The 72,089-nt window shown below is 42.6% G+C and overlaps 2 long non-coding RNA genes across 2 annotated transcripts; both read right to left on the bottom strand.

The window, feature by feature from the left end:
• Positions 1 to 24,646: 24,646 nt before the first annotated feature.
• On the bottom strand, positions 24,647 to 33,484 carry LOC125451098 (uncharacterized). The gene is made up of 3 exons (XR_007247211.2): positions 32,719 to 33,484; positions 31,529 to 31,829; positions 24,647 to 27,224 (listed from the first exon to the last, which is right to left on the bottom strand). It is a non-coding gene; the product is annotated as an uncharacterized LOC125451098 (long non-coding RNA).
• A 100-nt stretch (positions 33,485 to 33,584) lies between these two features.
• On the bottom strand, positions 33,585 to 51,309 carry LOC132209504 (uncharacterized). The gene is made up of 4 exons (XR_009445631.1): positions 51,192 to 51,309; positions 45,268 to 45,346; positions 40,982 to 41,064; positions 33,585 to 33,837 (listed from the first exon to the last, which is right to left on the bottom strand). It is a non-coding gene; the product is annotated as an uncharacterized LOC132209504 (long non-coding RNA).
• Between the last annotated feature and the right edge of the window lie 20,780 nt (positions 51,310 to 72,089).

Consider the following 72,089-nt stretch of genomic DNA (forward strand, 5'->3'; position numbering starts at 1 on the left):
ACCAGCTGTAGCATCGTTTAATTCACCAGGATCTGATTCTTTAATCTCGGGTATAGGACCTTACTGGTTATGACACTGGATTTGGTGTTGTTATTCATTGATGGGATGAGGGTGTGACTGGTTAGGCCAGCATTTATTGCCCGTCCGTAACTTCCCAAAAGACAGTTAAGAGTCAACCACATTGCTCTAGGTTTGGAGTCACGTGTGGGCCAGACCAGGTAAAGGTGGCAGTTTCATTTCCTGAAGGACATGAGTGAACCAGTTAGGTTTTTCTGAAATTGACAATGGTTTCATGGTCATCATTATATTCTTAATTCCGGATTTATTCTAAATGATCCAGGGGCTGGGGCTAGCAATCTGGTGATTTAAGCTATGTTCTTTGATTGCAATTACAAGATCTGAATTCAGCTTATTAAACAAACTTTGGAAAATGTCAGTCATGCTTTCCATAGAGTAGATAGATTGTTATAAACAAAATCAGAAATTGTTGGAAAAACTCAGCAGGTCCAGCATATCAAGCATAGCACAGTTAGTGTTTCAGATCCAGTGACCCTTCTTGAGACTGTTATAAAATTTCTTCTGGTTTGTAAACATCTTAGAGGGAAGGCAACTTGCTATCTAACTCAGTCTGGTTGATTTTCTGAAAAAGAGTTGAGGTCCGACATGTCAGCTTTCCTACTCCTCTGATGCTGCATGGTCTGCTGTGTTCATCAGGGTCCACACTTTGTTATCTTCATGGTGAATATGTAACATCTCTGGAGCATTGGCTTTTCATGTATGTATCAGATTTGGATAGGGCAAAGGAATTCACAAATGTCACAAATAAGCAGACAGGAAAGTGGAGCTGAAACCACAACCATCTCATGTTGATCTGATTGAATGGTATAGCAGGCTCGAAGAGCCACACAGTCTACTCTGCTGCAAAGTGCTTTGCTCCTAACTGATATTGATATTCAATGAAACTCAACATCAATCAGAAACTGAACAGGTGAAGACTTTGAAATACTCTAGCTGCCACAGCATAAGCTGAGCATTCTGTCATGTGTGATTCACTTCCTGTCTCCATAGTGTCTGTCCATCACCTGCACGGCACCAGTCATGAGGGGGAGGGAATACGTTTCATTCTATCGATGACTGCCTTTTCTATAACAGCTCATCAGCACCCCTATCCCCACTTTATACCAATGATGAATACGGTGAATGTTCAAAGTGGCACCCATTTGGACTATTTAGAAGATGCATTGCAGCAATTAAAGGCTTCTTTGATAAGATGCATTTGAAGCTACAACTTCCACTGCCTTCAAGCTCAAGAATGCCAGCATCTCCTGGCTCCCTTCATGGTATACACCGACTGGCCTGGGAATGATATCACCACCATACTTTCAATGCTGCTATTAAAAATCCTGGAACGCTGATACTAACTTCTTAAGGGATACCAGAAACAGGAAATAAATGCAGAACTTGGCGCAGCACCCACCTTACATGATTGAATAAAGGAATATTTGAAAAAACTATTGGGATTTGATGCCATTCCTGAAATTCTCTGTAATCTGATTTCAGTCCTTGAGGCTGTTCTGGCCTCAGTGGTTAGGTATCCAGTTACTGAACCAGGTGTCATTGGAAAACATCAGCTCCAAAACACTGACTGCCTGAAAGAAGCAGAATATGGGGTTGATCATCAGAGTCCACGTGCACAATTTATCACAGAAAAACCTCCTACAGCATGAATTCATATTAAGCGGGATTTTTCTTCTAAAATGCATTGACTTTGGTCACATTTTCTGCACATTTTCCCCAAAATGTACTGTTCCTGTTCATTGTTTACATTTAGAACACTTGACCACATAGCTTGTTGACAATGAAAGGCAACCAGAATGAGGAAAAGAGATCTAGCAAATGTTCTCCACAAGGGCTGAAGGGTCAACAGTGCTAAGAAATGCAGCATTATTTTCATAATGAACAGGATTTCACAATGGATTCATTTATAAGGGAACTGAAGCCCATTCAGGTATTCTACACAATACATTGGGAACTAACCAAGCAGCACTGAGGACAGACATGGAGCAAGGCACATGTACAAGGAATGGAGGTTTAACTCACCTGTCAGTACATGCCCAAAGACAGCAGTGTGAGCAGGAACATGGTCCTAGAGACAAGAACATGAAAACATACGAAATAGAAATGGGAGGAGAAGAATAAGCTGATATTCATTTAGGAAGATACTATGGAATGCATGGGCTAACCTGGTTAAAGAAGGTGCCAACAACACTTAACCACCCAGGAATGAGGTCAGGAATCAACAGACCTATCATGACAATGTGAGTATTTCCATGAAGGCCATGTCTGAGCATGGTAATTGCTGCAGATGTGAGGGTAAAACAATACTGCAGTGAGCATTTGAGATAACTGTATTTTGTCTCACCATAGCTGGTATCAGCCTGCTATTAAAAAAAAAACTTGCATGTATTCCATCTGAAGAATTGTGACCCTTAATCACATACTGGCAAGATACAGATAAAAACAATTCAGTTTGACTTTTAAATTGAGTGCCTTGAGTTGCACTCGATTAAACCATTTGACCCCAAACAGCACTAGCTGTTCTCACCAAAGAAGCAGCTGGACAAGATTTGTGACAATAAAATGCCCCTTTGTTAAAGGATGGTTGTTACATGTCAAATGGTTTGCCAACCTCCGGCAATCCTGTGTTCAGACTAGTAGAATTCAACACCAGGGGCTTCTGAGACGCTCAGTTTGCAGGGCCAGTAAATAACAACGCACTGCAACAGACAAGAGCATCAGGATCATCTCAGTGTGGATCAGCCATGGGTCAGGGTGGTCTATAGGGCAGATAATTCATGATCTCTGATCCAATGTGGCACCAAGAATCTCACTCCTGATTCAAGTGACAATGGGAAGCATTGTGTGGAATCTTATTGTCATCAACCTATAGACAATGGGGAAGTTGATAGCTGATTGGGAATCTAATTAAGGGACAGAATTTGCTGTGACCCTAACCTAGGTAACAGCATTAACATCCTGCTTTCACCTTTCCCAATCACTCAATGAACATGTCTGGGATACCATAGTGAATTTGTTTGAGATTTCTCAGGAAGCCTAGGCTTTCATGATTGGACATTGTTGACCCCTGGACAACAATGCAACCTGGCAAGACTGAGAAAGTCCTCCTTTCCACAATCCATTTCTCACAATCTCTTTTCTTCTCTTTGCAGAAGAAGTGAACATCAAACTGCATGGAGAGGCTTAGAACCAGAGGCTCATATTTCAATCACAGGCACTTTCACCATGGGCAATATATGTCCAGCTGGTCCAAGGGGAAGGAAGTCTCGTTCCCAGAGGCTGCAGATGTCAGCACCAACCTGCCATGACAGGCTGAGCCTCCTGACATAGTGGGAATTACACATGTCAGGAGAACTGACCCTCTGCATGTAGATTCTGTATTGGGGTCTTGCCTCCTGGTGGGTGGTGGATCTCAGTGTCCATCAGCTCTGCCCTGTGGAGTGCCATGTGGCTGAGGAGAAAGTTGTTGGTGCTGTTGCCTGAATTTGTTCCTGCTGATTCTGGTGGTACTGGTGTTTAGCTGCTCTTGCTGTCCAACAGTGGTTCACAGTGGAACTGCACAAATTGTTCCCTTGCTGTAGTGAAGGCTGACAACAGGGAAGGGAAGATAAGGGTGAGTCAAGAGCAAGACAGGGTACTGACTTCTAGGAAGATGGGAATCTGCTCTTATTAAAGTTGTGTCCTAATTCTTAACTCTGTTTTACAAAATCAACAAGCCTTTAGGAAACCTGTGTATATTGTACTGATTTGTAACCCCCGTTATCCAGCTAAGTATATGCCCCATCTAAAAGCTCTCATATGTTTGTATATCATGATTTCCCTGTCCTTACCTGATGCTGTTTTAGCAAAACATGCTATGATCTCACAAAGATCAATTTGAAATGTTTTGTCACATTTAATTCCAGAACTTTCCTGATGTCTAACGTCAGGTTAACTGGCCTGTCGTTCTCTGCAATTGTTCTCCGTCCTGTCCCAAGCAGTGGCATTACATTTACCAAACCTCAATGTTCTCACAACATCCCAGATTCACAGCATTTTGGTAATTATCACTGAAATAAGTCTTCAGAGTCTGGTATCCCATCACCAATCACCCTTGATTTACAAAGGTATAGCTTTTGTCAATAGCACTGCCTCTCACTGAGTCAAGCATTCAGGGGGGCCAATATTGCCGACATTCATCATTTTCTGTCAGCTAGGTCTCCCTGTTCAGACCAGATTAACAGCCCTAATCAGAGACCTCATATTCTGTGAAGCCTAGCTGGCTTATCATCACAATCATTACAATAACCAACACATCTACTGTTGCAGAGATAATGGGAACTGCAGATGCTGGAGATTCCAAGCTAATAAAATGTGAGGCTGGACGAACACAGCAGGCCAAGCAGCATCTCAGGAGCACAAAAGCTGACGTTTCGGGCCTAGACCCTTCATCAGAGAGGGGGATGGGGGGAGGGAACTGGAATAAATAGGGAGAGAGGGGGAGGCGGACCGAAGATGGAGAGTAAAGAAGATAGGTGGAGAGAGTGTAGGTGGGGAGGTAGGGAGGGGATAGGTCAGTCCGGGGAAGACGGACAGGTCAAGGAGGTGGGATGAGGTTAGTAGGTAGCGGGGGGTGCGGCTTGGGGTGGGAGGAAGGGATGGGTGAGAGGAAGAACCGGTTAGGGAGGCAGAGACAGGTGGGACTGGTTTTGGGATGCAGTGGGTGGGGGGGAAGAGCTGGGCTGGTTTTGTGGTGCAGTGGGGGGAGGGGACGAACTGGGCTGGTTGAGGGATGCAGTAGGGGAAGGGGAGATTTTGAAACTGGTGAAGTGCACATTGATACCATATGGCTGCAGGGTTCCCAGGCGGAATATGAGTTGCTGTTCCTGCAACCTTCGGGTGGCATCATTGTGGCAGTGCAGGAGGCCCATGATGGACATGTCATCAAGAGAATGGGAGGGGGAGTGGAAATGGTTTGCGACTGGGAGGTGCAGTTGTTTTTTGCGAACTGAGCGGAGGTGTTCTGCAAAGCGGTCCCCAAGCCTCCGCTTGGTTTCCCCAATGTAGAGGAAGCCGCACCGGGTACAGTGGATGCAGTATACCACATTGGCAGATGTGCAGGTGAACCTCTGCTTGATGTGGAATGTCATCTTGGGGCCTGGGATGGGGGTGAGGGAGGAGGTGTGGGGACAAGTGTAGCATTTCCTGCGGTTGCAGGGGAAGGTGCCGGGTGTGGTGGGGTTGGAGGGCAGTGTGGAGCGAACAAGGTTGCAATTTGCTTTTGCAAGTCTTGGACTTAAAAGTTCTGTTCCTGCTGTTATGTTAGCTATTAGGCCTTTACATTTTTGCAGTTCATTATCACTGTTAATACTCAAGACCATTGTTTCCTCTCACTACTTCACAATTGCTTAGACTGCTCCATGAATTTTCTTCTGACATGAAGACAATCAAAATATTTGTTCTATTCCTCTTTGTCATTGTCCATGAGAATATCTCCTGTCTCTGTCACCAAGGACAAAGCATTCATTAGCTACTTCCCTTCTTTTTTGACTTAGATTTTATTGCCACATGTACTCAAGTACAAAAGTATAGGAATAGTGTAAAAATTTTCAATGTCATTACACAACACCATCTTAGGTATAAGTACCTAGATACAAAAACTTAAAAACAAGATAGAAAGAAATAAGGAACAAAGTTAAAAGTTAAACCTTACAGTCACTCCTCGCATAGCATTAAAAATAAAGAAATGAAGTTAAAATATTACAGTCTTTCTTTGTATTAAAATGAACAATAAAGGATTAAAGCTAAATGTTCAACCATTGCAGTCTTTCTTAAGTGCTTAGCCATGCTGGGACTGTATTCCCTATAAGGGCTCAATCTCCACCACTTAGGCATGCTGTTCCATAAACTTTACCTCGGTCTCTGGATGAATAGTCCAGTGATAATACCACAGACCTGCAGAGTGGGGAGGTTGATAGACGGTTGTGGCCTTTTGATTCAGGAGTGGATTTTGCAGAGTGTTCTTTAACTCTGCAATGCCATTATAATCCCATTTCCACATTTCCCAGTCACTCAGTTAAGGTGTCTGGGATGGCGAGGTGAATATGTCAAAGATTTCTCAGGAAGCTGAGACTTTCATGACAACTTGCTGCAATCTCTTCTCCATACAATTCTTCTCTCACACCCCAAATTTTGTTTTTTCTCTTTGTAAAAGTGAGCTCAGAACTACAGAGAAAGGCTGAGAACCGGAGGTTGATACTTCAATCACAGGCATCTTGACCACTACTGGCAACGTGAGAAGGCTGACAACAAGAAAGGGCAAATCTGAATGAGTGAAAAACAAGACAAGGGAACTGATTTCCAAGAAGTTGGGAGTCTGCTGTCAGGCAGAGAAAAGTCACTTTCTGTGCAGAAGAATTGCTCAGAGCAACTGCGTCTTCGCTGGACCGAGAGGGAACAGAATGAATATTTTACCTTCAGGGAGCATTGGCGCAGTATCTCTGGGAATGATTGATTAAGGCAAGATTCCAGTTTCAAATATATATTTTAATCCTAAATCTGGATCATAAACCCAACATGTCTTTTGGAAATTTGAGCATATAACATTGACTTCTACTTTCCATTATCCACCCAAAGATTTGCACCTTCAAAAGCTCTCATATTTGTCAATCATGATTTCACTGTCCTAACATACAGTACAGAGTCATGCAGTAGTGAAGCAGACCCTTTGGTGCAACTCGTACAGCTGACCAGACATCCCAATCTGACCTAGACCCATTTGCCAGCATTTGGCCTACATCCCTCTCAACCCTTTCCATTCAAGTACTCGCCTCCACCACTTCTGCGGGCATGAAAATGTTGCCCGTCAGGTGCTTTATAAATCTTTCCCCTTTCGCCTTAAACATATGTTCTCGAGTTTTAGACTCCCCCACACTAGAAAAAAGACCTTGGCTATTCACCCTATCCAGGCCCCTCATGATTTTATAAAACTTTATAATCTTCCCCTCAACCTCCAATGCTCCAGGGAAAAATGTCCCAGCCTATTCAGCTTCTCCTGTTGACTCAAATCCTCTAGTTTCAACAAAATCCTTGCAAATCATTTCTGCACCCTCTCAAGTTTACAAAAATGTTTCCTATGGAAGGGAGACCAGAATTGAATGCAGTATTCTAAAAGTGGCCTTACTGATGTCATTTACAGCCGTATCAAAACGTCCCAACTCCATTACTCAATGTTCTGACCAAGGAAAGCAAGTGTGACAAATGCCTTCTGCACTACTCTATCTAGCTTCGGCTCTACTTTGAAGGAACTATGCAGCTGTACCTCTGGGTCACTTTGTTTGTCAACACTTCCCAGGGCCCTACCATTAACTGTTCAAGTCCTGCCCTGGTTTGCCTTACAAAAGGTAAGGCACATTTATCTAAATTAAACTCCATCTGCCATTCCTCAGCTCATTGGTTCATCTAATCAAGGTTCCACGGTACTCTGAAGTAACCTTCTTCGCTGTCCACTACACCAACTCTTTTGCAAACCTACTAATCGTACCTCCTACATTCACATCCAAATTACTTATATACCGACAAAAAGCAGTGGACCCAGCACTGATCTTTGTAGCACACCGCTGGTCACAGGCCTCCAATCCAAAAAACAACTCTCTACCATTACTTTCTGTTTCCTACCCTCAAGCCAATTTTGTATCCAGTTGGCTAGCTCCCTTGGCATCCCATGTGATATAACCTTGCTACACAGTCTATGTGGAATCTAGTTGAACCACTTGCTGAAATCCATCTAGACAGTGTCTACTGCTCTACCTTCATCAATCTTCTTTGTTAACTCTTCAAAAAACTCAGTCAAGTTATAAAGACATAAACCCATCTTGACTTTCCCTAATCAGTCCTTGCCTTTCCAAATGCACATACATCCTGTCCTTCAGAATTCCCTCCAACAACTTACTGACAACTGACGTAAGGCTCACTGGTTATAGTTCCCTGGCTCGTCCTTACAGCCTTTCTTAAATAATGGCACTACATCAGTAACCTCCATTCCTTTGGCATCTCACCTCCTGCTGTTGATGAATCAAATATCTCAGCAAGTTTATCAGACAAGGATTTATTAAGTTCATTCTTCATTATACTAAATTCCAGAACTTTACTGATGACTAATGTCAAGTTTTTGGCCTGTTGTTCACAGCAATTGATCTCTCTCCTGTCCTGAATATCCAAGTAATATTGGGGTGACATGGTGGCTCAGTGATTAGCACCAAGGCCACACAGCACCAGGGGCTTGGGTTCAATTCCACCCTCAGGTGACTGTCTATATGGAATTTTCACATTCTCCCTGTGACTTCTAGGTATTCTGGTTTCCTCCCACAGTCCAAAGATGTGCAAGTTAGGTGAATTGGCCATGCTAAATTGCCCATAGTGTTCAGGGATGTGCTGACAAGGTGGGTTATTGGGGGATGCATCTGGGCAGGATGCTGTGAGGATCAGTGTGGATTTGTTGGTCCAAAGGGCCTGTTTCCACCTGGTGGGGGGAATCCTATAATCTGATCACATTATTTTCAATCTTACGGAATTTTTATATTTTATATTCCTGACATCTGTACAGTAATAGAACATAGAACATAGAACATAGAACAGTACAGCACAGAACAGGCCCTTCAGCCCACAATGTTGTGCCGACCATTGATCCTCATGTATGCACCCTCAAATTTCTGTGACCATATACATGTCCAGCAGTCTCTTAAATGACCCCAATGACCTTGCTTCCACAACTGCTGCTGGCAACGCATTCCATGCTCTCACAACTCTCTGCGTAAAGAACCTGCCTCTGACATCCCCTCTATACTTTCCACCAACCAGCTTAAAACTATGACCCCTCGTGCTAGCCATTTCTGCCCTGGGAAATAGTCTCTGGCTATCAACTCTATCTATGCCTCTCATTATCTTGTATACCTCAATTAGGTCCCCTCTCCTCCTCGTTTTCTCCAATGAAAAGAGACCGAGTTCAGTCAACCTCTCTTCATAAGATAAGCCCTCCAGTCCAGGCAGCATCCTGGTAAACCTCCTCTGAACCCTCTCCAAAGCATCCACATCTTTTCTATAATAGGGCGACCAGAACTGGACGCAGTATTCCAAGTAATGTGTTCTGACTGGGTTTAGAACCTCCTCCTCTCCACACAATCTAGCTCTCACATTTAATAATTTTGATTTTTTTCTGCTTGAAGAACTGAGGGGAGGACTACAGGGAAAGGTTGCAAACTAGAGGCTGAAATTTCAATCAGGCAATTTAACCACACCGGCAATGTCCTTCTGGTCAATTGGAAAGGAGGTATTGATCCCAGAGATTGAAGATGTCAGCACTGATCTGCCATGAAAGACTAAACCTCCTGACACAGTGGGCATCAGTAATATCGAGACAGCTGACCCTCTGTATGTGGACCCTGTTTTGGGTCTAGCCTCCTGCTAGCTAGGTCTCAGTGTCTGTCAGCTCTGTCTAATGGAGTTCCATGTGGCTGAGGAACAAGCAGATGGTGCTGTGGCTGGATTTGCTCCTCCTGCTGCTGCTGCTGTTTGTCCTTTTGCTGCCTTTGTTCCCCATCAGAAGTTCGCTGTGGAACTACAGGAGCAGGTGAAGGCTGGCAGTGGTGAAGAGTGATTCAGGGCCAGTGAAGAGCAAGACATCAGAAAATTGACTTCCAAGAAATCCAATATGAACAGTCAGGTAGCGTAATGACACATTCTGTGCAAAAGAGACATGAGCAGCAGCCTGTCAGCTGAACAAAGAGAAGGTCAGAAAGAAGAAGATTAGGCATCATTGACACAGTTTGTCCAGGGATGATCTATTCTATTGGAAGGATTAAAGTTTCAAATATATATTTCTTTTACATAGAACATGGAACAGTACAGCACAGGGATATGCACTTCAGCTCAACATTCCTGTACTGACCATGATGCCATTCTAAACTAATTCCATTTGCCTGCTCACAGTCCATATCCCTCTGTTTTCTGCCTGTTCATGTGACTGTCCAAATGCCTCTTAAACATTGCTTCTATCAGCTGCTCTCGTACACGTTCCAGGCACTACCACCCTCTGTGTAAAAAACTTCTCTCACAAACCTACTTTAAACATACCCCTCTCAAATTAAAGCTATGCCCCTAGTACTTGGCATTTCCACCCTGTAAAGAAAACTTATCATCTCCCCTACCCGTGCATCTTATAACTTTATACACTTCTATCAACTCATTCCTCAGCCTCTGTTGCTCTAGCAAAAACAATCCCAGTCTGTCCAATCTCTCCTGAAAGATAATACACTTCAATCTAGGCAATATCCTGGCAAACCTTTTTTGCATCCTCTCCAAAGCCTCCACATCCTTCCTACAGTGTGATGACCAGATCTGCACACAATGCTCCAAATGTAGCCGAACTAAAGTTTTTATATTCAGTGCCCTGAGGAATGAAAGCAAGCATGCTGTATACCTTCTTTACCACCTATCCACTTGTGTTGCCACTGTCAGTGAGCTATGGATTTGCATTTCAATGTTCCGATTTATGTTAAAGTTCTTAAGGGGCCTGTCGTTTATTCTCAATTTTCTTCTTGCAGTTGATCTCCCAAAATGCATGACCTCATATTAGCTTTAGTTCTAACTCTGCAGCAGTTTAGTATGACACAGAGAAATAAACTTGTTGGTAAGAAATAAGCTTAGGAGAGAAGTGCGCGCACAGACAATGGGACAATGACAGATGGGATGGCCCACCACTGTATACATCAGAAAGCCCCATACCTATGGTATCTCTACAACCTATAGTTAAAACCAAGAGAGATAGATAGGGGAATCAACAGGATAGAAATGAAATTAAATTAGAACCTTTTACCCCAGAGAGGGAATTGTTATTGAATGAATTGCCCATATTAAAAAGGATTGATAACAATGGTCCCTATTGGGAGAAATTGGACAAATTGGTAGAGGGTCATAGGCTCACGAACAATGTTGTATATTTCCTTAATAGGGCCAAAATGTCAAAGAGTGTGCAGCAGAATTTACCGCCAAATTTAAAGGCCCCTACTGGACTATTTAAGATTGATGCCCCAGCGGCAGCCACGGCTATTTAAGGATGCAGTAGGTAGGGGCTAAGGTGATCTCAATAATACAGGAACCAAAAGACTGAGGACTATGCAGAAGGGAAGTCTGAAGTATAAAACAACCATTTTGGCAGGGGGGGTGCAGGGATGGTGGTGGTGGGTGGTGGCAACCCCAATAGAGATGGTGAGGTAAAATATACTTGAAAGTACTAAAGGATGGGGTCTAACTAGGATTTTGAAAATGGGGCTGTAAGTGTGAAATGATTATAATCACGTCCTGAATTGGGCTGGGAGGGCTGAAGCAGAGTCAGATAAAGAGGGCAATATGACCAAGGTGGCTGCAACCAAAGGAGAAAAACTGGATATTGAGTGCAGCAGGAATGGATACATTGTCAGAGCATGTAGACAGAAAGAGGAGCAGGAGGGATAAGGATAAAGAAAAGTATTAGTGCTTCAATGTGGCATGTCAGGCCTCATAAACGACATCGCTGCTTAAAGAGATGCGGGGCAATAAAGATAAGGGACCATAGGACCAAGCATCCCAAAACCAAATCCCTGAGGGTAGGGACACTGGCAACCAAGCCTGAAATATCAGACCTCTATGTGCCCATACCGGGAGCAGCAGAACTGCCACCTGTCATCCAGGTCTTGGCAGATGACCTGAAGAAGCTGCTCTCCCAAAGGCAGGTAGCAGCCTCGGGCGGTGTGGGAGGAAGGGGTGGAGAGGGTGGGAGGTAGGGTGCCAAGGATGCAAGAATATTTTTTGGCATGCTGTTAATGGGCTGGAGGCACACAATGTTAATAGATACAGAAGCATCTATGTCAATCACCGATATGGAGTTGCCCCTCAATCATCCAGATTAGAGGAGTTGGAGGAAGAACTAAGGAAGCTAGTTTAAGTGAACCAGCCCTGATACAGATGGGAACATTGCACAATCTGTTCAGATCTGGGTATGTGAGAATGAGGGTGGGACCATCTGGGAATTGACCTTTTAGAACAGTTAGGCTTAGCTACTGACGTAGAGACCCAAACTGTAACACGGGGACCCTCCTGCCATAATAGGGAGAAAGAAAAAGAGATGCTACATCTTCAGGATAGCTATGTTGCAGGTGGATTAGGCCAGCCAAAGCATTTGGGGGGGCGATAGCGAGGACCGACCCCAAGGCTTGGGTAACCCACAAACAGGATTGTGGATTAATGCAGGTAGATCCTGTAAAGGTTAAGGGGCCTTCTCACCCACCGCATTAACAATATCCCATTAAGCCCAAGGTGGAAGAAGTGATACTCCTGGTATTTAAGGATTTAGAGAAACAAGGAATTGTCAGACCAACTGCATCCCATACTAATTTTTCTAACTGGCCCATCAAGAAACCTAATGGGTTATACCTGTGTACTATTGATTATACCTCGCTGAACAAGTATGCTACCAGGAAATACCCAGTTTTGGCCAAATGACCAATCATATATAGTGGTCTAAAACCTCATCATGACATATTCTCCCTGTCCTGGATATTGCGAATGGATTTTGCTCTGTCCTCATTGACCTTGAGTGCCAGAACAAGCTTTGGCTTTACTGTCAGGAAGAAGCAATATAAATGGACTTGATTATACCAGGGATTTCATAACAGTCCAGCCATATTCCACTGCTGTTTGATTGATACAATAAGTCAAATTGAAAGGACAAAAACAAAAAGAACCACCCTATAGTACATGGATGACATGTTGATTGCCTTGGTGAGCCAAATGAAACATAACTCGATATCAAGCCAAGTGTGGCGTCAGGTCAGTTAGTCAAGATTAAAGATCAACCCACAGACAGAAACTTACATACCTAGGGCATCAAATCAAATCAGGAAAGCAGTAAAGATGGTTCTGGCAGAGCAGAATGCAGCTACATTGGAACTGCTCCATACTCTGGAAGGAGTGAGGCAAACCATGGGATAACGTAACTATTGCAGAAACATTATAGAAAATTATTCAGAATTAGCAGAACCATTAGAGGCCCTGGTCAGTGGAGGATAGCAGTCCTAGGGCAAGATAGGCTGGGGCCTGGAGACAGAAGAAGCTTTTAACAGATTAAAGCAAGCTTTAACCTCCACACCAGCACTACAGGTCCAATAGGTCAAGACCCTTCTGTGCTTTTTGTGATAATGCATTTTTTTTTACAGCTGTATTGTGTCAGAAACATGGTGACAAACTGTGACCAGTTGCTTACAATCCTACATAAAGGGAATCCATAGTTGCTCGACTCTACCGATGTGCGCAGGCGCTGGATTATACAATAAGGACAGTTGAGGTATCTGAGTCTATTATCCTGCCTGATGGGATGGATTATACTCTATACCTTACAGAGTTTGGTAGCATTATTAGAAGCAGGGAAATTGACACTTGTATCAGATAGCCCCTGAGCCAAGTGGGAATCAATACTGCTCCCCGCAGACAAACATATAGATAACCAAAGATGGTCAGTGAAACCGGCAGGGATAATGGTAAAATAAGGAAATGAACATGAATGTTTGAAGGAATTCGGTGATGGAGAGAGTAGTGGGATTGCTGAGAAACCACTAGGAGATGGAGTAATGGAATTATTTGTAGATAGGAAAAGGAAATATTACGCACTGCTTGGACAGTGGTGGCAACAGAGGGAAACCTAAGAGTGGGACAGCACATCCCTGGAAGGTATACAGTCCAAGTGGCTGAATTAAAGGCCTTAACTAAGATACTGAAATTAGCTAAAGATCAGAGGGTTAATAGTTACATGGACAGCAGTTATACCTTTGGTGTAGTACTGACTACCTGGTGTCTTGGGCCCAGTAAGGGTACATCATTTCACCTGCAGTCAGACAGGCAAAAGAATAAGATTTAAAAGTGCTACAAGGAACTGTTCCCTGGGATGAGATGCAGAAATAGGAGAAAGACAGAGCAAAGAGGTTAGAGGATGGGATCTCAACGATTCTAAACAGGGTAATAGCCCCACATTGCAATATGGTAAATGTTATTGAAAACTTATCATGGCCTGGCCTACATTGGGAGGGATAAAATACAGTAACAAATGATCCTATGTTGGTGGTGGCCTAGAATGAGCAGGGGCATTGCAAAGTTTAGCCAATGATGTGTATCATGTGCTCAGGAGAAGGCAGCTAGGATAAAACTAGATCACCAGACCAGACCTAGGGAACCATGGCAACAGCTACAAATAGATTTTACAGGACCATTCCCACAATATCAGGGTAATAGGTACAGTCTGGTCCTGATGTACAGATTCACCCCATGGGTGAAGGCATTCCCCTGTAAGGACTGCTCTGCAGGAACAGTTACTAGGATACTAATTGAAGACGTTATACCCAGATAGGGGGAGTGCTACAACAGACAGATTCAGATCAAGGACACACTTTATTGGGAAAGTGATGAAGCGAGCATGTGTCCTATTTGGGGTCAAACAGAAATTCCACCTCCCTTACCATCTCTATGGTTCAGGAATGGTAGAACGGATGAACTGGACATTGAAAAATAGTTTAACGTAAGCCCTATACATTGATAATTTGGAAGCAATCTGTACCTACTGCTATTAACTCAGCCATATCTGCACTTATAACATCTGCCCCCACCACACCAGAAACTACTCCAGAACTGAAATGAAACGAGTCCCAGAGAAATAACAATAGTACAGGATTATTATTAGAGGAAATTGGGAAATCAGTAACTTTCATGCCAGAGATATAAATGTGCACATATAGTTTTTAATTTGTCAGACATTCAAGCACATGATTAGTGCTCTCCAACCATCAAGTAATTGGTTACTCACCTTCTCCAAAGACAGTTAAGCAGTGGGGAGCTTAAGCCACCCAAAATAATGAGGGTAAGGAAGAAAAGAGGGCATAGAATTAACAGGGGCAGGTTATGCCTCAGGAGCAGCCATGGTCAATACCCTCAATACTGCGGAAATCAACTCCCAGATTCAAGACCTTCAGCAGAAAATGTTTAAAATTATAAGTGGCTGTTATCAGGATCAAGTAAAAACTAGAAGGTTGGGTCAGCAGTTCCAAGCGATTCTGAACGAAATCAAAATTTTGAAACCCCTCCAGCGTACTTCCCCTTCCCACGGCAATTTGCCAAGTAACTGCAGAATGCGCAAGACCTGCCCCTTCACCTCTTCTGTGCTCAACATTCAAGGGCTTAAGGAGTCTTTCCAAGTAAAGCAGAATTACCTCCACACATCTGGACTGTCGCAGTCGCTGTGCCCAATGTTGTCTAGTCTACACTAGGAAATCCAAACGCAGACTGGGTGACGGCTTTGATGAACACCTCCAGAACATGTGCACACATTACTCTGACCTTCCCATAGCCAGTCATTTTAATACAGCATCCCGCTTGCATGGCCACTTATTTGTCCTTGAATGCTGCAGTGCTCCAGAAAATCACAGTGCAAACTGGAGGAACAACATTTTATCTTCACATTGGGAACTTTGCAATTTCTGGACTTTGTACTGAGTTCAACACTTTAGGATTGTGCACTCCATCTTATTTCTTCCCTTTCTTTCAGCTTTACTTGTTACATTCTCTACCCTCTCTCCCTTTCCCTTACTCTGATGGATCATTTAATTTTCCCTGTCTGGTAGTAAGACACACTGTTGTTCTGCCATTCTCATATTCTGATCACTTAATCTGCAGTATCAACACCCTTTCTCCCCCAGCACTCCACAAAACCACTATTGTATAAATGCTACCCATTCCACACTTCATGCCAGCTCTGAAGAGGAGTCATCTGGACTCAAAACATTAGCTTGCTCTCTCCATGGAAGCTGCTTGACCCAATGTGACTTCCAGTTTTGTTTTCAGTACAGATTCGAGCATTTGCAGTAATTCGATCCTATGTTATATTTAATTGACTGCCACAACTCTTCAAGGAATGCTCACCCTGAAGACGTTTTGCTCCTACCATGGAATTCCAGTGATAATGGGAACTGCAGATGCTGGAGAATTCCAAGATAATAAAATGTGAGGCTGGATGAACACAGCAGGCCAAGCAGCATCTCAGGAGCACAAAAGCTGACGTTTCGGGCCTAGACCCTTCATCAGAGAGGGGGATGGGGGGAGGGAACTGGAATAAATAGGGAGAGAGGGGGAGGCGGACCGAAGATGGAGAGTAAAGAAGATAGGTGGAGAGGGTGTAGGTGGGGAGGTAGGGAGGGGATAGGTCAGTCCAGGGAAGATGGACAGGTCAAGGAGGTGGGACTCATATTCCGCCTGGGAACCCTGCAGCCATATGGTATCAATGTGGACTTCACCAGTTCCAAATCTCCCCTTCCCCCACTGCATCCCTAAACCAGCCCAGTTCATCCCCTCCCCCCACTGCACCACACAACCAGCCCAGCTCTTCCCCCCCACCCACTGCATCCCAAAACCAGTCCAACCTGTCTCTGCCTCCCTAACCGGTTCTTCCTCTCACCCATCCCTTCCTCCCACCCCAAGCCGCACCCCCAGCTACCTACTAACCTCATCCCACCTCCTTGACCTGTCCGTCTTCCCTGGACTGACCTATCCCCTCCCTACCTCCCCACCTACACCCTCTCCACCTATCTTCTTTACTCTCCATCTTCGGTCCGCCTCCCCCTCTCTCCCTATTTATTCCAGTTCCCTCCCCCCATCCCCCTCTCTGATGAAGGGTCTAGGCCCGAAACGTCAGCTTTTGTGCTCCTGAGATGCTGCTTGGCCTGCTGTGTTCATCCAGCCTCACATGGAATTCCAGTTGTCTCTTTCACCGTGTACATCTTTGTTGCTTTCCATTTCACTGCTGGTGTTCAACAAGGTACTTGCCAAACCATTTTCTCACAGCCATGTTTTCTTTCTCAGTGACTGCCAAAGACTCAGACTTACCTCACATGGTTTTCAATTCAATTTTCACCCTTCGTGTTTCGAATCCACCCGAGATTACAAGTACCTCCAGGACAAATGTTCCTCGGACTGCTATTCCTGCCGCATCATGCCATCCATGATCATGAACAGTGCCACGCACAGTTATTTGTGCAGACTCAATTCCACTCTGCATCAACATTGAATCACTCTTTCTCAAAGCTATGCAGCTCCCCAGTTTCAGTTCATCTTTTACCTCATCCATCGTTTCAACGAAAGACTTCTCTTTCTTTCAGGCATCAAGGCGCACAAGCTCCTGCAACTTAAGGGCTTCAAAATCTATCTTACCATGCTGTCCCCTTTCCACCTTTCAGACCCCAAGCCTTCCATCTCTCAGAGCCAATTTCTTACTGTCCCTTATCACCCACCCATTCCCATCCCTCAGATGCCATCTCTTTCTGTCCCCCAGAGATCATTGTCTCCAACCCGACTCCTTGTCTTGTTTTCATAAACAGGGCTATTGCATAAACACTGGCCCTTCCATACTTCACAAATTAAGAGCTGTGTAGACTTGAAAGATTAGCTTGCTATCTCTTCATGGAAGCTGCCTGACCTGCTGTGATTTCCAGCATTTCTTTTTCAGTACAGATTCCAGCATCTGCAGTGATTTGCTATGATCTGTTAAGAGAACTACCAGTCTGCTTACAGATCGTGTACTGAACATTTCTCAAAGGGAGTACAGGGCCAAAATATGCTCTACTTATACAGGCTGGTTATTGACCACGGTCAGCATGAACCTTTTGCAACGGGAGGCAGACACAGCTCCTGCCTGCGTGTCAGATGAACAGCTGAGGAAATGTAGTTGATATTTATTGGTCCCTTATTTAAGTTTGACATCAGTCTTTAGGTTTGATGCTGATGGTGTTTTCATTTATCTTTTAAATTTGACTGTATTTCATCGTTGTTCCTTTAAGGGAACAATCCAGTTTGCATCCCTGAGGAAACAATTCAATTTTCATCCTGTTCCATCCAAAAGTGAAGAACCCACTTGTTTAAATATAGTCCACTACAAAAAGCTTTAAGAAGGTATGTCCTGAGGACCTGTTCATCATAGCCGGTGATTATAACCAAGCCAACCTCAAGAGTATGCTACTAAGATACCATCAACACATCTCCTGTCCAACCAGAGGCCCAAACACCCTTGACCATTGCTGCATAACAGCCATGAAAGTCATCTAATGTTCCATCCCCTCCCACGTTTTGGTAACTTAAACCATAGGCTGTACTCCTTCTCCTGGATTACGAGCAGAAACTGAAGCATGAACATCAACCCCAGCCTCCCAGATTGCTTCAATAAACTATAATTCACCATCTCTCACAACAGGTCCACAGTAGTCACAATCTCCCTGATCCTACAGTCATCCCTGTAACATCTAGATAACTAGGTCCATCACATTGGACCCTATTTATTGACCTTAGCTCAGCCATCAACGCCATAATTCCAATCAGCTCGTCTTCAACCACTGAAGTCTAGGACTCTGTTGTCCATTCTGCAACTGGATCCTCGATTTCCTGACATGCAGACCCCAATCACTAAGGATAGGCGACAACACCTCTTCCAAATAAACCTCAACCCCGCAATACCATGACAATGAAATGACCAACCACTTACCTGCTTCTCAAAGGCCTGGCCCAGATGTCAATCGACAACTTGACTCTGTGGAATGGACTCAATGTGGAATTACTACCCTAACTGAACTTGTGGAGACCCGACAGTAGGCCCATCCAGACAAAGAATAACTCTCTCCGGAGTGCCCAAGGCCGTGGCCACTCTTGAGGACCCCATCAGACGTACCCACTGACCTTCTGGAACAGCAGACCATCTACTTCAACTCCCAGACCTAAGCAGAAGCAGTCACTTACCCAGGAAATGTGGAAGACACAGTGGCCTGAAACCACACGGTTTCAAGTTCCCCTTAGCCAGCATTTTCCTGAAGACAAGCTGGACAAATGTAAGGTTACACTCACATATTAAACAGAATTGAGAGGCTGCAGTGCACTCTGTTTTAGGGACACGGCATAATCCTGCTTCACCTGACTGTGTGTGTCAACTTGAGGCTTTGCCAGTCCACTGGATGGACGACATGGCTTCCTTGGGCAAGGCAGACAGTGGACTGCTCTGTCTTTTGATCGACACCTCTTTGTGCTCAGACATAACAAACCTAGTGAGTTACTGCTCCTCAAACCTAGAATGTCTAATGGTGAGGTACCGAGTCTGCTATCTGCCACAGGAGTTCACTCCTACTATCCTGACAGCAGTTTACATCCCAACCCAGGCAAAAGTGAAGAGTGCACTTGATGAAACATACAATGCTACAAATAGCTTTGAGACGGAATACCCAGAGCCCTTGCTCAACATAGCCGGTGAAATCAACCAGGCCAATCTCAAGAGTGTTCTACCAAGATAGAGCCAATGTATCTCCTGTCCTACCAGAGTCTTGAGCCATGAGTGGCCAGATGTCTAATTGACATCTACACATCTATTTTCTCCCAATTCCCCGGACTGGTTTCAGTCACCCACAGGGCTGACTGTGATCCACTCGCCACAATGCAGAGATGTAGATTATTCCCAGAACCTGGTGGCTGTGGGTGGCCACCTGTCAGTGCTCATGCCACTGGATTAATATCGGAGACTGCTGTTGACTCACCTATCCTGAATGAAGGCTATCTCCCTTGCCTGGATTGAATATTACTCTCTTTAGGCTTTGAGACATAGCTTCCAGGACTTGTATATACATTTATTTACATATATAAATGAATTATATAGGTCAAAGCTTTGTTGAGTTTTGTTTGAGTGACCCAAATTACCTGAAGGCTAAAGTTTTAAGCTTTCTAAGGAGGAGCAAGATGATAGTGAAAGAGTAAATGAATAGTGGTTAGATGCAATGACATGAAGTCTGCAGTTGCCATTATTGGTCCAGTAGTTAAATTTGACAGCTGTCTTTCACTTTCCATGTTGAGTTTAATTTTGACGCTCTTATTTATCTTTCAGATTTCACTATGTTTCATCTCAAATATCTTGATGAGTCAATCTGATTTCCATCCCATTCCATCCAAAGGACTGCGCTTGATGAAACATACACTGCCACAAATAGCCTTGAGTAGGAATACCAAGTCCTTGTTCAGTGGAGCCAGAGGTTACAATCCGGCCAACCTCGAGATAATGCAACCAAGATACCATTAACAAATCTCCTGTCCTACCAGAGGCCCAAACATTGCTGCAAAACAGCCAAAGACATCTATTGTTCCATCCCCACCCACATTTTTGTTAATCAGACCATAAGGCTGTGCTCCTTCTCCCAACTTACAAGCAGAAACTAAAGCATGAACATCAATTGCCTCAATTAACTATAATTCTCCTACCATCCCAATAGATTCATGGCAGACACCTGGCCCTACAATTATTCCTCAAACACCTAGATAACAAAGACACCTCCATCAGATTCCTATTTATAGATTTTTGCTGTGCCATCAACACCATTAATTCCAACCAAACTTATCTCCAAACTTCGAGACCTAGGACTCTAGATGGCAATCAGTAAGAACAGGCATTAATATCTCCTCTATAATAACCGTCAACCCCAATGCGTCTCAAGGCTGTTTTACAAATTTGCTGATAACACCACCATAGTGCATCAGATCTCTAATAATGAGACAGAGTACCGGAAAAAGATAGACAGCTTAGTAGCATGCTGTAAAGACAATAATCTTTCCCCCAGTGTTAGTAAAATGAAGGAGCTAGTCACTGTCTTCAGGAAGCAGACAGGAGGTTACATCCCTGTCTGATTCAAAGGTGCTGAGCTAGAGGTGATTGATAGCTTCATGTTCCGTGGAGTAAATATCACCAACAATCTGCCTTGGTCTGTCAACACCAACACTACAGTCAAGAAAGCACACCAATACCTCAACTTCTTCAGAAAGATAATGAAATTCAGCATGTCCACAATGACTCTGACCAATTTTGATAGATGAATCATATAAAAGATTATATCCAGAAGCATCACAGCTTGGAATGACAAATGCTCTGCCCAAGACTGAAAGAAATACAGAGGCTTGTGAACTTAGCCCAGTCCAACATGAAAACTAGCCTTCCTTCCATTGACTCCATCTATACCTAACAATGCCTTGGGAAAGCAGCCAACATAAATTTGTCAGAAATACAAGAGCCTGATTGGTGCCTGCTAACTATCAAGCAATTGGCTAGTCACCTTCTTCAAAGGCAGTTAAATAGGGGGGAATTTAAGCCACCTAAAATGACAAGGGTAAGGAAGAAAAAAGTGCATAGAATTAACAGGGCCAGGCTATGCCTCAGGGGTAGCAGTCGCCAATACCCTCAATATCGGGGAAATTGACGCCCAGAATCAAGACCTCCAGCAGAAAATGTGTAAAATTGTAAGTGGCAGTTATCAGGTTCAAGGAAAAACTAGCCAATTGGATCAGCAGTTATCCCAAGAACTCAAAACACAATCAAACTTCTAAAACCCCTTTCGAGCACTTCTCCTTCCCATGGCATCTGTAAGCGCAGAAGATGCAAGACCTGCACCTTCACCTCCTCCCTGCTCACCATCCATGGGGCTAAATAATCTTTCCAGATGAAGTGGCATTTCACCTCTACCTCCTGCAATCTGGTCTGTTGCATTCACTGCATCCAATATTGCCTACTCTACATTGGAGAAACCAAACGCAGACTTGGTGACTGCTTTGCAGAATATCACCTGTCCATGTGCAAGCATGAATCCAACCTTCCCATACCAATCATTTTAACACAGCATCCTGATCGCCTGCCCACTTGTCTGTCCTTAGCAGGCTGTAGTGTCCCAGAAAAATCGTAGTGCAAACTGGAGGAACATCTCATCTTCAAATTAGCACTCTATAATTTCTGGACTTTATATTGAGCTCAACATCTGAAGACTGTGAACTCCCTCCCACTTCACTTTCTTTCAGCTTCACTTGTTGCATTCTCTGTCACCATGCCCTCCATCCCCACCTCCACACCAGTGGGACCATCTGTTCTTTCTAGTTTGGAAATTGGATGCACCATTGTTCAGCCATTCTCACGTTCCGATCACTTAATCTGCATATCATCACCCTTTCTCCATCCAGCTTCACATTACAGCATAAATTCTACCCACCCCACACTTCACATCAGCTCTGATGAGGACTCACGTGGTCTCTAAACATTAGCTTGTTCTCTCCATGGAAGCTGCCTAACCCACTGTGATTTCTAAAATTTGTTGTTTCTAGTATAGAGTCCACCAACTGCAGTGATTTGCTACAACCTGTTTAGAGGGCTACCAATCTGCTTATAGATCACGTACTGAATGTTTCTCAAAAGATGGAGAGGACCAAAACATGTTCTACCTGTACAGGTTTGTTATTGACCATGGTTCGTGTGAACGTATTGCAATTGGAGGCATACAGAGTATCTGGCCTGGTGCCAGGTGTATAGCTGAGGAAATGCAGTTGGTATTTATTGGTCCAGTGTTTACATTTGACAGGAATCTTTCACTTATGTTGAATTTAAATTTGACACTCATGATGCCTTGATTTATCTTTTAGATTTAACTGTATTTCATCTTAGCCAGCTTGAGGAATCAATCCAATTTCCATCATACTCCAACTGTAATTTGTAGACTGCACTTGATTAAGCATGCACCGCCACAGACTTTAAAATGAATACCCTGATTCCTTGTTCATCGGAGCCAGTGACATCAACCAAGCCAAACTCAAGAGTGTGCTCCCAAGATACCATCAACACGCTCCTGTCCCAAAAAGGTTCAAATACTGCTGAATGTTGAATACACAGCCATCAATGATATCTACCGTTCCATCTGCCACCCACATTTTGATAAATCAAACCATAAGGCTGTGCTCCTTCTCCCAGCTTACAAGCAAATACTGAAGCATGAACATCATGTCCAGCATCCCAGATTGCCTTGATCAACCACAATTCATGTATCGTCGCAACAGGTCCACTGCAGATGCCACCTGCCTAGCCTTACACCCATCCCTGGAGTATCTGGATAACAAGAACACCTACATCAGGCTCTTACTTATTGACTTTAATTCCATGGTCCACACCATAATTCCAACCCAACTCATCTCCCAAATTAGGCCTAGGACTCTACATTGCAATCACTAAGGATAGGCAACACCACCTCCTCCACAATAATCCTTGTGCCCCACAAAGTTGCATTGTCACCTCTTACTGCACTCCTTACCCACTCACGACTACGTGGTGAAATTCAGCCCTAACTCGATTGACCATTTTGCTGATGATGCCACTGTAGTGCATTGGATCTCAAATAACGACGAGACAGAAGACAGGAAAAAGATAGAGAGCTTAGTGGCATGGTGTAAAGACAACAATCTCTTCCTCAATGTCAGCAAAATGAAGGAGATGGTCATTGTTTTCGGACGTGGACAATGCTCAAGGTTACAAGAAATTGCAGACAGTTGTGAACTGAGACTGGTCCATCATGAAAACTAGCCTTCCTTTCATTGACTCCATCTGTACTTTCTGCTGCATCAGGAAAGCAACCAACGTAATCAAAGGACGCCTACTACCTCGGTTACACTCTCTTCCATCATGTAGCAGATGTAAAAATTTGAAAACATGTACAAACTGTTTCAAGAAGCACGTCATGCTTGTTGTTATCAGACTTATGAATGGACCTCTTGTATATTAGAGTTGATCTTTCTCTGCACCCTCTCTCTATAGCTATAGCACTGTATTCTGAAGTATTTTCCATTACCCTGGTGTACTTCTGTAAGGTATGATTTGTCTGGATAGCATGCAAAACAATACTTTTCATTGTATCTCAGTACATGTGACAATAAATAATCAAGTCAAATCAAAATGTCCAAGCAACTGCATTTACTCCCTGAAGAAAATCCAGGGTGTTGGTAAATACTATGAGTGAACATGAATATCACTGAGCAATCCACCAACCCATGTCATCATTGTGAACAACAAGACAGAACTGATTTATCCTGACATCACCAAGGGTGAGACCGCTGGGCTTGCCCACAGAATATAGTAAGACAGGGGCTCACAAGGTACAATTTTGCTATGTACAAGAATTGTTCACCATCTAATCAGCATGTAAAAATAACCAGTGATAATGGGAACTGCAGATGCTGGAGAATTCAAGATAATAAAATGTGAGGCTGGATGATCACAGCAGGCCCAACAGCATCTCAGGAGCACAAAAGCTGACGTTTCGGGCCTAGACCCTTCATCAAATGTAAAAATAACCAGTCTTTTCTGCAATATATTCTTATTGGAGAGATGTACTATATAGCAACTGCTGCTAAGAGACAATGGACAAAGACAATGTCCCCTGGAAGAACAAAACTTATCAAGTGGCAATATCGAATCTCCCCATTAGCGATAAAACTTTGAGTGCCAGTGTCATGCCCGGTGAAGATGGAGAACGTCAAGATCAAATGGGCAGATACAAACCAGGATTTTTTATTGAAACTACTTAATTACCACCAATTCAACACCTGACAGCAGAGTGGGCACATAGTGCCAGATGTCAAAGAGATAATTCACCAATGGAGTGAACATACAAAAGAAATTAATGCTCATTCTGATAATGCGGATAAGACTTTGCCAGATCCAAGGTTCTGAGATAAGAATTGAAACTGGGGTTTTAATATTCAGCTGCAGCCATGGATTCAAATCATATCAGTAGTAGTATCAGTGTTTATAGTTGTAATTGTACAATTTATACTTATCTGCATCACTAAAGGGTAACTCAAGAGATAGACAGGTGGCTAGTATTAGAGAAGCAGTTGTTTTCATGCATTGGAGAAGTGCCTTAAACAGGTAATAAGCATCTTAGGCATGGCCAAAAACCTTTACAGAGTACTGAAGATGAGAATCGTAGGAAAATATAGTTATAGCTTAGCATGGCGCAGTGAAATAAACACATTGGTAAAGAAATAAGCTTAGCAGAGTCACTTCTGGAGAAAATAAGATGTTTCCAGATAAGGTATTCAGTCATGCAAACTTGTGTAATTTGGCCCAGCACCAGTACAGAGGGAATGGTCAGCAGTTGGGAACAAACCTTATCCACAATATAGGAGTTAGTTGCATTAGCACACACGCAGGAAGGAGCAGAAAGTCCAATGACCAAACAACAGTCAGCTATGATGACAGCAATATGGCCATTGTGACACGATGATGTTAGATGATTACCTTGAGTAGTCACAAGATTACAAGGATTTTAACAGTCAGACTAGATCACAGCAAGGATGTAGGTCAATGTTATTTGTTCAAGAGAAGTGGTTATTGTTGATATCTTTAATCTAGCAAACTACGATGACATCAATCTGATATGTGATAATCATAATCCAAGAATGTATAAATATTCTGTATTTGACTGGGATTGTCAGAGCCTCTTGGAGGCTTCCTCCAGAGACCTCTCCCACATTCTTTAGCCCCTTTTCCACTTGTGTTCCCAGTTTTAGGGAGCTATGGACTTGTACCCAAAGATTCCTCTCAATGTTAATTCTCTTAAGGGTCCTTCCAAATTACAGCATACTTTCCTCTTGCATTTGACCTCCAAAAATGCATCATCTCATATCAGCTTTGGTTCTAATTCAGCAATCTAACCCAACATGCTTTTTGTAAATCTAAGTATAGTATATTTACTTGTACATTTACTCCACCCAAGTGCTTGCATTGTTTAAAAACTCTCATATTTGTCGGTCATATTTCCCTGTGCAAAATGGTGCTGTCTTTGTGAGATCATGTATTAATAATCTAATTTGATTCTTAAGACTCTCGTCATATTTAATTTCAGAATTGTTACGTTAATTGACCTGCTGTTCCTTGCAATTTGTCTCCCTCTCTCCTGAATAACAGGGTAACATTTATCAAACTTCAACTTGCTCACACCATTCTTCTTGACACATACAAGATTCTTAAGGGGCTTGATAAGGTAAATGCTAAAAGGATATTTAACTCCATGGGAAAATCTAAGGTAAAGGACCTAGTCTCGGAATAAAGAGGTGCCAATTTAAGAACAAGAGGAGGAGCAGGATTTTTTTCTCTCAGAAGCTATGAGTCAGTGGAACTCTGCCATTGAGAGCAGTGGGGCAGAGTCTTTGTGTATATCTAAGGCAGAAATAGATAGATTCTTGATCAAGGATTATGGGTAAGAGGAAGGAAAGTAGGAAGAATGTTAGATCAGCGATGATCCTACTGAATGGCAAAGTAAACTTGAGGTGTTGTATGACCTACACAAGTTTCTATTTCTTATAGTCATTCTAGAATTCGTGGATTTCATCTTTTAAGTCATTCACAAGATGTGTGTTCCTGAATTAATGGCTGTAGGGTTGGCACTGGAGAAATGGATGACACATAGAGTAATGGTGTGGGAAGAACTACAGGTGTTCTGCTCCTTCCTTTGCAGTATGTCCATTAGCATTGATTAGTTTCTGGCCAGGCTTTTTTGTCTGTATGAGATCCATTTGACTTTGTTGCTGCATTGTTGACGTTGTACTGTTGCTAGTTGACGTTGTACTATTGCTCGTTAACATTGTACTGTTGCTAGTTTGATCAAAGCCAGTACCTCCGACTCATCCTGGCACCAACTGTGTGCCTGTGGCAGAAGGAGAAATTAGACTAAAAATATTGGATTGAACCAAGAGCAACAGCTATATTAATGCTGCCTTCATGTCATAAAACTTAAACCTTAAATACTGAGCACGATTCTGGGATTAAATATGAACGTGGCTTGTTTCATTAATTATTATGTTACTGGTGCCAGTGATTTCAACAATTCCGTAATTGGACAACTGATCAATTCTCCAACCATGTTAAAATGGTTCTGCCGTTCTATCAATTGATTCTAACCATTTGTGAAGAATTTTATCAGACCCATCTCTCATTCAAGTTTTATCTCCAATCTGGGTGCCAGGGATTATTTGCAGATTTGATTATTCAAAGTTTACTCACACACATCACTGCCCTCAGTTATTCATTCATTCAATCCTGAAATTACATTTAACAACAATGGCTTCAATATTAAGGCTCTCAATGATGCTCGTAAACAAACATATTTCCAGCAGCAAGCTCAGAATGTCAGTTGACACTTCCAATCTTCACTTTCCGTCCACAAGCAAAGATGTTCAAAACATGTGGAAATCCACAATCCCTCCTAAACAAACAGAGAGGAACAGTCAGATCAACATGATTTCCATCACTGAAACAGATTGTATCATACCCTGTCTCAAAAACTAACCCATTTTACAAATGACAATTATGGTAACTATGAAGATACAAACCATTAATATATTAATGGCCATAGTCTTTAGTCTAATATTTTGGTTGTTGATGCTGTCATTAGTCACACTCCCTTCACAAAGTAATCCTGTTGAGTTTCTCGAGGTGACCATCTTTACTCCTAGATAGTTCAGGCATTAGTAGCTGTTTGTGCAATATCATTTCTTTCACTGAGACTGGTTTTGCAGATTCTGTGGCTAATTTTTTTCAGGGATCCTAACCAACCAATATATTTCCTCAACTTCTAGATTACCTTAAACCATAGCCTGAAAGACCTCCCAATGTTAAGGAGCTGAATATATATACAGAACAGCCAATGTGCATCAATCTCACAAATTGACAGTGAGGGGTTCAATCAGGGACTCCAGGAAAAGTTTGATGCAGAAACTGATTCACCATCAGAAACAAGAAACCATGGTAAGACGATTTACGACATGGAAGATTTACTTGCGGCAATAAACACAACCACTCCACTAATATGCAAAAACATTATTGAATCTATATTGTAATTTGTTAAATACAGAACAAAACAATCACATTGAGACAAACCTATGTCTGTAACCGTTCATTGAGTCTATCAGTTGTTGTTGCTGCTATTGTTCTTGCTCCCATCAAAAAGGAGATAGATTCAGATCTTCCAGGTGACAACATTGAAACCTAAATAGAACAGCCAATTAGTACAAGTCTATAGATGTGAGGCTGGAAAGGCACAAGAGGGCACAGAGCATCAGGGAGGAGGAAAGTCAACACTTCAGTGTGAAACCCTTTGTCAGGACTGACATTGACTTTGCTGCACCTCTGATGATCCGTGACCTGCTGTGCTTTTCTAACTTCACACCTATAGACTCTGGTTTCCAGCATTTGCAGTCTTTATAGTCTCCAAGCTAATTAGTACAGATTGTGTAGCAAAATTTCCCTCATTGAAACTGCTTGTGCAGCCTCCTTGCTCAAATTTATATTATTTGTAAACATATTTTGATGTCTGATATCATTGTGATTTGCATTACGCAAATGAGTCCTGACCTGTGTTACCACAGTTTGATGCTGCTTTTCAATGGGCTATACTGTAACCCAATAATATTTAAGAAATACTTGAGCTTCATTTAGAAAACAATAATGTACTGAGCTAGAATGGGTTAACAGATTTCCACATAATCAAGTCCCAGAATCTAGAGAGTGCATGTAATTGGTGGCAATATGAGTGACAGTCTAAGAGAACTAATCTTCCAGGATTGAGACAAAGAGAAATGTCTTCACTGAAAGTAATGTGAAGCTTTGGAATTCTCGCATCATGGATGCTCCCTCTTGAATACATTCGCAGCTGGAATTGGCAGATTTTGTCTTTCAGAGAATCAAGGCATTTGGGAGCGGGCAGGAAGACGGGTACTGAGAACAGCTATATTGTACTAAATGGTCAAACAGGTTTGATGTTCTATATGGTCTACACTTTCTATTTGCTGTGTTCCTGTGTACTCACTGTTTGGTTGAAATCACAGTACAGAACAAGGTGGAGCATTGAAACTATGTGGGTGCAATCCAGGGAGCATGGTGGATGGACAACAGTGATGGAATTGTGTCTATGCCTCCTTTTCTTGAAGGTGGACTTGTTTCAACGTACTTTGAAGCTGCTTCTTGGATTTGGGAGCAAGGTCAATCCGGCCACTCCAGATTATCAATGGTGCTGGATATTATTGATCGGGATCAATGGATGCCAGTTTGGCATTCAATACAGGTGAACAAATCAGTGATTTTGGGTGCCTCAAGAAGAGCTGTATCAAATTGTTGCTAGCCTCCATGTGTTGTTGAAGGTGACAGTGGGTCCAGCAATGATTGATCATTTCAGCCCTATCCGAGTAATGTCCAAAACAATTCCAAGACAGATCTGTCAATAACATACATAAATGAATATAGTGAGATAATAGTGCATGAACATCAAACTTGGATGAGTAGTGTGATGGTCAGTTAAGTATTCCAAGGGGGAGTGAAGAGTAGCATGGGCTAACCATCAGGAATTATGCTTCAGTGATCAATCATTTGCAAGCAATGAGATGGAAGATTTATCTATGAGAAAAGTACAACTGTTTCACCTGAAAGTGCAGCAGTTACACAATAATAATAAAGGTAATCATATTTAGACAAACATTGCAAGGTCAGCAACTTTGCACGATCCTATCCATTGATGATGTTGTCATTATTCATGCTCCCTTCATGAAGTAAACTTGTTCAGATCATCAAGTCAACCGTGTTCACTCCTAGTTAGATAAGTCAGAGATTGGCAACAAAAGCAGTTCCAGTTCCATTGTTAAAACTGATTGTGAAATTTCCTGCATAACACAAACCTATTGTGATATCTTATCTCATTGTGAAGAGAACCTCATAGACATGTATAAAATTTGAACAAGATAGTGTAAGGGTAGGAAGGACATTCCAGATGGCCAGGTCTCTTGGGGTCATGGTGTAAGGATACAGCTAAGTAATTTTGGACCGAGACGAGGAGAATATCTTCACCCAGACAGTAGTCGGTCTGTGCATTTCACTGCCGAAGCCAGCGAGTCATGGTGTAAGGATACAGCTAAGTAATTTCGGACTGAGACGAGGAGAATATCCTTCACCCAGACAGTGGTCAGCCTGTGCATTTCACTGTGAAAGCCAAAGCATTTCTACTTTCAATAAGTTGAGGACAGTTTTTAGTGCTAAAGGAAACAAACAGTATGGGGAGAAAGTCAAAATAGTTGGATGATTAGCCACGATCATGTTAAATCGCAGAGCACACTCCAAGGATAAAATGGCTTAGTCCTTTTGGTATTTTCTAGGTCCTATATTTCTACGAAACTTGCACTGTGATGTACAGCATAATTGCAATATTTCCTATATTGTCAAAGATTTGTCCTTCTAGTATACTATAAGAAAACACCCTTGGATCCAAGTTTAGCTCACTGAATGAGATCAATCGTACATGAAATTGGAACCATGCACCCACCAGCAATCAGCTTCTAACACCCAGAAATTGCATGAATAACAATATTCAAGTAATTCAATATCCCCAGTCTTCTGACTACTCTGTTGGCTGATGATGATATATTAGTCAAACTCCCTTCACAAAGTAAACATTTTCAGCTCTTCAGCTCCTGTGGAAGGAGTTAGACAAATGTTTCATCAGTTTTATTGAGTTCACACGAAGAACAATTTAGAATCTAAAACAGGACCCCATGTGGTTATAGTCCAACGTATGAGGCAGGATAGCAATGGTGATAGGATTGCTTCCCTTCTCTGTTCAACCTTTTTTTGATGAAGGCTGAACTTCTTTTTGAAACAGTGATGGTGATTCTTGGGTTTGGAAAAGTATTCATCTGGATTCTCCAGATCATACCAGATCACGGTCCTTCTGGTGTTGCCTTTGTGCCTGATGTACAACTTTTTTTTAACAATCCTAGTCTGCTCTTCTCTAGGAAATGTCTCCTGAGATTTTGGAATGGGTCTAACAAATACTGATAGGTTATATCCAAACCTTTACAAAATTCCATTCAGAACCATTTTCAGATAAAACTTTCATTGTCAACAACTTTCACTAAATTGACCAGCAAATGATGTTATCATTGTTCAGGCTCCCTTCACATAGTCAACTTGTTCAGTTCTTCTAGTCAACCATGTTCACTCATAATTTATTCAACAAGAGACTAACAGTCACTGGAACTTTGTTGTCTCGTTCAAAGTGATTTTGAAATCTCCTGTTTCAAAGTTACTCTTTACAAGCCCACTGTGATGTCTGATCTCATTGTAATCCTCATTGTGAGGGAGACATTTGAATTGTGTTGCATATCACTGAATAGTGTTGCACACTGTCATTAAGGCCCTTTCCCTCTATTGTCAAAGTCTGGTACTTCTAGCTAAAGAGCCACATTTTGAGGAAAGTGTTGAGCAAACAGCCTTGGGTTTCATTTACAAAGAGAGATCTAATGTAAAACAGTTTCCCATGTGGTTCCAAACTAGAGACTAGGATCTGATGATGATAGGTCATGATGAGAATACTTAGCTCCCTCATGCCTCACTTCTTCTTTGTGAGGAATGATACTGATGACTCATGTTCTTTGGAACCAGGGCTCATCAAGTTAGTACAGTTTAGTAATCTCACTTAAACTGATTTTGAAATCAATGGCCTCAAAGTGACAGTTTACAAACCTGTTGTAATATCTCATCTCAATGTGATCATCATAATGAAGGAGACACCTGGATTGTACTAACGTAGCTTGACATCCCAGACACAGTGACATCACTACGTTTGGCAAATTCTTGGGTTTCATTTAGGTTCAATGACTTTCTAGGTTGCCCTATCATCAAGTCCCAGAGGATAGGCAGCATATGGCATTTCAACTCAAAGCTGTTCGTGGCAGTGTATGTTTCATCAGGCGCGCTCCTCACTTCTGGATGGAATGGGATCAAAATTGGATTTCAAGATTTTTGAGCTGAAACATAACGAAATCTGAAAGATAAAAATATCATGACAGTCAAACATAAATTCAACACAGAAAGTGAAAGACTGCTGTCAAACGTAAACTACTGGATCAATAATGGCAACTGCAGACTTTATGTCATTGTATCTATTCACTATTTAATTACCCTTTCAATATCATCTAGTTCCTCCTTAGAAAACTTAAAACTTTAATATGCCAACTCAGCCTTCAGATACTTTAGGTCACTGAAATGAAATTCAACAAAGCTTTAACCTATATAATTTCATATATGTACATACATTTATATATGTAAATAAATATATATACATGCAAACATATGTACAAAACACCTTGCATATCCTGGAAGCTATGTCTCAAAGCCTAAAGAGAGTAATATTCAATCCAGGCAAGGGAGATAGCCTTCATTCAGGATAGGTGAGTCAACAGCAGTCTCCGATATTAATCCAGTGGCATGAGTACTGACAGGTGGCCACCCACAGCCACTAGGTTCTGGGAATAATTCACATCTCTGTATTGCAGTGAGCAGGTCACTGTCAGCCCTGTGGGTGACTGAAACCAGTCCGGGGAATTGGGAGAAAATAGATGTGTAGACGTCAATTAGACATCTGGCCACTCATAGCTCAAGACTCTGGTGGGACAGGAGATACATTGGCTCTATCTTGGTAGATCACTCTTGAGATTGGCCTGGTTGATTTCACCGGCTATGTTGAGCAAGGGCTCTGGGTATTCCGTCTCAAAGCTATTTGTGGCAGTGTACGTTTCATCAAGTGCACTCTTCACTTTTGCATGGGTTGGGATATAAACTGCTGTCAGGATAGTAGGAGTGAACTCCTGTGGCAGATAGCAGACACGGTACCTCACCATTAGACATTCTAGGTTTGAGGAGCAGTAACTCACTAGGTTTGTTATGTCTGAGCACAAAGAGGTGTCGATCAAAAGACAGAGCAGTCCACTGTCTGCCTTGCCCAAGGAAGCCATGTCGTCCATCCAGGGGACTGGCAAAGCCTCAAGTTGAAACACACAGTCAGGTGAAGCAGGATTACACCAGGTCCCTAAAACAGAGTGCACTGCAGTCTCTCAATTCTGTTTGATATGTGAGTGTAACCTTAGTTTTGTCCTACTTGTTTTCAAGACCTTCAGGAAAATGCTGGCTAAGGGGAACTTGAAACCGTGTGGTTTCAGGCCACTGTGTCTTTCACATTTCCTAGGTAAGTGACTGCTTCTGCTTAGGCCTGGGAGTTGAAGTAAATGGTCTACTGTTCTGGAAGGTCAGTGGGTACATCCAATGGGGTCCTCAAGAGTGGTCACGGCCTTGGGCACTCCAGAGAGAGTTATTCTTTGTCTGGATGGGCCTCACTGTCAGGTCTCCACAAGGTCAGGTAGGGTAATAAATCCACATTGGGTCCATTTCACAGAGTCAAGTCAAGGATTGACATCTGGGTCAGGCCTTCAAGAAGCAGGTAAGTGGTTGGTCATTTCATTGTCATGGTCACGGTCCCAGCGTCAGCAGTCAGGCTGTTGGTTCCCGCAGTGAGGCATTCTGGGAGGTCCTGGTCTTCATTGGGGAAGATCCAGTCTCCAGTGGATGTTTCTGGAGGCCCAATGGTTGTCAGACCTGTAAGTAGATTTAAAAGAACTCTGTTAGTAATTCTGACAGATTTACAATTGAGATATAAAAGTGTAAAACAATGATTAAAGTTGCGAGGAAATGATCTGCTGAGGACAGCTCATAAAGAGTCATAATGTTCTGGCACCATCCTGGAGATCCACTTCTTGGACGTGCAGCAGTCCTCCAATGCAGTGTTGCCCTTTATTATTGTCACATATCCCCAACACTCTGTTGGCTCAAGTCAGGCTACTGTGTTGGCACAGGGGTGTCTTTTCTTCCTCCCATTTCCTCAGCAGTTCATCTGGCACACAATCATGTGCTTTGACTGCCTCCAGTTGCAACAGGTTCATGCTGACAATGGTCAATAACTAGCCTGTATAGGTACGGCATGTTTTGGGCCTGCATACCTGTCAAGATATAATCAGTACATGATCTATGAGCAGGTTGTTAGTACTTTGGAGGAGTTTCACATGTTCAATTGACGTTAACGATTTCTTGGGATGACTACTGACCCAAGTGGCTAGATTTTACTTAATCATGATAACCACCATTTATGATTTTATGCATTTTCTGCTGGAGGTCATAAATCTGGGAGTTGAAGGTTACCAAAATTCAACATCTCACATTTATTTAAATTAAACTGCAGTTGCCACTCCTCTGCCCACTGGTCCATCTGATTAAGGTCCCAATGTTGTTCTTTTGCTTAAGAAGAGCATCAGGAGCAAACTGGGAAATTACAGGCCGGTGGCACTTGTGCAGTGGTAGGGAAAAGATTCTTAGGGATAATATTAACTCACATTTGGAAAAATATGGACTTATTAGTGCTCGGCAGCGTAGTTTTATGCATGGAAGGTTCATGTTATACAAACTTGATTGAGTTTTTTGAGGAACTGACAAAGATGATCCATGACAGCAGGACGATAGATGTTGTCTATAAGATCCCTCATGGCAATTTGATTCTAAAGGTGAAGTCCTGTGATCCGCAGTGGGTTGCTAAGATGGATACATAACTGACTTAACCATAGAAGACAGACAGTCAATTTGGAGGGTGATTTTCTGACTGGAGATCTGTGGCCAGTGGTCCTCCCCAGGGATCAGTGGCGGAAAATGTACGTAATCTGATTAGTAAGTTTGTGGATGACAAAATGATTGGGGGAAGTGCAGATAGCAAGGTGGATTGCCAGAGGAAAGAGAAGGATATAGATAGGCTGGAGACTCGAAAGGAGAAATGGCAGCTGGAGTTTAATCCAGACAAAAGCAAAGTGGTGCATTTTGGAAGATTAAATGCTGGAGGAAAGAATACATTAAATGGCTGAACCCTTAACAGCATCAACATATGGAGGATTCTCGGTTACATGTCCACAGTTTCCTGAAATTGTCAACACAATTAGATCAATGTCAAAGTTGTCAAGAAGTCATTTGATGTGCTTGCTTTCATCAGTCAGGGTACAAAGTATAAAATTTGGCAAGACACTTTGCAGCTGTGTAGCCACATATGAAATATTGTGCACAATTCTGGTCATCACTCTACTAAAAAGATGTAGAGGGTTTGGAGAGGGAATAGAAATAGTTTTCTGTGATGTTGCCTGCTTTGGATGGAATTAGCTACGAAGAGAGGGTGGACAAATTGGGTTTGTTTTCACTTGAACATGGAGAGATGAGGAGCGACCTGATAGAAGCCTATAAAATTATGACAGGATGGAAAGAATAGATAGTCAGAGTCTTCTTCCAATGGTAGGCATATCAATTACTGGAGGATAATAAAATGTGAGGCTGGATGAACACAGCAGGCCAAGCAACATCTCAGGAGCACAAAAGCTGACGTTTCGGGCCTAGACCCTTCATCAGAGATGGGAATGGGGTGAGGGTTCTGGAATAAATAGGGAGAGAGGGGGAGGCGGACCGAAGATGGAGAGAAAAGAAGATAGGTGGAGCGGAGAGTATAGGTGGGGAGGTAGGGAGGGGATAGGTCAGTCCAGGGAAGACGGACAGGTCAAGGAGGTGGCATGAGGTTAGTAAGTAGATGGGGGTGCAGCTTGGGGTGGGAGGAAGGGATGGGTGAGAGGAAGAACAGGTTAGGGAGGCGGAGACAGGTTGGACTGGTTTTGGGATGCAGTGGGTGGAGGGGAAGAGCTGGGCAAGTTGTGTGGTGCAGTGGGGGGAGGGGACGAACTGGGCTGGTTTAGCGATGCGGTGGGGGAAGGGGAGATTTTGAAACTGGTGAAGTGCACATTGATACCATTAGGCTGCAGGGTTCCCAAGCGGAATATGAGTTGCTGTTCCTGCAACCTTCGGGTGGCATCATTGTGGCACTGCAGGAGGCCCATGATGGACATGTCATCTAAAGAATGGGAGGGGGAGTGGAAATGGTTGGCAACTGGGAGGTGCAGTTGTTTGTTGCGAACTGAGCGGAGGTGTTCTGCAAAGCCGTCCCCAAGCCTCCGCTTGGTTTCCCCAATGTAGAGGAAGCCACACCGGGTGCAGTGGATGCAGTATACCACATTGGCAGATGTGCAGGTGAACCTCTGCTTAATGTGGAATGTCATCTTGGGGCCTGGGATAGGGGTGAGGGAGGAAGTGTAGCATTTCCTGCGGTTGCAGGGGAAGGTGCCGGGTGTTGTGGGGTTGGAGGGCAGTGTGGAGCGAACAAAGGAGTCACGGAGAGAGTGGTCTCTCCGGAAAGCAGACAGGGGAGGGGATGGAAAGATGTCTTGGGTGGTGGGGTCGGATTGTAGATGGCGGAAGTGTCGGAGGATGATGCGTTGTATCCAGAGGTTGGTGGGGTGGTGTGTGAGAACGAGGGGGATCCTCTTTTGGCGGTTGTGGCGGGGGCGGGGTGTGAGGGATATGTTGCGGGAAATGCGGGAGACGTGGTCAAGGGCGTTCTCGTTCACTGTGGGGAGAAAGTTGCGGTCCTTGAAGAACTTGGACATCTGGGATGTGCAGGAGTGGAATGTCTTGTCGTGGGAGCAGATGCGGCGGAGGCGGAGGAATTGGGAATAGGGGATGGAATTTTTGCAGGAGGGTGGGTGGGAGGAGGTGTATTCTAGGTAGCTGTGGGGGTCAGTGGGCTTGAAATGGACATCAGTTACAAGCTGGTTGCCTGAGATGGAGACTGAGAGGTCCAGGAAGGTGAGGGATGTGCTGGAGATGGCCCAGGTGAACTGAAGTTTGGGGTGGAAGGTGTTGGTGAAGTGGATGAACTGTTCGAGCTCCTCTGGGGAGCAAGAGGCGGCGCCGATACAGTCATCAATGTACCGGAGGAAGAGGTGGGGTTTGGGGCCTGTGTAGGTGCGAAAGAGGGACTGTTCCACGTAACCTACAAAGAGGCAGGCATAGCTGGGGACAATGCGGGTGCCCATGGCCACCCCCTTAGTCTGTAGGAAGTGGGAGGAGTCAAAACAGAAGTTGTTGAGGGTGAGGACGAGTTCGGCTAGGCGGATGAGAGTGTCGGTGGAGGCGGACTGGTCGGGCCTGCGGGACAGGAAGAAGCGGAGGGCCTTGAGGCCATCTGCATGCGGAATGCAGGTGTATAGGGACTGGACGTCCATGGTCGCACATCCCAGATGTCCAAGTTCTTCAAGGGCCGCAACTTTCCCCCCACAGTGATCGAGAACGCCCTTGACCACGTCTCCCGTATTTCCCGCAACACATCCCTCACACCCCGCCCCCGCCACAACCGCCAAAAGAGGATCCCCCTCGTTCTCACACACCACCCCACCAACCTCCGGATACAACGCATCATCCTCCGACACTTCCGCCATCTACAATCCGACCCCACCACCCAAGACATCTTTCCATACCCACCCCTGTCTGCTTTCCAGAAAGACCACTCTCTCCGTGACTCCTTTGTTCGCTCCACACTGCCCTTCAACCCCACCACACCCGGCACCTTCCTCTGCAGCCGCAGGAAATGCTACACTTGCCCCCACACCTCCTCCCTCACCCCTATCCCAGGCCCCAAGATGACATTCCATATTAAGTAGAGGTTCACCTGCACATCTGCCAATGTGGTATACTGCATCCACTGCACCCGGTGTGGCTTCCTCTACATTGGGGAAACCAAGCGGAGGCTTGGGGCCGCTTTGCAGAACACCTCCGCTCAGTTCACAACAAACAACTGCACCTCCCAGTCGCAAACCATTTCCACTCCCCCTCCCATTCTTTAGATGACATGTCCATCATGGGCCTCCTGCACTGCCACAATGATGCCACCCGAAGGTTGCAGGAACAGCAACTCATATTCTGCCTGGGAGCCCTGCAGCCTAATGGTATCAATGTGGACTTCACCAGTTTCAAAATCTCCCCTTCCCCCACCGCATCGCTAAACCAGCCCAGTTCGTCCCCTCCCCCCACTGCACCACACAACCAGCCCAGCTCTTCCCCTCCACCCACTGCATCCCAAAACCAGTCCAACCTGTCTCTGCCTCCCTAACCTGTTCTTCCTCTCACCCATCCCTTCCTCCCACCCCAAGCCGCACCCCCATCTACCTACTAACCTCATCCCACCTCCTTGACCTGTCTGTCTTCCCTGGACTGACCTATCCCCTCCCGACCTCCACACCTATACTCTCTCCACCTATCTTCTTTTCTCTCCATCTTCGGTCCGCCTCCCCCTCTCCCTATTTATTCCAGAACCCTCACCCCATCCCCCTCTCTGATGAAGGGTCTAGGCCCGAAATGTCAGCTTTTGTGCTCCTGAGATGCTGCTTGGCCTGCTGTGTTCATCCAGCCTCACATTTTATTATCTTGGATTCTCCAGCATCTGCAGTTCCCATTATCTCAATTACTGGAGGACATAGTTTTAAAAGGGGGCAAGTTTAAAAAGAGATGTGACTGGCAAATTCTTTCTCACTGAGGGTGGTAAGTGCATGGAAATGTACTGTCAGAGGAGGTGATGGAGACAGATCCAATACCAATATTTAGGAGGCATCTTCACAGATACCCAAATCGGCAGGGAATAAAGGGATACAGACTATGTAGGCACAATAGCTTTTTAGTTTGGAGAGTTATCGTGTGTCTCAGTGGGCCAAAGGCCTGTTCCTGTGCTGTCCTGTTCTTTGTGTGTTCATATTATAGAATTGAAAAGCATTAAAAAAATAGAAAAATGAACAAAAGTTACCAAAGGACAATGATGAGCTGTAGTAAGGGATCAAAACTGTGATTAAAAAAGAGAGGAAACAGATCAACATAAAAGCTAAGGACAGAGAAGAAACAACAAGGTTTTTAGAATCAATAGAGCAATCCAGTCAAGTAGGAATTTTTCACAGGAAACAAACTTTAGATCAGTCAATAAAGGTGGATATAATTTGTACAGGGAAGTTATTAGAGATTGAGTGCAGCATTTGTTTCTAGTATTCTGAACAGTCCCAGTGAAGCTGATCACTTGTAAGCTGCAATGAAATGTCTGGTTCCATCCTGGCAATTGGGCTGTTGCTGCTCAGTTACTGATTTGTGGAAAGCTGAGATACTGTAAGGAATGTATTCAAAGTCTGCATGAGTGTGTATTGGTGAATTCTCTCTTCCCTTCCATATTGTGGGGTTTATAAACCATTCTATTGACCAGAGTTGAGAAATACTCATTGTTCTCAGACAAGGTGAATGTTTAATTGTCACTGTGATTTTAAAATGTGATTTTATTGATCTATCAATCAGGAATACACTGATTATATTAAATCAATTATCACCAATGAATATTTTGCATCTATACACGTGGCAGCAAGCTCAAATCTGTCACCTTAAAACTCAAATTATAAAATATTAGATTTTAAATTGGACAGTAAACTTTCCAAACACAGAGGAGATAAATAGTGTTAACAAGGTGTACAGAGATAATGGGAACTGCAGATGCTGAAGAATTCCAAGATAATAAAATGTGAGGCTGGATGAACACAGCAGGCCAAGCAGCATCTCAGGAGACATGCTGCTTGGCCTGCTGTGTTCATCCAGCCTCACATTTTATTATCTTAACAAGGTGTACAGTTGGAGGAACACAGCCTGTCCATATCCTTCTCTTCCCTCTGGCAATCATCCTCACTCTCTGCAGCTGCCCTAATCTTGTTGTCATCCACCTTTCTATCATTGCCCCCCCCGCCCTGCCCCATTTATTCTGGAGCCCCCTTCCTCTCCTCCATTTATGAAGAAGGATCCAGACCTGAAATATCAGCTTTCCTGCTCCTCTGACGCTGCCTGGCCTGCTGTGTCCCTCCAACTCCATACCTTGTTATCTCAGACTCCAGCATCGGCAGTTCCTACTATCTCTGAGATAAATAGTGCTACTTTTTGTAGACCAAAAGATTCCAGGTTTAATCTTCAGTCAGTGTTGGGTCAGTTGACATAAGTTCCATACACAGTACCCATAGAAGTGTGGAAGCATCACCACTCGCCATGTGACCTCCTCCTTTCTGGGTGTCTTGAGTCCCAGACACTTTCAGATGAAACAATGACTTATTTGTAACTGTTACAATTTAGTGCTCTCTTGTCACTAGTCATAATGCAGTTTCATCTTGATGGGTGACCAACAACAGAAGAGGTGGCCTCTTTGTAGAACATCTTCGTTCATGACACAGAGTTTCTGCTTATTTATAATTTTAATCCAATCCTGCCCATGCAGATTTCCAAGTCCATACACACTTCTGCAAGCTTAATTTGTCTGATAAATGTTGGAGACTAGTTCTGACAGTCTCCCCACCTTCAGGTGGATCAGTGAGGACAGATGGCAATTCCTGCTAAGCAACACGACAGCCAACTTATTCAGGCATATATGTTTCCATTCTGTCCTAGTCAGGGCCAAGTCATTTTGCCCCTGTTGTTATGAGCATAGCAATCAGAGAAGACAGCTCCAGCCACTATTCCTTACTGAACTAACAGCATTTCAATGTTGTGCTGGGTTTTCTCTCTGACACGATTACAGAGGAAGATGCCCAGAATTCCTCTATGTTCTGCTGACAGAGAATCTGCTTTGTCTTTATGTATTATGCCAGTAAAAACAGAGAGGAAAATGGTCATTCACTCCTTGAACTTGCTGTGGCTACATGCAAAGGAAAACCTTAATTACTTGACTATGAATATTCAAGCAACAAGAGTAGAGGTTGATCTCATTTTCATCTTCATATGCAACTTTCATCTTGCCTTACTTTAAATCAGTATCTGTATATCAGCCAAAATCTTTTCACACTTTACCAATAGTTTTATCTTATGTAAAGCATAAATCTGTGCTCATGCTGAGTTTCAATATTTAAAAGAAGGTTGCATATGGGCCTGCACTAATAGTTAGTTCAGGACAGCCACTGGCCTGTGGTTGTGACAAAAAGGGATAGATTAGATTACCGACAGTGTGGGAACAGGCCCTTCAGCCCAACAAGTCCAAACACCGCTTGAAGCATCCCACCTAGACTCTATAAACCCACACGCCCCTGAACACTTTGGGCAATTTAGCATGGCCAATCCACCTAGCTTGCACATCTTTGGACTGTGGGAAAAAAAACAGAGCACCTGGAGGAAACCCACACAGACACAGAGTGAATGTGCAAACTCCACATAGATAGTCACCTGAGGCTGGAATCGAACCTGGGTCCCTGGCCCTGTGAGGCTGTAGTGCGAACTACTGAACCACCGTGCCACCTCACGTTGTCCTAGCATGGATAGGATAACAAAAATAAAAATGAAGGGTTTAGGATGAACTAAAAATATAGAAAAACAAAAATACAATTTATTGAGGAATATTAAAAGAAACTGTTAATTACTCTGCATAAATTTTAAATACAAATCCAGAATAGGAAGCCAACATAAGTATGGCAAAAATACTGGTTAGTATTTACCAGGGAGGCGAACCATAGACCGCAAGACATAACAGCAGAATTAAGCCAATTAGCCCATTGAATCTGCCCCACGATTCAAATGAAATCATGGCTGACCTGATAATCCTCAACTCCATTTACCTGCCTTTTCTTCATAATCGGTGATGCTCTTACTGATTAAAAATCTTTCTCAGCCTTGAATATACTTTACAATCCAGCCTCAACAGCCCTCTGTGGTAAAGAATTGCACAGATTCACAATTCTTGGAGTGAAAAAATTCCTTCTCATCTCAGCCTTAAATGTGTGAGTGCTTATTTTGGGATTACACCCTCTTGTCCTGGATCTTGCTATAAAATGAAACAACCTTTCCACATCTACACTGGCAAGTCACTGAAGAAATTTGCATGTTTCAATAAGTTCACCTCTCATTCTTCTAAGCGTAAACAAGTACATGTGTTTTTTTTTTCTTCCTGCTAGAACAGCAAAGCATTGGATGGATCAAAAATGATTTTTTTTAAAAAATGAATTAAAAATAGAAAAGGGGAGATCATTAACAATAAAATTGTGTAAGGCATAAATCTGTGCTGATGCTGAGTTTCAAACTGCAACACTCAATATTTAAAAGAAGGTTACATATGAACCTGTACTAATACTTAGTTAAAGAAGATCACTGGTTTGTGGTTGTGACAGGAAGGGGTAGGATAACAAAAATCAAAATGGAGGGTTTAAGATGAACTCTTAAAAATAAAGGAAGGCAAAGAGGGCCTGAAAAACAAATTATTCAGGAATATTAAAAGAAAATCTGCATAAATATTAAATCAAATCCAGAATAGGAAGACAACATAAGGATGGTAGGTTTAAAGCTTTGAAACAATTGGACCACATTGATGCATTTTAAAATTTTTAGCAGAGAATCCCTACAACGTAGATAGCAAGTCATTTGGCCATTAGGTCTGCACCAATGCTCCAAAGAGCATTGCACCCAGACCCGCTACCCTAAGCCTGTAATCTTATATATGGCACAGCTATTCCACCCAACCTACATATCCCTGCACACTACGGGACTATTGAGCACGGCCAAGCGACATAATTTTCACATTTTTGGGTTGTGGGAGGAAATCAGAGCACCGGACAGAAACAGACATGGGGAGCATATACAAGCTCCACACAGACAGTTGCCCAAGACTGGAATAAACTCTGGCTCCCTGGTACTGTGCAGTAGCAATGCTAGCCACTGTGCTACCCTGCTGCCCAGGAAAGTTGTGGAAAAATAACACCTATTTTGAAAGTGGGGAAATGTGAGTTCATGTACTTTGGCTGGGAAAATAGAGGAGCTGAATATTATTTCAATGGAGAAAGACTGCAGAAAGTAACAGAATAGTGGGATTTGGGAATCCTCATCCATGGATCCCAAAATGGTAGCATCCACGTTCAGTGGGTGATCAGGAAAGCAAATTAAATGTTGGCCTTTATTTCCCTTGTGGGAGAGTCTACAACTAGAAGGCATAATCTCAAGGTAAGGGGTCACACATTTAAGACAGAGATGAGTCTTTTATTCTTAGGGTCTAAAGCAATTTAGCCATTAGCAAATTCATGTTTGTTTTCCTTCATTAATCCACTTATCTCTCAGAAGCTGGTCATTTTGTCCTGTATTGTCAGTTCTGGATGATTTATTACTTCTGAGGTGAAGCTAACTGGCTTGTTGTTGCTGTTTCTCTTGACATACACTGTTGAAAGATGTTTGATAAAATGCAAATTCTCTAGTACTTTGGCTCCAGCCCTTTAACTAATAATGATTGGAAGAGAATGGCTAACACGTCCACAATGTCCTCTTGAAGTGTCCTCAGTCCCACTGATTATCAATTTATAAGAAAACACAATAGTGGAAGTTGACTAATGGGTAGCCAATTTTCACCTCTTGTTTATGATAGGAGATCAAACCGGTCCAGAGACAAAAGAAAGAACTGTGGAAGCTGGAATCTGAAGCAGAAATTGCTGAAGAAACTCAGCAGGTCTGGGCAGCAATGTTAATGCTTCAGATTCCAAGATGCTTCTTCAGAAAGTCTCCATTGGTCAAGAAGTAAGTTTAGTTTAGTGCAGTTATGGGGAAGATACTGAGGCATTTACTCAAGTGTGCAACAGCAATAGATTGAAAAATGGGATTATAATAAAGATTAGCAGCACTGTGACTACAATATGTTCCGATGTTGTGGCTAGGGTTAGTGAGAACTGAGAGCCTTTCCTTTATTGTCCGGAGTCGACGTGTTAATTTTAAAATGGAAGACAGGCATATTCCTAAGCCACCCTGAAAAAGTATGTGCAGCTAAATTACTTATGGACTAGCAAGCTTTCATGGTTTTAAATAAAGAGGATGACTTATTCATACAGTCACCCTGATGGTTTAAATGCAAACTTACTCACTTGCATCCAATAATCAAACAGTTAAAGGGAATAGTGCTCCTTTAAGGATCCTGAATAAAAGAGTTGTTCATTGTTCATGTGTTTCATTCATTGCAGGGAAGATTATGCAGGAATTTAGAGTCCGAGAACAGGCAAAAAGAATGGCAGGCATGAACTAAACAGGCTAAAGGCAAAAAAATCAACTTCTCACCGTCAAGATGAACTTCAACAATTAAATTCTATCCACCTTCCAACAGCAAGTCAACCCTCCCACAGTTGGTGCCACAAAACCTATCTGCCTGCAATAACATTTCAATAAAAGCTGGAACCAAGTTCGCCTTCCCAATTCATTTCAATCCAGTTGAAAAACTGAACACTTCAAAAACCTGACAGCAAAAGCATGTGTGGCCTAGGAGACGGCACTCGTTCCAGGACTGTGAGATAAGGACAGTTTGTTTTTATCTTTAGATATAGGTGTCTATGTGATACTCCTATTCACTTACAATGTAAGGTTTCAAACAAAGGAAACAGGCTGTGTTTGTGGGCCATCTCCAGTCTAAGGATATGGCTAAATCATTTCAGACTGAGATGAGGAGAAAATCCTTCACCCAGAGAGTGGTGAGCCTGTGCAATTCTCTGCCAAAGCCAAATCGTTGCTTACTTTCAACAAGTCACATATAGTTTTTAGTGCCAAAGGAAAGAAAGAGTATGGGAGAAAGTGGGAATAAGATACTGAGTTGGATGATCAGCCACGATCATGTTAAATCGCAGTGCAGGCACAAAGGGCAGAATGGTCTAGTGTTTTTTTCTAATTTCTATGTTCCTCTATTTCTACAAGGCATGCACTGTGATGCTCAGTGTGATTGTAATGTTTTCCTGTAGTATCAAAGATTGGTTCTTCAGGTATAATGATAAAAGTGTTTAGAAAGCATCCTTAGATTCAAGTTTAGCTCAGAATGAAATCAATCATGCATGAAATTAGAGCCGTGCACCCACCGGCAATCAGCTTCTAAGACCCAGACTATAGACGAATAACAATATCCAAACATTTCAATATTCCCAACCTTCTGACTACACTACCGGTTGATGAAGATACTTCGGTCAAACTCTCTTCACGAAGAAAACATTTTCAGCTCTTCAGCTCCTGTAGAAGGATTTAGGCAAGTGTTTCTTCAGCTTCATTGAGATCACATGAAGAACAATTTAGAGTCTAAAACAGGTCCTCATGTGATTTCAATTCAATATATGTGGCAGGGCGGCAATTACAATGGGATTTACCCTTCTCCATTCTACCTATTCTTGGTGAGGACTGAACTTCTTTTTGAAACAGTGTTTGTGTTTCACACTCATCTGGATTCTCCAGATCGTACCAAATCAGGATGCATTGGTGCTTGCCTTGGTGCCAGACAAACAGAGGCAATTGGTACTTTTAGGGGATTTAAACTTGCGTGAAGCTGGTTAGCCATTACAGCAAAGATTTTTCAACAAGTCCTAGTCTGCTCGTCTCAGGAAATGTCTTTTGGGATTTCAGAATGGGTCTAACAAATATTGATGGATTATACCGAAACCTTTACAATACTGCACACAGATCTGTATTCAGGTAGAATTTTTAATGTCAACAACTTTCACTGAACTGACCAACTGATGATGTTATCGTTGTTCAGGCTCCCTTCACATAGTCAGCTTGTTCAGATCTTCTTGTCGACCATGTTCACTCCTAATTAATTCAAAAAGACACAAACAGTCACTGGAACTTTGTTGCCTCGTTCAAACTGATTTTGGAATCTTCTGCTTGAGTTACTGTTTACAAACCTATTGTGATGTCTGATCTCATTGTAATCCTTATTGTGAGGGAGACACTTGGATTGTGACACACACTGCGATTGTGACACTCTCCTTCAATTGTCAAAGTTTGGTACTTCAAAAGGGCTGCACTTTGAGGAAAGTGTTAAGTAAACAGCCTTGGATTTCATTTACAAAGAGAGATTTAATGTAAAACAGGTTCCCATGTGGTTCCAAACTAGAGACCAGGGTCTAAGGGTGACAGGTCATGATGGGTATGTTTATCTCCCTCATGCCTCACTTCTTCTTTGTGAGAGGTGATGCTGATGATTCAGTGTCCTTTGAAATCAGGGTTCATCTTTCTCGGAATTGGGATTGGGACGTACAAGATGTGGAATTGATGGGTGCTGGAGAGTTTCTTACCCCCACTTAAATCCAATTCTGCTTGTGCTCTTGGTTTGAGGCTTTTCAACTATTTATTACATGAGACAGCAGCAACAGTTGATGACTCAGTTCTATTAAACTGTATTATGTATGTGCAGGTAGCATGGAGAAAATAAATGCTTTCTTAGGATTTTATCATTGGAATCAATAAACACCAGTAATTACTTACCATCCAGAGTGGCACCAGCTGTGCCATAGGTGATCTATAATAGTGCAAAATTGGTGTCTACATTTGAAAACCAAATTCAAAGACAGGTAGTCAGTGGGGGACAACAGGGCATGCATTTCATTGGAGCTATGTAATCACTAGCAACCAAGTTCTAAGACCCAGTCTACATTAGAAATGATATTAAGGATTAATAACAATTTTAACTAATTCACCCAAGACCACATCAATATTACAGACTCCCTTGTACTGATCATATTACTCATTTAGATGTTCACAAATTACAACTCAAGCTAAACACGTGAAGACAAATCATTCAATGTCACAGGCTTTAGCCTACTCTAATGTTTGTTGCTGATACATTGGTCAAACTCCTTTCACAGGGTGAACTTGTTCAGCTCCCCCAACCAACCACCACCTAGAGCCATTAACAGTTTCCGCAACTTCACTGAAATTGCTTGCACAGCCTCCTCCTGCCTCACATTTGATCTGATCTCACTGTGACATTCAGAGTGAGGGCAAGATTTGCTTTGCTAGGTTTTGGTTTGCTAAAGGCCTCACCTTGATAAAGTTTGAGACAAATGTTCCTTTGGGTTTTATTTAGATCAATGATAGAATGATCTACAATCTAAAAACAGATCCCCACTAGTTTACAACCCAGTGTACATGGCCAGCAGTTGTGTCCAGAAATTGTTTATCGGAGCAACAAGATGGAAGATTTACTTGTGGCAACAAATATAACTGTTCCAATCTAACATGAAGCTGTATTACTGACTCTGTTACACATCCAAATACAATAGAAAATAACCATGTTTATACAGATATTTCAATGTCATGAACATTCCATTGAACCTACTGATTAATGATGTTGTCGTTGTTCAGGCTCCCTTCACAAAGCAAACACATTCAGATTTTCTGGCTGACCACATTCACTCCTTGTTAAATCAGCAAGAGAGTAACAGTTAGTGCAACTCAGAACCCTTCTGAGGAAGGGTTACCGGACTCTAAAACGTTAACTCTGTTTTCTCTTCCACAGATGCTGCCAGACCTGCTGAGATTTTCCAGTAACTTTGCTTTTGTTCCTGATTTACAGCATCCGCAGTTCTTTTGGTTTTTATATAGTGCAACTCAGGTGCCTAATTCAAACTGAATTTGAAATCAACTGCCTCAAAGTGACTGTTTACAAACCTATTGTGATGCCTGATCTCATTCTGATCGTCATAGTGAGGGAGATACCTGGTTTATGATAACAAAGCTTGACATCCCAGCTATAGTGATGTCACTTTATTGAAATTATGTTTGGCAAATTCTTGGGTTTTATTTAGTGCTCAATGACTTTCTAACTTCCCTTGTCATCAAGTCCCAGAGAATAGAGAGCATGGGTGACAGGCAGCTATGGGACGTCTTCTCTCCTGATATGTAGTTATGTAGTTCTTCACATTAACAACAACAGGAATGGGCCATTCAATTCCTCAGGCATTTTTCACAAATCTATTTCTTCATGGCTGATCTGTACATTACTTTTTCCCATCTTTGATCCGTAGATTAATAAACCTTGGAACATAAGAACAGCAGTCATGTATTAAGCTCCTTTAGCCTGTTCTACTGTTTAGTTAGATCATATTTGATCTGCATCTCCGCCCCAGTGACCTGCCTTGCTTTCATATTCCACAAATAAATACTGGTCCACAAATCATGAGTGAACATATCTTTTTTTTAAAAAAAATTGTCAGACGGGGACTTTGAACAAGCTACAATAGAGTGATATCTCAGGAGGATGTGTTAATGAAGAGTAATAACAGGTTCACCTACACAGGCATACAACGAACTGTTGGGTATCATTCAGAAACATAAACTGGTTAAAATTAAGGAATGAGTTGTGGTTCAGAAAACCAGAACTTGCTGGAGAATCCCATAGTGTTTTATACATATATGAGGGGCAAGAGGGTAGCTAGGGCAAGGCTAGGCCCACTCAGAAACAAAGGAGGAAATTTATGTGTGGAGCCACAGGAAATGTCTGATGTCCTTAACAAATATTTTGCATCAATATTCACAAAGGAGAGGGGCACAGTGGATGGTGAGTCTCGGAAGAGCATGTTGGTATTCTGAGGCATGTCAATGTAAAAAAGTAGATAGTGCTGTGTAATTTTTTAAAAAAAGAATCAAGGTATAAGTCCTCAGGACCTGAAAGGATATATCCCATCATGGCTAAAGGATGCAGGTGAGGAAATTGCTGGGGCCTTGTATGAAATCATAATATATCCTCTTCAGTACAGGAGAGGTCCAGAGGGCTAGAGAAGAGCCATGTGGTCAGAGTCATGCAGCACAGAAACACACCCTCCAGTCCAGCTCATCCGTGCTGACTAGACATCCCAATCTGACCTACTCCCATTTGCCAGCATTTGGCCCATATCTCTCTAAACCCTTCCTACTCATATACCCATCCAGATCCCTTTTAAATGTTGTAATCGCATCCACCTCCACCACTTCCATTGGCCACTTGTTCCATATATGTGCCACCTTCTACATGAAAAATGTACCTCTCAGGTCATTTTTTACATCTTTCCTTTCTCATCTTAAATGTATCTCTTCTAGTTTTGGGCTGCTTGCCCTAGGCAAAAAGACCTTAGCTGTTCACCCTATGCATGATTTTCATGATTTTATAAACCTCTATAAGGTCACCCCTCTCAGCCTCTCATGCTCCAAGGAAAAAAGTACCAGCCTATTCAACCTGTCCCGATAACTCCAATCTGCCAGTCCTGACAACATCCTTGTAAATCTTTTCTGCAGCCTCTCAAATTTAGCAACGTGTTTCCTATCGAAGGGAGACAAGAATTGAGTTCAGTATTCTAAAAGTGGCCACACAAATGTCCTGCACAGCAGCACCATAACTTCCCCACTCCCTTATGCTCTGACCAGTGAAAGCATATGCTTTCTTCACCACCCTGTCTATCTCTGACTCCACTTTCAAGGAAATATGCATCTGTACCCCTAGGTCTCTTCATTCAGCAACACTTCCCAGGGCACTACCATTAACTGTATACATTTTGTCCTGGTTTACCTTGCCAAAATGCAACACCTCACATTTATCTAAATTAAACTTCACCTACCACTCCTGCCATTGGCCCATCTGATCAAGGTCCCAGTGTTGCTCCATTGTTCAAGAAGGGCAACAGGGGTAATATGTGAAAGTCCAGGCCAGTGAGACTTAAACCAGCAGTAGTGAAAAGATTCTTAAGGATAGTAAATCACATTTGGTAAAATATAGACTTATAAGTGATAGGCAGCACATGTTTCTGTGAGGAAGGTCCTGTCACACAAACTTTATTGAGTCCTTTGGGGTAATAACAAAGATGATTAATGAAAGCAGGGCAGTAGATGTTGTCTGTATGTCATCTATAAGGTTCCTCTTAGAAGGTTGATGCAAAATGTGAAATCAAAAGTGACCTCTGGTGAGCTGGTAAGATGGATACAGAACTAACTTAGCTATAGAAAACAGAGAGTAGTGGCGGAGGCTGTTTTTCTCACTGGAGATCTGTGACCGGAGGTGCTCTGCAGGCATTAGTGCTGGAACCCTTGTTGTTTACAATATAGATACCTAAATGATTTGAAGGAAAATGTAAATGGCCTGATTAGTAAGTCGCAGATGACACAAAGATTGGGGGAGCTGCAGATAGTGAGGAAGATTGCCAGAGGATGCAGAAGGAAATAGATTGGCTGGAGACTTGGAAGGAGAAATAGCAGCCGGATTTTAATCTAGGCAAATGCAAGGTGGTGCATTTTGGAAGATCTAATTCAAACGAGAAGTAAACAATTAATGGCAGAACCCTGTAGCATCAATGTATAGAGGGATCTAGGTGTACAGGTGTACAGGTCCACAGTTCCCTAAAAGTGGCAATACAAATAGATCAAGAAGTCAAATCATATGACATGCTTGCTTTTGTCAGTAGATGTACAGAATATAAATATTGATAAGTCATATTGCAGCTGTATAGACATTTAGGCCAAGTACAGAATATTGTGTACAGTATTCGTCACTATGCTACCAGAAGGATGTGGAGTTTTTAGACAGGGTACAGAAACAATTTACTGGAATGTTGCCTGGTTTGAACAGTATTAGTTATGAGGAGAGACTGAACAAATTTGGGTTTATTTTCACTTGAATATTGAAGGATGAGGGGCAATCTGATAGAACTCTACAAAAACAAGACAAGCATGGATAGAATGGATAGTTGGAGTCTTTTTCTGTGGATAGAAATATCAATTACACGGGGACATAGGTTTAAGGTAAAGGGGGATAAGTTAAAAAAGAGATGTGACTGGCAAATTCTTTCACGTAAAGGGTGGTAAGTGCCTGGAAATATGCTGTCAGAGGAGGTGGCGGATACAATAGCAAAATTTAAGAGGCATCTTGACAGGTATATGAATAGGCAGGGAATAGAGGGATACAGACCAAGAAGGTGCAAAAGCTTTCTGGTTTCAAAACACATCATGTGTTCATGCAGACACGATGAGGCAAAAGGTCTGTTCCCGTGCTGTGCTGTTCTTTGTTCATTATTCACTGACATTACAGAATTGAAGGGCTTAAAAAATTTTAAATGATTAGAAAAATGAATAAAAGTTACTAAATTACAATGATGAACTGTATTAGGGGAACAAAACTGTGATAAAAAAGAGGAAACGGAGCAAAACGAAAGCCAAGGACTGAGAAGAAACAACAGATTTTTAGAATCAATAGAACAATCCAGTCAAGTAGGAATTTTTCACAGGAAACAAAATTTAGGTCAGGTATAATTTGTGTAGAAAGTTCTTACAGAGTGAGTGGAGCAATTGACTATGGGATCTGAAGAGTGATGATCACTTGAAAGTTGCAATGAAATGTCTGGTGTCCATCCTGGAAACTGGGCTGCTGCCTGCTGCCTAGAGTTACTGATTACCTAGCTGCCTTGTACAGTCGGTTCTGCTATAACACAATAGCTGCATTCCTGCGCAACATCACAGAATAGAAAATTGCACTGTAGAAATGACGGGGCCTATGGGAAAAGCAGGGTTAGGGCAGACCTCCAAAAAATATCTCTCAAAATCGATCAAAAATGACCTAAAAATCTAACACAAAGAACAGCACAGTTTGATTGAATGTTTAGTGCATATCTAATAATAAACAACTTACCTTGAAAAATGTCAAATGATGATGTGGGAGGAGGCTTTGAGGTTACTCTGTTGTTAATGCATGGGCAAGCGGTTGTCATCATAATCATTCCCACCTTCACAGCCCATGAAACAGTCGTGTCATGCCGGCACGGAGACTCTTTCGGCGCTAACATCGCACATGCTCAGGACAAAGTCTGTGAAATGATCATCTGATGTCAACGCATATTCCTCTGCGCACCAATGGAAATGTGTTATAGGCAACACAAGTTCGCATTTTAGAAATAGCATTGCCCTATTCTTCAGTCACGTTGTTGCCAATTTGCATTGCTAGAATATGCATTATAGCAGAACCAACTATAAATTAATGATTGATTCAAGCAAAACTAAGTCCATGTAAGGAATGTATTCAAAGTCTGCATGCGTTTGATTTGGTGAATTCTCTGCTCCCTTCCATATAGTGGGATTTATAAATCCTTGTATTGACCAGAGTGGAGAAACAGTCATTGATCTCTAATAAGGTGAATGTCACTATAATTTATATTAAAAAGTAATTTTATTGATCTCTTAATCAAGAATGTAGTGATCATATGAATTAAACTGTCACCAATGAATATTCTGCATCCATACATGTGGCTGCTGGTTCAAATCTGTAACTTTAAAACTCAATATTATAAAATATTATGCTTTAAATTGGATAATAAACTTTCCAAACACACAGGAGTTAAATACAGCATTACGCTTTGTAGACCAATAGATTGCAGTTTAATCTTCAGTCAGTGCTGGATCAGTTGAGGTAAGTCCCAAACACACTGCCCAAAGAAATGCAGAAGTTATACCACTTGCTTTTTGAACTCCTCCTTTCCTATTGTCTTGGATCCCAGACACTTTCAGGTGAAACAGCAATTTATTTGTAGATGTTTCAATGTAGGACAGACTTGTCACTAGTCATAATGCAGTCTCCTCTTGATAGGTGACCCAACACAGAAGGGGTGGCCACTTTGTAGAACATCTTCGTTCATGACACAGAGTTTCTGCTTATTATTAATTTTAATCCAATCCTACAAAAATTTAGTCCAATCCTACAAGAATTAGAGTCAAACTTATTGAAAAATACAAGATTCTTAGGTGACTTGACTGTGTGGCTGCGAAAAGATGGTTAATCTTATGGGAGAGATAAAGAGCTTTTTTCTCTCCAAGACTAGTGAATCTGTAGAGTTCTTTACCATAGAGGGCTGTGCAGGCGGGATAGCAAAGTAAATTCAAGGCTGAGAGAATCAAGGATTATGAGGAAAAGACTGGAAAGTGGAGTTGAGGATTATCAGGTAGAGCAGATTCAATGGGCTAAACAGCATACTTCTGCACTTAGATTTTATGGTCTTTGGTTGGCTTCTGTGGTAAATACTGATACACAGTAACTAAACAGTGCATTGTTATATGTTGCCTTCCTATTCTAGGTTTGTTATTGATATTTATGTACGGCAACTCACTGTTTAGAGTTATAGTGTCATAGAGATATACAGCTGAACCTTCACTCCAACTCGTCCATGCTGATGAGATATCCTAAACTATTCTAGTCCCAATTGACAGTAGTTGGCTCATAGTCGCATCCAGATGTCTTTTAAATATTGTAATTGTACCAGCCTGTATCACTTCCTCCTGCAAATCATTCCATACATGTGCCACTGTCTGTGTGAAAAAGTTGCCCCTTAGGTCCCTTTTAATTCTTTCCCCTTTCACCTTAAATCTATGCAGTCTTGTTTTGGAATCCCCCTCCCAGGGAAAAGATCTTATATATTAACCCATCCATGCTCCTCATGACTTTATAAACTTCTTTAAGGTCACCCCTCCATCTCTGACATTCCAGGGAAAATAGCCCCAGCCTATTCAGCCTTGCCATATAACTCAAACCCTCTAAACCCTGGCAACATCCTTGCAAATCTTTTCTGAACACGTTCAAGTTTCACAACATCCTTCTTATAACAGGAAGACCAGAACTGCATGCAGTATTCCAAAAGTGACCTAACCAATGTCCTGAAAAGCCTCAACGTGACCTCCCAACTCCTATTCTCAATGCACTGACCAATAAAGGCAAGAATACCAAATGCCTTCTTCACTATCCTATCCACTTGCGACTCCACTTTCAAAGAACTATGAGCCTGCACTCCAAGGTCACTTTGTTCAGCAACACTCCCATGAATCTTATCATTAAGTGTATAAGTCCTGCCTTGATTTGCCCTTCCATAATGCAGCACCTCACTCTTATCTAAATTAAACTCCAGCTGCCACTCCATGGCCCATTGGCCCATCTGGCCAAGATCCCATTGTATTCTCAGGTAACCTTGCTAACTGTCCACTACACCTCCAATTTTGGTTTCATCTGCAAACTTACTAACCATATCTCCTATGTTCACATCAAAATCATTTATATAGATGACAAAAAGCAGTGGACCCAGGACCGATACTTGTGGCACATTGCTGGTCACAGGACTCCAGTCTGAAAAGCAATGCTCTACGATCATCCTCTATCTTCTACCTTTGAGCCAGTTCTGTATCCAAATGGCTAATTCTCCCTGTATTCCATGTCATCTAATCTTGCTAGCCAGTCTACCATGAGGAACTTGTTGAATGCCTTAATGAAGTCTATATATGTTAAGAATGGTAGCTGGAACTGTCTTCAGTGATTGCTTTGCTCCCCCAATGAGGGCAATATGACTTGGCCCTATTGGGACAGAATGGAAACATGAATATCAAAATAAGTTGGCTGCTGTGTTGCTTGGCAGGAATTCCCATCTATCCTCACTGATCCACATGAAGATGGGGGCAACTGTCAGAACTAGCCTGCAACATTCATCAGACCAATTAAGCTTGCTGAGGTGTGTATGGACTTGGAAATCTGCATGGGCAGGATTGGATTAAAGTTATAAATAAGCAGAAACTCTGTGTCATGAACGAAGAGACAAAAGAATACAGAACATCAAATTCAGGAGCAGAGAGATCAAAAAAATCAAACAAATGGAGTGAGTGGAGTGTTGAATTGCCTGTAGCTGATCAGAGGTGTTCTCAGAAGATCAGAAATGACTTTTTTTCCTCTAAATTTTGTTCAAAAGTAGCTTATGAATAATGATGATTTCAGATTGCTCAGAGATAATACTGTCTGCAATAAGAGGAGGGAAGGGACAGATGGCATCTGTTTATTAACAAGAGATCTAAGTGGATAAGTAAGTGTGGCCGATCTCCTCAAATGTGTGTGAAATTTGTCTGTAATTGCCAATGTCTATAATTGCCAATAGTGGAACCCACTGACAGATAACACACAGACGTCTCAGTGTGCAATTCGTAAAGAGAACTTGGAGTGCAGGTTCATAGGTCCTTGAAAGTGGAGTCGCAGGTAGACAGGACAATGAAGAAGGCATGTGGTATGCTTGCCTTTATTGGTCAGTGCATTGATTATAGCAGTTGGGAGGTCATGTTGCGGCTGCACTGGACATAGGTTAGGCCACTTTTTGAATACTGTGTTCAATTCTGGTCTCCCTGCTACAGAATGGATGTTGTGAAACTTGAAAAGGCTCAGAAAAGATTAACAAGGACGTTGCTAGGGTTGGAGGGTTTGGGCTACAGGGAGAGGCTAAATTGGCTGGAGCTAATTTCCTTGGAGCATTGAAGGCTGAGGGTTGACGCAAAGAAGTTTATAAAGTCATGAGGGGCACAGATAACAGATGAATAGCCAAGATCTTTTTCCCAGGATAGGGGGGTCCAAAATTAGAGGGCATAGGTTTAAGGTGAGAGAGGAAAGATTTAAAACAGTTGCAAGTGGCAACTTTTTCACACAGACGTTGGTGTGAATATGGAATAAGCTGCCAGACAAAGTGGTGGAAACTGGCATCTGGACAGTTACAGTGAATATGAAAGATTTAGAGTGATACAGGCCAAATACGGGTAAATGGGGCCAGATTAATTTAGGATATCTGGGCGACATGGACAAGTTTGACCAAAGGATCTGTTTCCATGTTGTACCTTTCTATTTCATTCCCTAACACTCCCAAACCCCGTACAGATCCTTAATGATGAGATATGTCCATCAGCCTGTGCTAAAAAGGAAATCATATGGCAGTACTGTTGGCTTCAGTCTCTGGCTGGTGTGCTAACATGTGACGAGAGTTGGGACAGGAAGGCACAGCAGGTATGGTGTGAATATCGAGGTAGGTGCTAAGTGAGTGAGCATGAAGGGAGCAAGTGAGTAGCATGAAGGTGCAGCCTTGTCCAATCTGTAAATTGGATGCCTGTCTGTGAGCGCAAAATGTCCCCATGGTAACCTATGCTAGTTGCCAGTGCACCCTGGAATTTAAGTCTGGGGTTCCAGAACATCCTGCTGGTGTATCAAACAGGTACCATAAAGGTCATGTTGGGTTGGCGAGTGCCAGATGCCAATATCTGTGCATGTGAGGTGTGTGCAGCTGGTGGCCATAGATTGCGCCAACATGGAAACTCCTCACAGATAGCAGAAGTCACCAGGAATCCAATCTAATTTCCATGTTTAGACTTCTCGATGTCCAGCTTATTTGGCACCTTAGATAAGATAGGAAGGTGAACAAGCTAATTTGCATTGTTAATAAAGTGTTTGAAAAGCCAGAATCCCCCTTCATTGGCAACTCACCACTGCCTAGTAAGAAACTTTGCCACCCCCATAAAGATGCTGATGGCTGTTCCTGACGTCAAGATTGGCCTCACTAGAGTTTTACTACAAATCCCAACAGAGCCTATTTTGCACAGGCATCCATAAGCGTCAGCTCCAGATGTTCCTTACATTCATTTAATTGAAATTCTACAAAGTGTTGTGGTATAATTTGAACTCGCTCTCAGAACATTAGTCTAGAGCCTCTGGATTACTCATCTGTCAGCTTTACCATGATACCACCAAAGAACAAAGAGCAGTACAACACAGGAAGAGGTCCTTCAGCCCACCAAGATTGAGCAGACGCATCATAACTCTCTAAACTAAAAGACTTTTGTATCTACACGGCCCATATCCTTCTATTCCCAGCCTATTCACATATGTCAAGATGCCTTTTAAATGTTGCTTTTGTATCCAGCTCCACCACCATACCTGACAGCACTTTCCGGCACTTACCACCCTCTGCTAAAAAAAACCTTGCCTCTGACACCTCCTTAAACTTGTTCTCTTTTAACTTAAACCTATGTACTGTCGTAATTGGTATTTCTACTTTGGGAAAAAAGACTCCCACTATCCACTCAATCAATGCCTCTCATGAATTTTTAAAACTTCTTTCCGGTCACCACTCATCCTTTGACATTCGAATGGAAACAAGTCAAGTTTGTCCAATCTCTCCTTACAGCTAATACCCTCTAAACAAGACAATATCTGGTAAATCGCTTCTGTACCCTCTCCCCAGCCTCCAAATCCTTCTTTTGATGTGGCCAACTGAACTGTGCACAATATTCCTAACATGCCCAAACTACAGTTCTATATAGCTGCAACATGACTTGCCAATATTTATATTCTATGCCCCTAACATTGGAGGCAAACATACTATGTGCTTTCTTGACCACCGTATTCATTTGTGTTGCCACTTTCAGGGAACTGAGCACCTCTACGCCTAGATCTCTCGGTGTATTGTTGCTTCTAAGTGTTCTGCCATTTACTGCATATTTGCTTCCTGCATTAGACCGTCCAAAATGCATCACCTTATAGTTGTCTAGATGAAACTCTATCCGCCATTTCTCCCTCCAGGTCTCTTGCCAATCTATATCCTGCTGTATCCCTGGCAATCCTCCTCATTATTCTTAGCTCCCTCTAACTTTGTGTCATCACCACCATCTCCCCAAGAAAGGTAAATAATGGATTGTCAAATAATTTTGCCTAGTTCCTGTAGTATTTAGAGTATAGAGCTGTACATCATGGAAACAGACACTTCAATTCAACTCGTCCATATCAACCACATATCCTAAATTAATCTGATCCCATTTGCTAGCATTTAGCCCATATCCCTCTAAACACTTCCAGATGCCTTTTAAATGCTGTAATTTTACCAGCCTCCACCACTTCCTCTATCAGCTCATTCCATACATGCACCACCCTCTGCATGAAAATGTTGCCCCTTAGGTCCCTTTTAAATCTTTTCCTGCTCACCTCAAAACTATGCCTTCTAGTTTTAGACTCCACCACCTGGAGAAAAGCCCTTGGCTATTTATGCTATCACAGCCACCCATGAGTTTATAAACTTCTTTAAGAGTCTCCGATGCTCTAGAAAAAATAGCCACAACCTACTCAGCCTCTTCCTGCAGCACAAACCCTCTAAGCCTGGCAACATCCGTGAAAATCTCTTCTGAACACTTGCTACGGCAGGGAGACAGAACTGAGCACAGTATTCCAAAAGTGGCCTAACCAATGTCCTATACAGCTGCAACATGACCTCCCAATCTCTATACTCAATGCACCGACCAAAAAAGGCCAGCATACCAAATGCCTTTTTCATTGATTTCAACTAATTAGTCAATTCAAGAGACTCACCTTGTCTCTGATGTCTTCATTCTGGTTTCCATTCCACAGCAGATCATGTCAGAGCAAATCTAGTAACTTGGAACTTTTAACATGGTCAGTCTTTGAACTAAAGGGTTAACTGTACCAAAAGTCTAGAAAAAGCTACTGAACATGTACACAAGGAGCTGCACCATGAAGTTTGACCCAGAGCCTGATGGGGTATCTTAAACTCACTGCCTAAAAGGGTGGTAGGGGGCAGGGGCCCTCAAGATGTTTCAAATGTTTTGATGAACACATAAAACACTGTAAATACAGGGCTACGTCAGAAAACTGGATTGGAATAGATGGCTGTTTGATGACAAGCATCAATGTAATGGGCCAATGATCTTATGACTTGATATTTCTATGATCATATGGGAAGACTGAGGCTGGATGGAAGGAGGGGGTCAGTGAAATCCTGCTTACTCTATTTGTGGGCAAGCAATTTAGGCATGTGAGAAATTTTATCTGTCTTTAGCCTGCCATGTAAGATTGAAATGGACCACAAACCACTGGCAATTTTATTGAATGCCTCTACTATGTGGCCAAATTTCATCTGGACTCCAACTACAAGATCAGTGACAACACCACCTTTGGAGGTCGGATATAAAAGAATGATGAAACAGAATGCAGGAAAGAGATAGAATGTTTGGTGCATGGTGCCAAGTTAACAATCTCTCCCTCAATGTCAGCAAAATTGAAGAGCTGATCATCGACTTCAAAAAGCAAGGAGGAAGGCACGCCCCTATCTATATCAATGGAGCTGAGATGGAGGTGGTCGAGAGAGTGTCAAGTTCCCAGGAGTGATAATCATCAACAATCTGTCCTGCAGCACCCACAATAATACGATCATCAAGAAGGCATAACCACACCTCTTCTTCCTCAGGAGGATAAGGAAATTCAGCAAGTCCATAAGGACTCTCACCAACATTTAAAGATGCACCCATAGAAAGCCTTCTATCTGGACGCATCACAGGTTGGTACAGCAACTGCTCTGTGTAGGACTGTAAGAAGCCACAGAGAATTGTAAATACAGCCAAAATTCCAATCATTGGCCCCATTTACGCTTTTCGCTGCCTCAAAAGAACAGCCAACATCAAAGACTCCTCCCACTCCAGTAATAATCTCTTCTGACCTCTTCATCAAGCAGAAGATACAAAAGCTTAAACACATATACCAACAGGTTCAAAAACAGCTTCTTTCCCACTGTTATTTGACTTCTGGATGGGCCTCTGGAATTTCAAATATAATGTTGATCTTGCTTTTTGTGCACCTTCTATCCAGCCATAACTTTGTATTCATCACTCTGTTCAATTACCTCATGTTCTTTGTGCAGGGAAGGTCTTGTTTAATAAATTTGAGTTTTATCGAGGAAGTGATGGAGATGATGGCTATTTTGTAATGTTTTGCCTGTACTGCACATAAAATAAAACTTGTCACTTTTCTGCTGGACATGTTTTTAATTGTGTGAAAGTTGGTACAAAGAGCACAGAACAATATAGCACAGAAACAAGCCCTTGCACTCTCCATATCTGTGCCAACAATGATGCCATTCTAAACTAATCCTGTCTGCCTGCAACTGGTTTATATTTTGGGTGGCACGGTGGCTCAGTGGTTAGCACTGCAGTCTCAGAGCACCAGGGACCTGGGTTCAAATCCACCCTTGGGCGACTGTCTGTGTGGAGTTTGCACATTCTCCCCGTGTCTGCGTGGGTTTCCTCTGGGTGCTCTGATTTCCTCCCACAGTCCAAAAATGTGCAGGTTAGGTGGATTGGCCATGCTAAATTGCCCATAGTATTCAGGGGTGTGAGGGTTATAGGGGGATGGGGATGGGTCTGGGTGGGATATATCAAGGGGCGGTGTGGACTTGTTGGGCCAAAGGGCCTGTTTCCACACTGTAGGGAATCTAATCCCCTGACTATACATGTTTCTTTCTTAATGCTTCTTAAATGTTGTTATCATCTCTGCATCCACCACCTCTGCTGGTAGTCATTGCAGGCACCTACCACCCTCTATGTAAAAATCTTGCCTCACACATCTCCTTTAAAATTTCCTTCTCTCACTTTAAACCTATGACTTCTAGTATTTGACATTGCCACCCTTACAAAAAGACTGACCATCCACCCTATCCATGTCTCTCATAAATTTATATACTTCTATCAGTTGTCCCTCAGTCTCCAACACTCTAGCAAAACAAACAATTCAGGTTTGTCCAACCTCTCCTGAAAGCTAATGCACTCCAATCCAGGCAACATCCCAATAAATCTCATTCGCATCCTCCTCAAAACTCCACTTCCTGTCTATCGTGTGATGACCAGAACTGCACACAACATTCCAAAAGTGGCCTAACAAAAGTTTTATACAGCTGCAATCTGATGTGCCAACTTCTATACTCAATGTCCTGAGCAATGAAAGCATGTATGCTATATGCCTTCTTTACCACCTTATTCACTTGCGTTTCTACTTACAGGCAGCGAGATCCCTCTGCATGTCAATGCACCTATGTATCCTGCCATTTACTGTATTCTTTCCTCTTGCATTTGACCTACCGAAATGCAACTCCTGACACTTGTCCAGATTGAACTCTATCTGCCATTTCACTGTCCAACTTTCCAGCTGATCTATATCCTTCTGTACCTTTGACAAACTTCCTCCGATTCCAGAATTCCACCATTTTTCATGTAATCTGCAAATTTATCAATCAGACCACCTACATTTTCATCCAAATCATATATTACAAACAACAAAAGTCCCAGCACTGATCTTTGCGGAACACCACTGGTCACAGATATCCAGTCAGGAAAATACTTCTCCACAACTATCCTCTGTCTTCAATGACCAAGCCAATTTTATATCCAACTTACAAACTCACTACAGATCCTATGTGACTTAATCTTCTGGACCAGTCTACCTTGAGGGACATTGTCAAATGCTTTAGTAATGTCTATGTAGGCAACATACCCCACTCAATCCTCAATCATCTCCATCACCTCCTCGAGAAAGCTCAAATGTATTAAACAAAACCTCCTCAGCACAAAGCCAAACTCACTATTCCAAATAAGTTCATTCTTTTCCAAATGCAAGTAAATCCTGCCCATAACAATCCTCTTCAATAATTTCCTTGACACTTATTTATGGATCACCAGCCTATAATTTCCTGGATTATTGCTGTTGCCCTTCAAGATTACAAGGAATAACATCGGCTATTCTCCAGTCTTCTGGGACGTCACCTGAGGCTCAAGAGTATACACAGATCTCTGTCAAGGTCCCGGCAATCTCCACCCTTGCCTCTCTCTCAGTAATCTGGTTTAGATTCCATCAGGTCCTGGAGATTTAACAACCGTCATTGTTTTTCAAGACTCCCAACATCTCCTCCTCATTCTTAAGATCAACATGTCTTAAAGTATCAATCAAGTCTTCCATAATCTTACTATCTTCCATGTCTTCTCATTGGTAAATACTGATGTGAAGTACTCATTAAGGGCCTCACCCACTTCTTCTGGCTCTATGTTTAAATTCCTTCCTCTGTCCTTGAGTGGATCTTTCCATTCGGTAGCTATTGTCTTGCTCTTAATATATATATAAATGTCTTTGGATTCTCCTTAATCGTACATGGCAAGCATATTTCACGGCCCTTTCATCCCTCTTATTTTCTTGTTGAAGTTCTTTCCTGCTTCCTTTATATTCCTCACAGACCTCGTCTGATTTCAGTTCTCTAAATTTTACATTTGCTTCCCCTTCCTTTTTGACTAAACTTTTAGTACATCTTGTAATCCAGGGTTCCAGAACCTTACCATTCTTATTTTTACAGGAACATGCTAGTCCTGAACTTTGAACAACTGGGCTTTAAAAGAATCACACATGTGAGATATAGATTTACCCTCAGAAGACTTCCCCAATTTCTTCTGTCTCTGCCTACTACCTTTGTAATTAGTCTTCCCCCTATTTACCTGAGGACCAGTATTATCCTAATCCATAGCTCTCTTAAAACATACAGAACTATGACCACTGTTCCCAAAATGAATCCCCCTCTGAAACTTTGATCACCTGGCCAGGCTCATTCTACAATTCAATGTCTGGCATGGCCCTTTCCCTAGGTCGACTACCTACATATTTTTTCAAGAAACCCTCCTGGATGCACCTAATAAATTCTAACCTAACTAAGACAGTTCCTGGCACTAAGAGAGTTCCTGTCATTCTTTACTTCAACAAAACTATTGCTTCCAAATTTTTCCATGATCTGCCTACATATCTGTTCTGCTATCTCCCACTAGCTATTTGGATGCCTGTGATATAACTCCATCATTGTGATTGCATTAATCTTACTCCACAGTTTTGTCCAGATGGTCTTGCTGAGTGAACTCTCCATGATGTCCTCTCCTACTGCAGCTATGACATTCTCTTTAATCAGAATTGAAACTCACCCACTCTTTTTGCATCCTTCTCTAGCCACCTGAAGTATCCAAACTCTGGAATATTGAGCTGCCAGTCCTTCCCTTCTCCCAACCAAGTTTCAGTTATTAGCATAGTCCCATGTGCCAATCCAGGCTCTAAGTTCATCTGTCTTGCCTGTTGTACACCTTTCTTTAGAATAAATTCACTTCAGACCACCAGTCCCACTGTCTACAGGTGTGAACCCGGGAAAGTACAGCCGGTCAGAAAGTATCCAAGAAGCAAGTAAGTCAATGTTTTGGGCCAAAACCCTTCCTTAGATGCTGACTGGCGTGCTGTGACCATTAATTGGTCTGCCTGTTCTTCCTATCGGACTTACTTGACTTAGTTTCCTCCTTTTCCTCAATCACTCCAATGCTGACCCACTGCTCTAGTTTCCATACTCCTGCCATGTGAATTTAAATCCTCCCATATGGTATTAAGAAACCTCCCAGCAAGGATATTGATGACCCTCCAGTTTGAATGCAATGTGTCCTTCTTGTACAGGTCCTTCCTGCCGTGGAAGAGAACCCAATGATCCAGATACCCAAAGACCTCCCTCCTACGCTAGCTCTTTAGTCACACATTCAATTATATTTTCTTCCTATTTCTGGCTTCACTAGGATGTGGCACAGGGAGTAATTCTGAGATTACAACCACAGAGGTTGAGCTTTTTAACTTTCTACCTAACTCCCTAAATTCCCTTTACAGGATCTTATTTCTCTTCCTGCCTACATGGCATTAGGACCAATATGGACCATGACTTCTGGCTGGTGTCCCTGCAGTTTCAGAATATTTTGTGCCTGCTGAGAGATATCCTTGATCTTGGCATCAGGTAGGCAATACACCATTCTGGAAACTGTTTGATCATGGCCCTTATTAATATTACTTGACTCGTTGTATGCTCACATCAGAACATCAGGAATAAAAGCAGACCATACCACTTGGAACCTGCTCTACCACTATCACAACATGGCTTCACCTCACTGCTCGCACAGTACCAATGTAACCTGAGTGCACACCTCTACCCATAACCCTGAGTCTATCCCCTGTTCAAATCTGCATCATGTTTTCCCTTAAATTATACAATGGTCGCGGTCCTCTCTCCCTGCAGTCAGAGGTGATTTTAAATTGATGTCTTCCTTATTAGTTCCCCAGGGCAAATGTTCACTTTCGTTTCAAACAATGCTTCTTCATTTTTAAGATATCTGGTATATATTCCCTTGCATTCCATTAAATCAATTCTTGTCTACTCATTCAGAGATATTAAGAGCTGCTAATGCCGAGTCAGAGATAAGATAGTGTGGAGCTGGAGGAATCCAGGCAGCATCAGAGGAGCAGGACATTTGATGTTTTTGGTCGGGATCCTTCTTCAGAAATATCTGAAGGGATTTTTGCCTTGCATGCATTCAAACAATTGCAAGATATATCAAAATAAAAGTAAAACAACATTTATGCTATGTGAGAGGAAAGTGCTGGCTCACTGACAAGTGAAACAAGATCGGTTGAATCATTGCCATGCTGTAGGCACCAGTTATTGATGACTTACAAAGAACTGCCAAATTTTGTTTAAATTTTTAACTGCGCAATTTGATTCTTATTGGTCCTAACTTTGCCCTGAGGAAGGAACCAGATAATGACTTTCACCTGTTTTATTGAGTTGAAACAGGCGTAGTGTGTTTATTTGTTCTATGAGTCAAAAATAACAGGATCTTGTATATTGATACATTTAGTATCCAGTATATGTCTGACATACTGTGGGTCTGACTAATAATTGTAGTTTGGTTGTCAGGGTAATCCGTTGCACGATCAGGATTATTTAGCAGATGCTGTTCAATCATTAATTACTCATAACATTGAACAAAGTGCTGCGAGTTTTGCAAGTGTGAGCTGGCTGGGAATAGATTGTATTATACTTGTTGCAAACAGCTGAAGAGATATGCAGTTTGGTATGATCCATTAGTCTTTGGAACAGATGGACTACGTATCTGGTATTGCTCTGGAATTAAAATACATACACCACATTACTTACTTGTGTGATAGATAAAACATAGCTTCGGCTTAGTGACAGAATTCAGTCAAAGGAGAACATTTTGCGCATTGCTACTGTACAATAGCAGCGTAAATCAACTAGCTTCACCTGGTGCTCAAACATTTGAGACCTCCTACGTTTTTATTCTGAGAGTAGGCACTTAACAGGACGACGAATGACTGTTTTAGGCCCATTTGTGAATTTGCATGCATACACATTGAGAAATGGTCTGATCAGTGAAGCCATTATCCTGCAAGATGGCTTTGATGCCATCATCAGCAGCAAGCTTACACAGTGAAATAATGATTTGACTCTTCTTTACAATTCTTCTAACAAGGCCAATCTTACAGTGTAATAGGAATCCCAACATGTATGTGGGCCAGTGAAGATGGATTTGTGACAGGTGTGGGATAAAAATGGGGTGAGAATTAAATATCATTGCCATCACTAGAAAAGTAGAATTAGACAGACTGATGGGGCGAGAGGCAAATAATCACTTGGTCCTGATAGTTTACATCTGAGGATTCTAGAAGTAGCTACAGAGATAGTGGATTCATTGATTTTAATTTTCCAAAATCCTTGGATTCTGAGGAAATACTGGAGGATTGGAAAACTACCAATCTGAGACTCCAGTTCAAAAAGGAAACGAGGAAGTATAAGAGGAAAAGCCTAACATCTATTTTGTTATCAATATATAAAATGTTGGAATCAATTATTCATGAAATGTAGTAGCACCTTTAGAAAATCAAAATCTAATCAAAGAAATTCATCTTGGCTGCATGAAAAAGAAATCTTATCTAATTTATTAGATTCTTTTGAAAAAGCCTCAAGCAGTGTGGTTACAGGTGAACCAGTAGAGGTGTGTTCAACAAAATACCTCACAAAATGCTAAATTATAGGATAAGTGTTCATGTATTAGAGATAATACGTTGGCATGGATCAAGAATAAGGCAATTGGCATGAAACAACAAATAGGAATAAGGGGTAGAGATGTCTTACTACAATTGTACAAGGTGTTGGTGAGAGCACATCTGGAGCAGTTTTAATATCTATCCTTATTTAAAGGAAGATTTCATTTCACTGGAAGCAGTTCAGAGAAGGTACACTAGGATTGTCATTGAAATGATGAGATTGTCTTATGGTCTATTGATTGGAGTTTAGAAGAATGAGAGGTAATCTCCCTGAAACAGAGAGGATTCCAGAAGACTTCACAGGATAAATTCTGAGAGGGTGTTTCCCATCATGGGAGAGTCTAGGACCAAACTGCATCATCCCAGAATAAACGAGAACCAATGCAAGACTGAGATAAGGAGGAATTTCTTCTTTCAGAATGTTGAGACACTTTTGAACTTCTTGCCACAGACAGCTGTGGGAGCACAATCCTTGTGTAGATATAAGTCCAAGATAGATACATTCTTGATCAGTAGGGAAATCAATGGTTATAAGGAAAAGACAGGAAAGTGTACACGGAATGTCAGATTAGACATGATCCTAAAGAATGATACAGCAGGCTTCAGGGGCTGAATGGCTTACTCCTGTCCCTCTTTCTTTAGTCTTGAATAAAGTCTGGAATTAAAAAGCTGAGTCAACATATTCAATGACAACTGCCAGAAATACTTACAGAAAATGCCTGCCTTTTTCTAGGTTACGTGGAACAGTCCCTCTTCTGCACCTACACAGGCCCCAAACCCCACCTCTTCCTCTGTTACATTGATGACTGAATCAACGCCGCCTCTTGCTCCCCAGAGGAGCTTGAACAGTTCATCCACTTCACCAACAGCTTCCACCCCAACTTCAAGTTCACCTGGGCCATCTCCAACACATCCCTCACCTTCCTGGACCTCTCAGTCTCCATCTCAGGTAACCAGCTAGAAACTGATGCCCATTTCAAGCCCACTGACTCCCACAGCTACCTAGAATACACCTCCTCCCACCCACCCTCCTGCAAAACTTCCATCCCCTATTCCCAATTCCTCCGCCTCCGCTGCATCTGCTCCCAGGATGAGGCATTCCACTCCCGCACATCCCAGATGTCCAAGTTCTTCAAGGACCGCAGCTTTCCCCCCACAGTGGTCGACAACGCCCTTGACCGCATCTCCCGCATTTCACGCAACACATCCCTCACACCTCGCTCCCACAACTGCCCCCAGAGGATCCCCCTCGTTCTCACATACCACCCCACCAACCTCCGGATACAACGCATCATCTTCCGACACTTCCGCCATCTACAATCCGACCCCACCACCCAAGCTATTTTTCCATCCCCAGCCTTGTCTGCCTTCCGGAGAGACCACTCTCTCCGCGACTCCCTTGTCCGCTCCACATTCCCCTCCAACCCCACCACACCCGGCACCTTCCCCTGCAACCGCATGAAGTGCTACACTTGCCCCCACACCTCCTCCCTCACCCCTATCCCAGGCACCAAGATGACCTTCCATATCAAGCAGATGTTCAGCTGCACGTCTGCCAATGTGGTATATTGTATCCATTGTACCTGGTGTGGCTTCCTGTACATTGGGGAAACCAAGCCGAGGCTTGGGGACCGCTTTGCAGAACACCTCCGCTCGGTTCGCAACAAACAACTGCACCTCCCAGTTGCGAACCATTTTAACTCCCCCTCCCATTCCTCAGACAACATGTCCATCATGGGCCTTCTGCAGTGCCACAATGATGCCACCCGAAGGTTGCAAGAACAGCAACTCATATTCTGCTTGGGAACCCTGCAGCCCAATGGTATCAATGTGGACTTCACAAGCTTCAAAATCTCCCCTTCCACCACTGCATCCCAAAACCAGCCCAGTTCTTCCCCTCAGCCCACTGCATCACAAAACCAGCCAAGCTCGTCCCCTCCCCCCACTGCATCCCAAAACCAGCCCAGCCTGTCTCCGCTTCCCTAACCTGTTCTTCCTCTCACCCATCTCTTCCTCCCACCTCAAGCCGCACCTCCATTTCCTACCTACCACCTCATCCCGCCTCCTTGACCTGTCCTTCTTCCCTGGACTGACCTATCCCCTCCCTAACTCCTCACCTATACGCTCCTCTCTACCTATTTTCTTTTGTCTCCATCTTCAGTCCGCCTCCCCCTCTCTCCCTATTTATTCCAGTTCCCTCTCCCCATCCCCCTCTCTGATGAAGGGTCTAGGCCAGAAACGTCAGCTTTTGTGCTCCGGAGATGCTGCTTGGCCTGCTGTGTTCATCCAGCTCCACATTTTGTTATGTCAGAAATACGTATTTGGTTTACAAATGACGTTTAGAGAAGTGAAACATGCACACTACCTGCACGTGACTCCAGATCCATGGCAATGTAGTTATTCTCAACTGCCCTCTGACATTGCCTAACAAGCCACTCATCTACAAGGTAATTACGGCTGGGCAACAAATGCCTGCCCAGTAGTATCACCCACGCTATATTAAACAAAAAGTTACATCAAATTTATGGTCAGGGACAGGAGGGTGTGATTGCAAGTGCATCAGGTAAAGAGGATGAGAATTTAGCTTTTGAGCAGGCTCAACCTGTGTCCTTGTCCAGTAGGCAGGATGAGTGAACCTACTGCAGTAGCCCAGAATACATATCTCTTCTGGGCTGGATAAGCATTTGAACTGGGAGAGTAAGAGTCTCGTTGTTTTGGTCCACATAAGTACGAATGAAAGAGGTAGGACTAGAAAAAGCTCTGATGGGGCGGTCCAAGCAATTTGGATCTAAAATGCTATGTTGAACTACAAAAATACTTCTCGCGGGGTCATCTTGTCACCCGTTTGCATATTGGCATGGGATACCTAAAGTTGGAGATGTTAGTAGAGGACTTGCAGATTAATGTGGGAGAAATGGGTTCTGATTCACGGGACTCTGGATCCAACAGTGAGGAAAGAGAGAGCTGTTCCACTGGAATGGGTTATATTTGAACTGTGCTGGGATTGATGTGGTAGCAAATCATGGGGAAGCCTGATGGCTGGGCACAGGGTGGGATGAGCATGTGCAGGTGAAATGACCAAGAAGGGCCCTCCGGAATGGTAGAAACTCCTCGTCTTGCATACCAACTTCCTTCCTGCCTCATCACCACCCGCACCCACCAAGCCTTCTCCTTCCCTAGTGTTATCGTGGTTGATCTGTTTGTTTTGAATTCCACATTCCCATCTAACCACAATAATCTTGTGTTCCCTCCATAATGAGAATCAATTTTCTGAAGAAGGATCCGGACCCAAAATGTCAGCTTTCCTGCTCCTCTGATGCTGCTTGGCCTGCTGTGTTCATCCAGCTCCACACCTTGCTATCTCAGACCCCAGGTTCGGCAGTTCCAACTATCTCTATCCACCTTTGCTTTAAAATTACGTAATGGCTCTGCCTCTACAGCATTCTAAAGCAATGTGTTCCAAATCCGCAAAATCCTATGAGAGATAAACTTTTTTCTCCACTCTGTCCTGATAGGGTGAACCCTAATTTTCAAATAATGTACTGTATTTCTGGACTCACTTACAAGTAGAAATATCCCTGTCATGCCTACCTTGTCAAGACCGTCCAGAACCTTGTACACTTCAATCAAGTCAGCCCCTCATTATAACTGCCCTTGTTGAAAACTAACATATGCACAACAACCAAGGCTGGGAAAAGATTAAAATAAAATCTCTGAAGAGTGTTGTGTTAAAACTACTTGTCACATAGTAATTTGATAATGCAGAACTTGTGTATTTTGAAAATAAGACACAGTCGACTGAAGTTTTTTGACTTGCACTGATCAGGACAATTTGTTAGGAATACCAAAGTAAATTAATACTTAATTTATACTGTACGAATGGAGATTGCTAATTGGTTGGCAGTGGACTTTAATTGTAGTAGGCATTACCATGGAGGATGACCAGTTATTGATGACTGACCGTAAACTGCCAAGCTTTGTTGAATTTTTTTCAAACAAGGCACATTGACACTGGTTAAGACATTGGTCTGAGAACTGAGCCAGAGAATGGTTGTCATTTATTTCTTGCATTGAAACAGATGCACTGTGATCTTTCTTTCTCCAAAGAACTAGGCCTGATATATTAATCTATTTTGATTCCAGTTAGTGCAAGTGTGTTGTCTGTAAGCTTCTCAGCAATACAATGGACAAGTGACATTTTAAATTTTCGAAAAAAGTTGCTGATTGTCGTTTGGAATAATTTTGTATACAAGTAGTTAGCTGTCGGATACCTTCCTTAATCACTCATGGCTAACTGAATTTCTGGATCTAGTGATGTATATTTTAAATTCTCCTTTTGGAACCTTTCACTTCACATTCCAGAGAGCTTTAAATGTTGATGCTATTATCTGTTACCGAGACAGGGCAAAACCCATAAAGACTTGACTGAAGGAAAACAATCTGGTGCCAGTTGTGAGGACAGTGATTCAAAGGGCTGTGGGACTGTTATTTTGATGTAGAGGGTAGGAATGGATCAGAAGAGTTCCACTTGCATCAGTTGTTTTGAATAAGTTCCAACAGCTATGGAGAGTGGGGAATAATGCATATATTACTCTCTCCATAACCTGTTCCATATCTTGCTGCTTGGGCAGTGGGAAGAGCTAGTTTCTTGAGATGGTGAAGACATGCAGCATCAGATCCAACAAATGCAAATATTCAAATGGTTTTAAAGTGCTGATCTCGAATGAGCCAGGTAGCAGAAGCATTGATTGAGCATGATGGTTGGCTCAATGATATCTCTGATGGTGCTTGACTTTATTTGTCGGTGTATTTTATTCCTGTTCCTAGATTTCTGGAATAGCTGGCAAATATTACCATCCCCTATTGTCTTGTTACACTGGACAGTTAACCCTACTCATCACTTTAACAATTGAGGCCTGTATTACAAAAGCAGGCAAGTTAAGTCTTTATTGAGTAGAATTTTGGTGAGACGACAACTAGAGTACTGTGTGGGGTTCTGGTCACCACATTATAGAAATGCTGTGATTGCATTGGAAGGGGTGTAGAGGAAATTCACTGGGATTCTGCCTGGGATCAAAAATTGAAGTAACGAAGAAAGATTGGATAGGGTTGGATTGTTTTCTTTGGAGCAGAGAAGATTGAGGGGAGATATGTTTGAGGTGTACAAGATTAAGAAGGGCATGGACAGAGTGGGTAAGGATCAAATGTCCTCTGAGTTGAAATGTCATTTACAAGGGGTCACAGGTTCAACGTGAGGGACAGGACGTTTACTGGAGATTTGAGGAAAATCTTTTTCTCCCAGAGGCTGGTGACTGTCTGGAATGCGCTGTCCAGGACAGTGGTAGAGATGAGTTGCCTCACATCCTTTACAAAGTTCCTGGATGAGTACTTGAACGTCGTAACACTTAAGGCTACAGGCGAAGAGCTGATAAATGAGATTAGGTTGAAGATCCAGTGCTTCTCACGTGCTGACGCAGACTGAATAGGTTGAAGGGCCTCTTCTGCACTCCATGTTTCCATGATTCACTGCTGATAAAACTAAAAACATCTACAAATGCCAATTACTGATGTAACTACTCTTTCTGCTGCAGAATAGTGGCAGTTAATTGCGAGAGACTGAGAAAAGAGTAGAAAAAAAACTCTTCCCTTTACCAAATTTGTCACTCAGCACATTTTACTTCTAGCAGTGAACTTTACTTAAAGCACCTCTTTCCCTCAAGCACTAAGTCCCCGCTTAGAACCAAACTCACAGGTAAATTCAGTCATTCTCTGTGTCACTGAGGCAAAATTTCCCCATGTTGATTGAGCACACTTACTAACTGTGTATCTGAACATTCCTTTTCCTTTATAGAGTTGTGAGGAGCCAGGCATTCAATACTCAGAGCTTGAGTCCGTATACCATAGCTTTTTGATGTTCTTGATTGATCAATCCTCCTCCCAAATCATAACTGCTAGTAGGAACACAAGGCTAGATTAAAAAGTAGAGATGATTTTCAGTGCATTGAGTTAAGTTGTCGGAGTAAAATGTTTAGTTCTGGATTTGATTCATAGACCCCTACAGCACACAACAGGCTTTTCAGCTCTTCGAGTCTGCACTGAAATAACTACCACAAAAAGTGCACTAATCCCAATATCTTGCACTTGTCCCATATCCTTGAATATTGTGACGTTTGAAGTACTCATCCAAATTTTTTTTAAAGGTTCAAAGGTTTCCAACCTTTTCTACTTTCCTGATCAGTGCATTCTAGATTCCCAATGGGTGAGTGAGAAAGTTTTTCCCTAGATTTTCTCTGAATCTCCTGCCCCTTACCCTAAAACTATGGTCACTCATGATTGATTCCTCAACCAAAAGGAACAGCTGTTCTCTATTTATCCTCTCTATACTCCTCATAAATTTATACACATCCATCGTGTCCCTTCTCAGTCTTCTCTGCTATGAAGAAAACAATACAAGCCTTTCTGCTCTCTCCTTATAGCTCAGTTTCTCCTAGTGAACCTCCTGTCTAGTGCTATCACATCCTTCCTGTAGTGAGGTGACCAGAACTGCACACTTCTCCGGTTGTGGCCTGACCCGATGCTCTGTACAAGTCCAACATTACCTACTTGCTCTTATAGTCCATATCACGACTGACGAAAATAAGTGTCCTGAATGCCTCATTAACTATCCCAGTCACATGGTCTGCTGACATCAGGGATCTGTGAATAATTGACCCAAGATCCCTCCGTTCCTTTAAGCTACCCAGTGTCCTGCTATTCATTAAATACTCTCTCATCACGTCTCTTCTTACAAAATGCATCACCTCATAATTATCAGGGTTAAATACCTTCTGCCACAGGTCTGCCAATCTGACAAAACCATCTATATCTTCCTGTAAGTTGCAACCACCTCCTTCGCTATTAACTGTTCTACCAATCTTGGTGTAGCCTGCACATTTCTTTAACACCCATCACCTTCCCACACCCCCCTCCAACATTTTCAACAATATCATATATTGTGTGATTTAT

This window comes from Stegostoma tigrinum, chromosome 3 (assembly GCF_030684315.1).
Source record: "Stegostoma tigrinum isolate sSteTig4 chromosome 3, sSteTig4.hap1, whole genome shotgun sequence".
Taxonomy (NCBI): Eukaryota; Metazoa; Chordata; class Chondrichthyes; order Orectolobiformes; family Stegostomatidae; genus Stegostoma; species Stegostoma tigrinum.